The 72,089-nt window shown below is 40.4% G+C and overlaps 1 protein-coding gene across 1 annotated transcript; it reads left to right on the forward strand.

The window, feature by feature from the left end:
* Positions 1–2,987: 2,987 nt before the first annotated feature.
* Positions 2,988–59,648, forward strand: LOC149435300 (dual specificity protein phosphatase CDC14B-like). Its single transcript, XM_089662810.1, has 15 exons — positions 2,988–3,450; positions 26,056–26,146; positions 29,627–29,702; positions 31,078–31,170; positions 33,523–33,599; positions 36,410–36,476; positions 38,506–38,568; positions 38,695–38,782; positions 40,270–40,500; positions 42,252–42,390; positions 42,861–43,023; positions 44,265–44,365; positions 55,750–55,857; positions 58,101–58,160; positions 58,531–59,648. Exons 1-15 carry the CDS (start codon positions 3,402–3,404, stop codon positions 58,565–58,567), a joined length of 1,443 nt encoding a protein of 480 aa, XP_089518936.1. The 5' UTR covers positions 2,988–3,401; the 3' UTR covers positions 58,568–59,648.
* The last annotated feature ends 12,441 nt before the right edge of the window (positions 59,649–72,089 follow it).

A 72,089-nucleotide genomic window follows, 5' to 3' on the forward strand; every position in this document is an offset into this window, starting at 1 on the left:
TTTTTTGGACCATTCTCTGTAAACCCTGGAGATGGTTGTGCATGAAAATCCCAGTAGATCAGCAGTTTTTGAAATACTCAGACCAGCCCATCTGGCACCAACACCCATGCTACATTCAAAATCACTTTAATTCCCTTTCTTCCCCATTCTGATGCTTGGTTTGAACTTCAGCAAATTGTCTTCACCACATGTAGATGCCTAAATACGAGTTGCTGCCATGTGATTAAGCAGATGGAGACTGCTAGCCTGGCCTGACAAAGCACCATAGCACAGCCTGGAAGAGAATAAATTGGGATGCAGCACCCCACCTATGTGGATAGAGTATGTGATTAGCAATTTGTGTTATGCGGGCCATACAGGGGTAGAATTCCAAAAGAATTTTCTTTAGAAAATTGGAAATTTTGTGTGTTTTGTAATCCAATCATGCCACCATTGAGTTCGAAATTCGACCAACCAAGCCTTCATTTCACCTCATCTTGCTACAGAAAAGAATTTTCCTGGCCAATAATTTTCTTTTCTTTCCAGGTCACAGCTCATGCTCATTTCTTTTTTGATTGTATTTCTTGCACAATTCTCCCATCACTGATTAGAAATTTGTTTGTTTTTCAAAAAATTCCCAACATGCCTGATCACTCAAATTCGATGGTCGCACAAAAATTGGCCATTCCTGTGGCCAGCTAATGGTGCAAAATTCAAATCAAAATTCTTAGAAAAGAAAATTCTTTCAAAATTCGACCCGTGTATAACCAGATTTACCAAGCAATTGAACAGGTGTACCTAATAAAGTGGCCGGTGAGTGTACATCTCATGTCCCTGTGATAAAATGGATTCATGCCTGATTTAACAAAATGATTGAATTGGACATTGATCTGAAATGGTACGGCACAGCAATTGGTGGCAGATAGCGACAAGTGTGATGGACCCAAGTAGAATGGTTGTGGTGGAAAACAATTGATTGTACAGGGTTAATTGATGGTGTACATCCTATACATTTTGTTGGGCAGCACAGTGGCTAAATGTTTAGCACTTCCGCTTGGCAGTACTAGGGTCATTGGTTCAAATCCCAACCATGGCACCACTTGCCTGGAGTTTGCATGTTCTCCCTGTGCCTGCGTGCTTTTTTCTCCGGGTACTTCGGTTTCCTCCCACACTCCAAAGACATGCTCGTAGGTGAATTGGCTCCTGTCTAAATTGGCCCTAGTATGTGTATGTATGAATGTAAGTTAGGGACCTTAGATTGTAAGCCCCTTCAGGGTTAGGGACTGATGTGAATGTACTATATATATGTAAAGTGCTGCGTAAATTGACAGCGCTATATAAGTACCTGAAATAAGAAATAAATAATAATTTTTTGCCACAACTGATGGAAACCATCACTAATTACTCTTGCCTTGACTATTGTAACTCCCTCCTCATTGGCCTACCTCATCGCAGGCTACCCCCTCTTCAGTCTATCATGAATGCTGATGCCAGACTCATACACCTTACTAACCGTTCTGTATCTGCCACCCCTCTCTGCCAATCCCTCCACTGGCTTCCCATTGCCCAACGAATAAAATTTAAAACATTAACAATAACATATAAAGCCATTAATAACTCTGCCCCAAATTACATCACCGATATTGTCTCCAAATATCACCCAAACCATCCTCTCTGCTCCTCTCATGACCTCCTGCTCTGTAGCTCCCTTGTCTCCACCTCCCATGCTTGTCTTCAGGACTTCTCCAGTGCCTCCCCCATCCTCTGGAACTCTCTACCCCAATTTATCAGACTATCGCCTACTCTGCTCATGTGTAGGCAGTCTCTGAAAACCTCTTCAGGGAAGCCTATCCTGCCCTCAGCTAATAATGTAATCTTCTACTCCTACCAGTCCATCCCCCACAGTTACTACCTTTTGTACCACTAGCCCCTCCCTCTTAGATTGTAAGCTCCAAGGAGCAGGGCCCTCCTAACCCTCTTGTATTGAACTGTATTGTTGCTGTATTGTCTCCCGTTATATTGTAAAGCGCTGAGCAAACTGTTGGCGCTATATAAATCCTGTATAATAATAATTTGTGTCTTGATGTCTGGGCTGCTCTAACCGCTGAAGGAGGAAAGTTCCCATACCTCAGCCCCAGCATTTTTAGGTTCTCTGTGTGGATCCAAGGAGCAGTGTGATCCGACCAGGTCAGCATCGTCTTACCACCGACGGACCATCTGGGTACTATAAAGCAGCGCCTACATGGGACCCTGGCTACTTGAAATCTGTACATGCGCATTGTAATTGCGCTTCTGGTAAGCAGGCAATTTATCTATTCCTGGGATTGGATTACACTCATACTCCCTGTGAGTCCCCCAGCACTGAACTGTTTATCATCTTCAATAATCTTATATTGGACGATCGTTTATATTTCATAATTTATTGTCACTTGGACATTGTAGCGCTGCACTTATATTGTTTTGATTTTGGTTGGAAGGGCTTGTAGTTCCTTTTTGTGCATTTGCCGCTCACTGGAGTGCGCTCACTTTTCTTTATTTTATACTGTCTTGATGTCTGATGAAATCTTTTGTCGAATTAGACATTGATCGCTAGGTTTATTTGTACCATGTATGGCCACCATAACAGGTTGTTCCATCAGATCAAAAATAGGGATTCCAAAAGAGGACTGAAGTACAGCTGGGAAGTGCACTATAGGACTTTTCATGTGAGTCTCCTGGCGGGGCCGTGTACACGTGCAGTGGAATATATTATGTGTGATGGAGTGTTCGCACGTCTTTAGGAGGATGTGGGGACAAGTTCTGAGTGGTAGAGCCAGCTAAACGTGGGTGGAGACTGGCTCCGCCCCCACCCTGGCCATTTAAACTTTACAGGCGCTCCCTATTGGCGGCTGGATGCATTCCTTTCAACAACGGCTGGGGCGGGAGGCCAATAGAGCGCTTTCATGGCAGCGAGAGGAGGGCGTTCCGTCGCGCCACGCCCACCTGACTCCTTGTTTGCAAGATTGGGATCCATAACAAACCGGACTGGTGTGCTCAGGGCGGCGGTGATCAGCGTGTCCAGTATTGGGACTGATGGCGATCGGAGACAGGATCCCTCCTCTCTCATCCAGGTGACTGCTCGGCACGGACACGTGACGGATGTCGGGCTGAAGAAACAAGAGATCGAGTCGGACAAGTTGTATTTTCAAGTGGGAACCTTTGTCATTTACCGACCAGGACTGAGTACGAGGGGCGGAGGAGAGCGCACCGATCATACGGGGAGGAGATCGCCGCTGATCTGCACTGGAAAGTGGATGGGTGCTGGGACTCTGAGGTCGGGGTGGGTGCCAGCCTGTCACACGTCTTCCTCCTGAGTACGATCAGCCCACACACCTAGTCCTCCTGCTGAATACACACACCTCGGCCTCCTCTTCATTTCCAGCATGACCGACGACAGAGACCTACCGACCGGGGCGGCGACGGTGCTGGAGGGTAAGATCGCAGTGGATGCACCAAGTTTTGTGACCTTCAGGGGCGGACACTCGTCAGCCTGTAGGTGTGGATCGGGTTAAAGCTGCCTCTACACTCTAATTATACAATTACCTTTTAAAATCACCAAAACATCGTAATAAAGCAAACTTCTAGAACCATCAAATAGGATCCAACCAGACAAGCTTCTAGTTGATGGTAGATCTAAAGGAGATTGTGCAATCAGATTGTTTAGTATATGATCATCACATTGGTAGCCATACATGTAACCATCCAATCAGACAATTCTTCCCAGAGTCAGTACCATTGGATATAAAAAAAATAAAATTATATTTGTTGTGCCGCTTCACTCTGATGCGGTTTCACAGTGATTTCTGCTGTGTCCGGTGCAAATTGAATGTGATTTCTGAGGAGTCTGGGCTTAGGAGGAGATGACATTCGCACCACACCTGCACAGGACCCTTTTCCCCAGGTTCACACTGATGTGCGGAATTCCCACCAGTTCCTGTGCACTTTTTTTGCACTGCATCATGATCGCACCCTGCAGCTGTGTGTGTTAACACCGAAATCTGTTTGAAAAATGCGGTGTGCTGTGCAGAATCGAATAGCATGGGTGTGAATACCCATGCAATCCGATTTTGGTGCAGATGCATGGCTCAAATTGCACCACACGGAAATCGTATGTGATTTGCACAGGAATACGGTACGGTTCTTGTGCAAATCTCATGCGATGTGCTGCACTGCATTAGTGTGAACACGGGCTTATTCAATCGCATCAAATTTGGACCAAATATATGTGAACAGGCCTCTTATGCTTTTTGGCATTACATGCAAACCTATGGTTTTCTGAACGCATCTGATCCGCATAGAATTCACAGTTGTGTGAATTTGCACTTTATTTTTTTATTTATTACAGGTACTTGTATTGTGCCGTCAAGTTATGCAGCACTATATATATATATATATATATATATATATATATATATATGTGTATATATATATATATATGTATATGTATATAAATTTTTTTTCAGGATTTCTATAGCGCCAACAGTTTGCTCAGTGCTTTACAATATAAAGGGAGACAATACAGTTCAATATAAGAGGGTTAGAAGGGTTCTGCTCCTTGGAGCTTACATTGTGATATATATATATATATATATATATATATATATATATATATATATATATATATATAATCTCTCTCACATCAGTCCTGTCCTCAAGGAGCATCCAATCTAAGGTCCCTATTTCACATTCATACATACATCTTTGTGCCAATTTAGACAGGATCCAATTAACCTACCAGCCTGTCTTTGGAGTGTGGGAGGAAACCCCGGAGTACCTAGAGGAAACTACAGGCAAGTGGTGCTGTGGTTGGAATTTGAACCAATGACCCTAGTACTACCAGGCAGAAGTGCTAACCATGGTAGCCACTGTGCTGCTCACTTAATCAAAAACACATGTATTGGGTCATCAATCGTTTTCAATCAGAACTGATTAATCAAAATGACTCTGATTGCTCTGAATGGAAAATCTGATTGGAGGAGTAGGTTTTTTGATGAGACTGTTCTCTTTTCAGTCATCAGATGTAAAATCTGACCGTCTATTGAAAATACAATCCCGTATAAAAAAATCTATCTCCCTATGACCACCTTAAAATGCATGGTACAATGATGGAAGATCCTGCCCAACTTCCCAGCATCCTCTAAAGCAGGACTCCGGAAACTTTGTTCACACTAGTGCATTGTGGGAATGCGCACAAAGACTCTTCCTTTCCTGTAACACACAAAAATGTGCTGGCCCTTTGCAGACACACAGCAGTGTCATTATTGTAAAGTGGTAGTAAACTCGTTTTTGTATTTTTACCTACAGGTAAGCTTTGAAAAAAAGCTTACATACAGGTAAAATGAATATCTCCTAAACATGTACCGTTAAGGAGTTATTCCATTGAGCAGTAGCAGGTGATGTCCCGGCGCATGCTCTGTAAAGGCTGGTTCACAGTAGATGCAGTTCAGTGTGCTTCCCTTTTTTTATTTATTTTTTTTTTTTTTCTGCATCAAAAATGCACGCAGTGTTTTCCATGTATTCCAATGGCTCTAGTTCACACCAGTGCAGTTAGTTTCCCGTGCAGAAAAAAAAAAGTAAAAGTAGAACATGCGTTTTTTTTTTTTTTTTTCTCTCTACACAGAACAATACTGGTACATAGCAAACTGCACCGAAATTGTGTGTGGTGTGAAGTGTAAGCAAAAACTATACATTTTTGTAGTGTGAACTGGCCCTGAAGGATTGATATACCCATGCCACTCCTTCAAAGCTCTGTGCAGTGCTCAGGGCTCCTGCGCACATGTGCGGGAGTGACGTCATCGCGGCTCGGCCAGTCAGACAACTGAGGCCTGCAAACCTGGAAGGAAGAGCAGGTCAAGATGGAAGCTAGTATCCAATGTATGACTTGTTATATTTCCTTGGGGGGGGGGGCTTTTTTTTTCTTTTCTAACTACTGCTTTAAAGTGATTTTAAAAGCTGTTTGTTCTTCCTTCTCCTTTTTCCTTCTTCCCTGTTATACTTTCCCACTGTGTGTAGTGGTTTTGCAGAGAACAGCCCTGATCCTCCATCTTCTCGGGTCCCCCTCTGGCGCTCTTAGCCTTTCCCTGCTACCAAGGGCACCCAAGCAGGCTTGCTCCTGAGCCCCTGCTCTCTGTCCTTCTATTCAGACACTGCATTCAGCTTGGTACTGCCCCCACTCTCTAATCATTGGCTCACTGACTGTGATTGACAGTAGCAGCAACCAATGGCTGCACACAGATTTTTTTTTTTTACCTTTTTTATGCATGAAGATAAAAAACCTTGAGCCTTTACAACCACTGTGATTATTAATGGCACCTCCACATGTCTTGCATATGTGAACAGTGTGGTGCAATGTAATTTTTTTTTTTTATTTATTTATTTATTTTTTTTGTGTGTTTGTGCATAGGGTAGCCCATTGATATTAAATCCAGATGCACATATATGTGAATTGGATGCATTTTGAATCGCAGCTAATTGGCAAGCCTTGTGAATCAAACTGGCTTTTTATGGAGCTGCTGCACATATATGCAGGCTTGCAATTTTAAAAAGTCAGGTACAATTTTCAGTTCAGGTGCAATTTCGTGTCATACGCTTCTTCCTTTTTTTTTTTTTTTTTTCTTTTGTGCTTTGGAATTGGTTAATATTTCCCCAAGCACCAAATACACACCTACGTGTCTTCATGTCTTGTGGCACAAAGGTCAATTGTAGCAGCCCAGTTGTGTGAATGATTGTAAAGAGTAATGTCGGCTTGTCCTTGGAATTGAAACCCAAATCCAAGGTTACTTGAGATGTACTTGTTCTTGGACTTCTTGCTTCTTTCCACACCCCTGTTTTCCCTCAGTCTCCTCCGTAACCCATGTTTGAGCTCTAAGCTGTCTTTGTTTTCTCTTTAGAAGTTTACAAACCTTGACTCATCTCTAGCAGCCAACATCAAACCTACTAAAAATAGTTGGGTGATTTATCAACACTTGTTTAATACTATAAAATGCGTGACGTGCGTACTGCTTTAGTCCACATGTTTGCTCCTTTTTTTACCATTGTAAATTGATCTTGAGTGACGAGTCTTGTGTAAATAGAAAAGCTATGTAATATTTCTGTGATTTGGGGGATGATTGCAGCTCATAACTCATTGAGGTCAATGACAACCTACCTTTCTATCAACTTTATATTCCTTGTATACTAGAGTCTTTTCAGCTTGCTGGATCAGGTCTCCCGAATTTATAAATACTGGATGTCTTTGTTTGGCAAGTTTGCATCCACTTTTACAGCTATGCTCCTCTCTGTATGAGTAATCAGACGCAAATGTTTAGTGGCATATATATATATATATATATAATATAAAAAATTTTCATAACTGACCATGCAAAAAAATCCTGTGGCTGTACAGTTTCTGTACATATCTGTGGTTCTAAAGCTGGCCACACACATCACAATCTCTGTACAATTTAGATTCTTTCAGTTTACTAGCTGTATGTGTAAAGTCTTCACGCATTCATCATACACATTTTGAGAGATTAGTAAGTAATCTTTGTAAGGCCCTTTCCACACAGGGCTGACTCTGCAAGGAGTCTGCTTGCTCAGCGAGGAATCTGTCCACTGATCCCTGCTGAACAAATGGATGGCTGGTCCTGATGCAGAGCGGACCCAGGCATAGTCCGCTCTCCTTTATGGGCAGTCGGAGCAAACGGATTGCTTGTCCGTTTACTTGTGAATGCCATCCGATCCTCTAGACCAGGGGTGGGCTACTGTGGACCTCCAGCTGTTGAACTACAAGTCCCATCATGCCTCTGCCTTTGGGAGTCATGCTTGTAACTGTCAGTTTTGCAATGCCTCATGGGACTTGTAGTTCTAAAACAGCTGGAGGGCCACAGTTACCCACCTCTGCTCTAGACAGATGGGGAACGAATTTCCATTTGTCTGTGTTTATCGGATTGGTTGTAGGCAGGTGTAAACGGACACATGTCCATTTATATCTGCTGCTCCATAGAGGATAATGGAGGGTCCGATCGGGTCTGCATAAACTGACAGGTGGACCGCCTGTGTGAAAGGGGCCTTGGGTTCGACCAGGGTGGATTTGATTTGTCACTTGTGAAAAGGCTCGATTTTAATAATTTTTAAAGGGCAACTGTCATCTCTGTCCCTCAGCGGCTCCTCCTCTGACTCGCCAAAGTCCCATTCACTTTAATGGGATGACTGGTGATGCGGCAGTGACACAACAAGGTGAGGGACGTGGCGGCAGCAGGTGAGTGGATGCCCACTAACAGGCACTGTCATGATGGATCTAAAATGACAGGCGCTCTTTAAATGTAAGGAATCCGACTCATTCTTGCTGATAGAATCTTTAATATTTGCAAACCAAATGAAGGTTTCTTTTTTAGAATGATAAGCTGTCAGGTTAGTAAAACAGCGATATCAGAACTGATTTTTAGGTTAATAACACATAGTTGAACTACTCAAATTCTTTTATTTCATGTTTTTTCTCATGGTTACTGTGAAATTGTGTGAAGGCATCAATGCAGTGCATGTTATCTCAGCTTGCAGAGCTTGGATTCATTGAATGAGTTTACCAAAAATGTAAATATTGCAGAATATACAGCCTCATGCTACATTACTAAGCTCCATTTCATGCTGAATAAACTGAATTATTAATTTATCTTATATAGAAAACTATCTTTAGATAGATTTTTACTCCAGAAGCATTTCATTAATATAAATTTTGAAAACAAAACGATTTTAAACTTAAAGTTTTTTGTTTGTTTTTTTTCTTTTGAATCCACCATGGCTTGTATGCTTGATGGGGGGAGTAGATACTGTCTCTATCCTGGCTCAGAGACAACTTGTCGCTAATCAGAAAACAAGGGGCTGTAGCCAGTGGCGTCTCGAGGCAGGTGCGGGGGGTGCGGTCCGCACCGGGTGACACCGACCACACTGGGTGACACCAGACCCGCTCCACAAAAGGGTAAGTTGTAAAGCAAGCCGACGATCCCCGCAGGATGGATCTGATGCATCCTGCGGGGATCGTCTGCTTTCTTTACAACTTACCTTTTCTTGGAGAGGGTCCGGTGTCACCCCATATCGACAATCCTCGTCGGCATGCAACCTATACGGGGTGACATCAGACCCGCTCCAAGAAAAGGTAAGTTGTAAAGAAAGCCGACGATCCTTGCAGGATGCATCGGTTCTGCGGATTGAGCATAATGGATTGGAGTCCGATCCATTATGCTCAATCCGCAGATTCAGTCCATTCTGTGGGGATCGTTTTGAGGGGGTGTCACCAAGTGTTACCGCACCAAGTGACACCTACCCTAGGGACGCCTCTCTGTAGCATTGAGTCGATGCTGCAGTTGTCCCTTGTCTACATTGAGAATTTGGCAATCAAAGATTGCTGAGTTTTAGGGTCCTCTCTGAGCACATAGCAGTGACTGTCAGTCACTGCTCTGCCATGCTCTACAATGGAGTGGACGAGAGTGGCTGGCTCAGGCTCTCAGTGGTATGCTGAGAAGCTGAGCCATCTGCCAGTCAGGCTTCTTTGGTAGATCCTGACATTATTGTCAGGATCCCTGCAGAGCCTGGAGCTGCTCTGTAATGTTAGCTGACTTTAGCCCGCTGTCGTCTGAATCTGGGTTACAGGAGTACAGGACTAAGTGCACTCCTTTTGACTCACAGAAAATAGCTTTGGCCATACTTCTCCTTTTAGGACCAATGCTAAAACCAGTTTGATGGTATTCATCACAGACCAGAACATGATATAAGTGGTCTTATTTGGAAAAGCTTGATGTATTCTATAAATATAGTACTATTGCTAAACTCCTGTATGTTTAAAAATGTCGGCATGGTGTGTTTTGGGCCTTGTTTAAAGCTGAGTTCCACCTGGGGAAAAAGTCAGCAGCTACAAAAACTGTAGCTGTAGACTTTTAACATGCAGCCACTTACCTGTTTCTCAGTCCAGTGGTGTCCTCGCCATGGCTGGTTTCACCGGTCATCTTCTCTCCCTGGCGCCGGCATCTTCAGTGTGGGCACCCGGCTGTGACAGCTTGCGGCTTCACAGTCAGGTGCCCACTGTGCATGTGTGAGAAGCGCTGCACTTTGTGAATGGCCCTGTTGTGTCCCAGAAGACTGGAGGGAGGACAACAACTTCTGATCGCCTAGGCGATCGCAGTGGGAGCGGATACCTGTCAAATTCGGGTACCCACTCCCCAAGGGTGCCAATCCTTAATAGGGAGCGCGGGACAAAGGCTTCAAGCAGAACTTTAACTTTTGTTTGGAGCTCTGCTTTAAAGAAGAATTCCAGGTGTGATATATTTTTCACATTTTCCCAGCTTGGACCAACGGAACTATGTACTGGGTATACATACCTGGTCCATGCTCTGGAAGCTGGAAATTACTAAAGTAGACTCCTCTACTCCCATAATCTCCACTTGCCTCTAGGTCCTATGCTGACCAACTGGTCTGATGCTTCATGAACACAGATCAGCCGCTCTGTATGGGTGCCACTCCGAGAATTCTCTGTATATTCTCAAAGAATGCAAAGTGTTCTCTGGACGAGCTGCTTGTGCTCTTCACCTTGTCCAATCAGAGAATGCATTGCGTTCCTTGAGAAAATGCAAAGCAATCCTGAAATGAAGCCTGTGCCGAGTGGGCAACATCCCATGTTCGCAGGCAGCCACTTGGCATGAAACTCAAAAGCAAGTGGAGATCACTGGAGTAGTGGTGTCTACCAAGCTGCACCAATGTAACTATAAAATATCTATACCTGGAATTTTTGGTAGCATTAAACTTTCAAAGTTCTTAAAACTAACTTTTATTCTTTTCTACCTGACAAACATTCCCTAGTACATTGCTTACTCAAAGTACGTACCCAAGCGATTATGTAAAGCACTGCATCAATTGTGCTACACAATTAACCTGCAATAAATAGTGTACATTCATATCAGTCCCTGCCTTCAAGGAGCTTACAATCTAAAGGTCACTAAAGCTGCCTGTAGATGAGTCATATTATTTCTGACTAGTCTATAGCCTATGGCTTTGATCAAGTGAGGAAAACCCAACAGGGTGGTTGTACAGAAGATGATTGTTACATATATTTCTCTATAACCTCCTTGCCCATACATGGATCAAGAATTTGGCTGGTCCCTGCTGAATTGGCCTAAGTTCAGTATTTTTGTGGCCGGCATTTGCATGTATGCACACACTAAGGCCGATTAAACCACCAGCCTTTGGAGTGTAGGAGAAATTCTCCCATGCAAACACATGGAGAACATGCAAACTCCATGCAGATGGTGTCCTAACTGCAAATTGAACTGGGAATCCAAATGTTGCAAGGCAGTAGTGCTAACCACTAATCCACTGTGCTGCCCAAATTTTAGATTTGTAAAACTTCACTGACACCGACTCCCTGGTCTCTCAGTCCAAGTTGTTAGGGTCATGTGTTTGAGTTGACATATACAGTACTGTCTCTAGTCCTGGCCGGAAGCATGCACTTAAGCCTGATTTCACAGGACCCTGAAACCAGCAGTAGAAATTGCAAAAAAAAGGATAACTTCAACTTTTGACCAAAAATATATTAAATGTACTTTTATTACTTTTGGTTACAGAAGCCTGGAAAGCATTGCACTAGTGAACAGCAGATCTTTGGTGCCATGCAGGTCTCCTGCAGGCCTGTCAGTATATCTGCAAGTGGATATACTGACATGAAGACTCGGTAAACTACCACAGCTCTACGGTTTTTAAAAAGTTTCATCTTGATACTTCTGTCCTGAGAAGGGGGGGTTGTGATCAGGCAGCAGCTGCAGCATTGGGAACACATTACATGCTCCACCCTAAAACTGGATGGAACATGTAATATGTTCCCAAATGCAAACGCATCCTTTTTAAGGCTTTACTATCGCTTAAAGTGGTTGTAAACCTTGGAGCTCTTTATAGAGACAAGTACACACTGAGGGATATACTTTGTTCATATTTCATGTCTAAGTGTCATTTCTGTCTGCTGCTTCATTCCTCTGTTATCAGCATCAATCACTTCTGATTTGTTTTCCTGATGCAAAGAGAAAAAAGGTGACAATGGAGGGATCTCCAGCACACAGCCTGTGATTGATGACCTCAGCACTGTTCATATATGCTGTGTGAAAGGGTGTGTCCCTTCCCTCCAATTGAGCTCTGCAGTGTGTAATTTCTACTCCCCGCCCCGTTTTCTGAAAGCTTAGACAAATTTTATAAATTCTGTACTTTGGCTGTAGGGAATAGAAGACATCAGATAAACGGGTACAACTTATGTAGGAGGAATGAACGCCATCCATTGAGAGCGCAGTGTACACAGCTTGTGGCATCACTGGTGCTACCACAGTAAGTATCTCCTAAATGGTGCACGATTAGGAGATATTTACAGTACCTACAAGTAAGCCTTATTAAAGTCTTACCTGTAGATAAAACATGGAAAACAAGCTTTACTTCCACTTTATTGCTGTGCGGCCTTTTTAGTTTAAAACTGAATATTGTCATCATAAAAGACAATGCTGTAAAGTCTACTACCAGGGGCAGCTTTATTCCTCACCTTTGCACACTGCTGTCCAGCACTTCAATGCTGCATACTGACCCTAATAGTGCCTGAAGGTGGGACCTGGGATTCAGGGGATCATGTAGTCCAGAAGATTCATACAGCAGAGTTTGGTGGACACTGTGTGTGATGTGCATGGTAATGGGTAAGTTCAGTCTTGCAGAGGTTTAAAATGCTTTAAAGACCAGGAATATCAAAAATATATATTTTATTTTTTTTGTGGATTTTACTGAGATGGCTTACATTGTAAGCTCCCCTGTCAGTGGTAAATAATAAAGTGGTATTGCATCCAAAATATTTTTTTTTTTCTTGCAGCTCACCAATCCTTGAATATGAGTTTAGTTCCCTTTTTTTTTTTTTTTTTTTTTTCTTCCTCATCTACAGTTATAGCAGTCTTGTGACCTCTCAGTGTCAAGCCAAGCACGTTAAAACTTGTAGGAGGAATTTTCATTTTGCGCTAGGAGGATGCAGAACCCCTAACCCCTGTCTTGTCTGGACAGAGCTGATTGGCCCTGTGCTGATCACATGCACCATAACCCTTGTAGGAAAAAGCAGTCATCCTGTTGACTATCCCACTTAGTAGTGAATGTTTGTTTGTGTTTGTTTTGTGTGTTTTTTTTTTTTTAAGTCATCAGGCCTTGGTAATAGAAGTGCTAGCAGAGGGGCAGGACTCGGGTAGAGGATCACATCACTATTCCCTTTCTGTGAGTTTATTCCAGAAAGTGTGAGTCATTGATGGACGCAAATAGGGGGAGCTAGCCAAGTTTGTGTTGCCTTTCTCTATTTTGAATGAAAATCGGTGAACTGCCAGGTTTCAGTCTGTATAGGACAATGTGCAGCCTTGTATGCACAATTATATCCATTTACAGAAGTGTGTATATACTGATTTTCATATTTATGCCTCAAAATATAATACTGTGCAAAAGGTATAGGCAGGTGTAAATAAATGCTGTATTTTATTTTTTCTATTTTTGATCAATTTACAAAATGCAAAGTGAGTGAACAGAAGAGAACTCTAAATAAAATCAATATTTTGTATGGTTACCCTTTGACTTCAAACCAGCATCAATTCTTCTTGGTACACACAGTACCTGTGCACGGTTTTTGAAGGAACTCAACAGGTAGATTGTTCCAAACATATTGGAGAACTAAGCACAGATCTTCTCTGAATGTAGGCTGCCTCAATTCCTTTTTTTTTTCTCTTCATGTAATCCCAGACAGACTTGATTTATATTGATCAGGGCTTTGTGGGGGCCAAACCATCACATCCAAGACTCCTTGTTCTTCTTTACACTGAAGATAGTTCTTAATGACATTGGCTGTAAGTTTTGGGTGATTGTCCTGCTGCAGAATAAATTTGGGGTCAGTCACACACCTCACTGATGGTATGGCATGATGGATAAGTACCTGCTTGTATTTCTCAGGATGAAGTGCAACACTGAGGAATGTACACACGCAGGTAATCTTTCCTAGTCTAACGCAGTGGTGGGTAACTGCGGCCCTTCAGCTGTCATGGAACTACATGTCCCATGAGGCATTGAAAGGCTGCCAGTTGCATCATGATTCGCAAAGGCATGATGGGACTTGTAGCTCCACAACAGCTGGAGGGCCACAGTTTGCCCACCCCTGGTCTAACGGACCATGGCTAGGTATCAAGAGATCCCTGGCAGACTGGCATATTCAAGGCTTTGGATATCTTTTTGTATCCTTTTCCTTTATAAAGTTCCATTACCTTAGTATACAGGTCTTTTGACAGGTTTTGTGTTTTTTGTTTTTTTTCTCCCCATGAATCGGTATCTAGCCTACTCAGTGCATTTACGTGAGAGCTAAAAAACTCTGACCATTTATACACAGATGTTAGTTACAATTTAAAAAGCCACAGATGTGGGCAATTAACCTTTTTAATTGGCATTTTAACCCATGTGTGTCACCTTGTGTGTCTGTACTAAGGCCAAACATTCCAGGGTATGTAAACTTTTGATCCGGGCCATTTGGGTGATTTCTGTTATGATTTAAAAAGGAGCCAAACATCTATGTGATAATAAATGGCTTCATATGATCACTATCCTTAACTAGTTGCCGACCGCAGATAGCCGAATGACGGCTGCACTGCGGCCGGCCAGTTCTGGGTGGACGTCATATGACGTCGTAGGGGGCGTGCACCCGGCGATCTCCGTGATGTGGTAAAAGGCCAATCACAGCGGCCTTTTACCACGTGATCAGCGGTGTCCAATGACACGCTGATCAGAGGGAAATGCAAGTGCCGGTTCTCGGCTGCACTTTCCTCACGCTGTCAGATTGTGAGGAAAGTACTGCCGAGAACCGGCAGTTGTCAGAGCGAGGATCGGCACCGATCATCAGGGCACTGATGATCAGTGCCCTGATGATCAGTGCCCAGCAGTGCCACCCGCAAGTTCCGCCCACCTGTGCCCAGCAGTGCCGCCCAGCTGTGCCCACCCACCAGTGCCACCCACCAGTCAGTGCTGCCAGTCAGTGCTGCCAGTCAGTGCCCAGCAGTGATGCCAGTCAGTGCCGTCTATCAGTACCCATCATCAGTGTCGCCTATCAGTGCTGCATATTAGTGCTGCCTATCCGTGCCACCTCATTAGTACTGCCTATCAATGCCCTTTAGTGCTGCCTGTCAGTGCCGCCTCATCAACGCACATCAGTGAAGGAGAAAAATTACCTGTTTGAAAAATTTTATAATAGAAACAAAGAAACTTTTTTTTTCTTCAAATTTTTTGCACTTTTTTTATTTATAGTGCAAAAAGTAAAGCGCCCAGTGGCGATTAAATACCACCAAAAGAAAGCTCTATTTGTGAGAAAAAAATTATCAAAATTTCATATGGGTACAATGTTGCATGACCGCGCAATTGTCAATCAAAGTGCGGCAGCGCTGACAGCTGAAAATTGGCCTGGTAAATAAGGGGGTATAAGTGCCTGGTAGGCAAGTGGTTAATTAAGACCAGTTTTTGGAATGATCATATTTTTCAATATCCATGGCAAAATTTCACGATTTCTGCCAGGGTATGCAAACTTTTGAGCACAACTGTACTTTTCATTCGACATCGGAAGATGTCCAGCAGTGCCATCAGCACTGAACTTGCAGGAACCAGTAGGAGGAGGTTCTTTGCTAGTTTGGGGCTGCATTTGGGGTTGGATATTTGGTTAGGGTCAATGGTGTCCTCAATGCTGAGAAATAAAGGCAGATTCTTATCCATCATGCCATACTATTGGGGAGGTGTGTGGTTGGGCCCAAATTTTTTCCGCAGCAGGACAACAACCCCAAACCTACAACTGTTATTAACCACTTGAGCACCGTGCACTTTCATCCCCTTTGTGACCAGGTAAATTTTTAGCTTTTACAGCTATCGTACAATTGCATGGTCATGCAACACTGTACCCTTATAACATTTTTCTCAATGTTTTTTGTTTTGTTTTTTAACAGAGCTTTCTTTTGGTGGTAATTAATCGCCACTGGTTTATTTATTTATTTTTTTTATTTATTGTTTCTTTCTAAACAAATGGGAAAAAAACCCGAAAATTTTGATGGGAGGGGAAAAAAATACTTTTCTTTCTGTTCTATTTTGCAAATAAGTAATTTTTTCTCCTTCACTGATGGGGTTGCACTGATGATCAGTGCCCTGATTATCTGTGTACAAGTCCCTGTCACACTTGCTGGTTACTGGCTCTCCTCTCCTCATGCTCTGACAGCTCTTGAAGAAAGTACGGCCGATAACCAGTAACTGATTTAGCTGCTGTGCTGTGATCACATGGTAAAGGGCTGCTGTGATTGGCCCTTAACCTCAATATGTGATCAGAGTGTGCCATAGTGGGCACGTGGGGGAGTGGTTCCAGGAGGATGTTTCCAGACACCCTCCTTGAACAACAGAGCCAAACTGTAGCAGTCTTTCAGCTATAGTGTGGTAAGGAAGTGGTTAAGGATGATCTTCAGCATAAAGAAGAACATGGAGTCCTGGAAGTGAGGATTTGGCCCCCACAGAGCTCTGATCTCAACATTGAGGGTCCCTGGGATTATATGAAGAGACATAAGTATTTGAGGCAGCCTACATCCACATCTGTGGTTAGTTCTCAAAGATGTTTGGGTCAACCTACCTGTCGAGTTCCTCCAAAAACTATATACAGGTGTACCTAGAAGAATTGATGCTTGTTTGAAGCCAAAGGGTGGTCACACCAAATACTGATTTTGATTTAGATTTTTCTTCTGTTTACTCACTTTTCATCTTCTAAATTGATATACAAAATATGCAGGTATATTAAAGCTCCACCCAAAAGGGAAGTTATGTTTTAAGGACTCTCCCTCTGCTCCCCATTAAGGGTTGACATACTTGGAGTGAGTACCCGATTTTTGACAGGGGTTTGTTTTTGTTTTAAACCTTAATGCATTAAGGTTAAAAAAACCCTTTTTGACTGTATTGAACACATGCAGAAAGGGAGGTGCAAAAAGGCATAGAAAGCCAAGACACTAGCTAAAATCGATCAGTAATTAGAAAGCAATCCTGCCCCTTGCCAGTGCAAATTAAGGTGTTCCTAAACCCAGGACCCTGCATTCACTATATCTGGTCTCCCACAATACACACAACATGGAAATGCAATTATTTTAGTAAATATAAACTGCTAAATACCTTTTCTCATCAGCAGTTAGAGCAGTCTTGTGACTTCAGCAGAGCACTGGTTAAAGCTTGTAGGAGGAGTCTTCTTTCTGCTCTAGGAGGATGTGAAACACTTGACCCTCTGTCTGGACAGTGCTGATTGGCTCTGTGCTGATCACATGAACTCTCCCAAAAAAAAAAAAAAACTTTATAAATATACACCAAACTGAGCATGTGCATGTGACTACAGATTGTCTGTATCAGGTGGTCATTTCAACAAGAGGAGGGGCAGAGAAGACCGGATCAAACAGCCATTTTACACTATGCAGATGGTTAACTCCTTAGGTTCCACAGTGAGTATAAAAAGCATGCTTTACTGCATATACAGACTGACTTTACTGTTGTGGGTTTAACACTTTAATATTGGCTGGTTCAGTCTCAACTAATGGCCTATAAAAAGGTGTTTCATTACTAAGGTGTCCCACAAGTCAAACGCTGGATATTTAAACAGACTGAAAGTCAAATGCCCAAGAACGCCGTAGCATTTCTGCTACCCTTGACCCCTATGTCTTTGAAAGTGTTCTGTGCTCATTCACCTATTGAATACGGCAAAAGCATGTTGTTTGCTATTCTGGAAGCAGACGGTGGCCCCCCTATCGGTATATGGGTTGCAAAATTGAGGCGACACTAATGGAAGGAGTTATAGCATCAGCAAATGGCAGGGAAAACCACTTCCACACTTATTGGACCAAATTCACCTGTTCCCTGGAGTACAGAGCCATTACGGGATCACAAGAATTAGTCTTCATTCAGACAACTCACGGCTGCACAACATTCCCATGAGACTGAGGAGACCTATTATGACAAGGCCCAGCCAACTGCACCCCTGTTCACATACACCCCTACTCCCACTCCCATTCTTTAGCTCTTTTCTCCTGCTCCACTCCTCTGCACTTCCGTTCTCTCTCTGCACTTCCGTTCTCTCTCTGCACTTCCGTTCTCTCTCTGCACTTCCGTTCTCTCTCTGCACTTCCGTTCTCTCTCTGCACTTCCGTTCTCTCTCTGCACTTCCGTTCTCTCTCTGCACTTCCGTTCTCTCTCTGCACTTCCGTTCTCTCTCTGCACTTCCGTTCTCTCTCTGCACTTCCGTTCTCTCTCTGCACTTCCGTTCTCTCTCTGCACTTCCGTTCTCTCTCTGCACTTCCGTTCTCTCTCTGCACTTCCGTTCTCTCCCTGACACCTTTGGTACTTTCACTACTGAAGCAGACTTTTTCACATCAGGGAATAACTAAGGAAGTTAGTCTGCCAAGAGATAACCATATATATGATTTTAGTCTCCGCCTATTATTTTTTTTTTTCAAGGGCTTATGTAACTGTTTCTCACCTTTTTAAAAATCTCCTGTGACTGCAGTGTATGGGAAATGTATGCCTACAAAGTTTTTGACTGTTACATCTTATGGTGAATTCTCTATAAGGTAGCCTGTATTCTTTGGCGACTTTGCCACTCACACTTTTCTTTTTGTTGTTGTTTTGGAGCTACTTTGCCGTGTCTTGTGCAGAGCACAATGAAATCTCAGGGCTATTGTGGAATTCTGCAATGTCATAAAGCTCTTAGTCGCAAGTCATGGGTCCTTCAGTGGGATAAGACCCTAAAACACAAAGATAAAAACACCAAAGAATGGCAAAGAATAAAACTTACTATTCTGAAATAGCCTTCTAAGCCCTGATCTGAATCTTGTTGCACATCTATGGAAACCGCAAGAGCCCCCTTCGACCCTGAGATTGTTGGAGCAGTTTTCTCTAAAGAGTGGGCCAAACTATCTTTTGGCAGTTGCAGAAAGGCTGATTGAGAGCCACAGAAATCTCTTGTTGCAGTGATTTGCCTTAAGGGTTGTGAAACAAAATATTAGGTTAGGGGTCCTATCATTTGTTTTTGTTTTCTTGTGTGGTGTTTTTTATTCTAAAGCAAAATCTGATTTTTAATAAACATTGAGGGATGGTAATTACTTGTAGGTTTCAAGCCATTTCAGGGAAATTGTGGGTTACTTTTCCCATATGTATACAGTATAACATGCATGCAATGAATTTTTCCAGATGTTTAATCTTTCATAATAACCTAACTTGCCAAATAGCCTTAGTTTACTGTTGTAGATATTGCCAAATGATACATGGGAATGAAAACTCCACTTCTGCTTCAGTGAACGGAAAGCCAGCCTATATCTGTTCATTGGGGCAGAAAACCTTGGGTATAACCCTGAATACAAATAATAGCGAGTTGGGATCTGTAAGGTTTGGTTTTTTTTCTCTCTCCAGTCTGTCTTGGCTACAAAAGGAAAATGTGATCTTGTGTAGATTACAATGCTTTCATTCAGGAGAAAAGCTAAATAACACTAGAGTGATGAACAAATATTTGTACAGCACTTTTTCTGTGATAGTGTGACTATGGAAGTTGTCACAGGCATTGAAGGTACACACACGGCCTGATTGAGTGGCAGTAATGGGCATTAGTACACTCCACTGTACTTGCATGGATTTTCTCCAAGCATTTTGTCTTCTCTCGCAAGCTGAAATACTTTTTTTTTTTTTTTTTTTTTTTTTTTTTTTTTTAAATTGCTTTTTTAAATTTGCCTGTAATTCATTTTGCACTGAAACCTGATTAGCAGAGTACAATCAGAATTGCTTGATGATTTTGTAGCCAAACTGATCAACATTCCAAGAGACTGAGTTCATCTTCTGCCATCATTTTGTGCCCTTACATGGTCAGATTGTTACTTAATTGCAAGAGAAATGTTCTGATAATGTGACTGTTCATGCCTGTGCATGGGTACTTCTTAGGGTAGTGACATACTTAATATTTTCTGGGGATCGGTGTTCCTATGACTGGTTGCATGTACAGCGCCATTTGCATCATGAGTCTATTCACCGACTGTAAGCAGTCGCTGAACTGGACGTGGGAAAATGCAGCTCTAAAAACACATCCTGACCCATTTTATAACTGCTGCTTGTTCTTTTACGTGTGCTGAAAAGATTGTGATGTATGGCTGTCACAACTTTGCATATGGGGGGGGAAAAAATTCTATCTGCTAAAATCTTTTTTTTGGCTGCAGGCAGTCAAGTGTGTGTGTGGTTGTGTGTGTGTGGTTGTGTGTGTGTGTGGTTGTGTGTGTGTGTGGTTGTGTGTGTGTGTGGTTGTGTGTGTGTGTGGTTGTGTGTGTGTGTGGTTGTGTGTGTGTGTGGTTGTGTGTGTGTGTGGTTGTGTGTGTGTGTGGTTGTGTGTGTGTGTGGTTGTGTGTGTGGTTGTGTGTGTGTGTGGTTGTGTGTGTGTGTGGTTGTGTGTGTGTGTGGTTGTGTGTGTGTGTGGTTGTGTGTGTGTGTGGTTGTGTGTGTGTGGTTGTGTGTGTGTGTGTTTTTTGTTTTTTTTGTGTGGTGTGTTTTTTTTGTGTGGTGTGTTTTTGTTTGGTTTTTTTTAAATACAAACGGAAAAACGTTTTTGCCTCAAACGCCGGTTTGCCAGCGTTAGATAATTTTTCCTGGCAAAAAACCTCCTTGAAACCTATTAGTTCTTTGGGGGGGTTCCCCTGCTAAAACAAAAAAAAAAAAAAAAGCTGATTAAAGCCTGTGTCTGCATTGACACATATGATAACCCGCTAGGGAGTTTACTGGCTGTAGAAAAAAATGCCAGAAGCCAAAAACACCCAGTGTGCATGAGGCCTTAAACTATTCTAAAGGTTTAAATTTTGTGTGTGGGTTTTTTGTTTTTGTTTTTTTGTAAAATAACATGTCTATACTTACCAGTTGTGTGCAGTGGTTTTGCACAGAGCAGCCTGGATCCTCCTTTTCGGGTCCCCCGCAGGCTTTCCGGGCTCCTCCTGTCTGTCGGGTGCCCCCACAGCAAGTGGCTTGCTATGGGGGCACCCGCTGCTCTATGTGTCCCATTCTCACATGAAGCTGTGGCTCGGCCCCACCCCCTCTCTCCTCATTGGCTCGTTGGCTGTGATTGACAGCACTTGCTGTCTCAGCCAATGAGGAGGCAGAGAGCTGGGATAGCCACAGCTGTTATTCACATTGTTAGATTGCGATGAGGCTCAGGTAAGTGTTGAGGGGGCTGGGGGCACTGCTGCACACAGAGTAGTGTTGTGTTTTTTTTTTTGTTTTTTTTTTGTTTTGTTTTTTTTACCTTCCTGCATTCTATGCAGGAAGGTAAAAAAAACCTTTTAACGTTTAAGTCCTCATGCACACTGGACATTTTTACAGCTGCTGTTTTTTTTGGCTTCTGGTATTTTTTTTTTTTTTTTTTCTACAGCCAGTAAACTCCCCAGCATGTTATCCTATGTGTTTATGCACACATGGGCTTTAATTGGCATTTTTTGATAGGAGCGTTTTTCTGGCTGGAAAAAAAACAGAACTGTAAAAATGCTGATAAAAGCTAAAAAACGCGGCTATCCAGCGTTTTTGTACCTGAAGATTTTGTGGGAGCTGATCACGTGATGTGGTAAAAGGCCAATCACAGCGGCCTTTTACCACGCGGTCAGCCGTGTCCAATGACCTGCTGATCACCTGGAAATGCAGTTGCCGGCTCTCGGCTGCACTTTCCTCACGCTGTCAGATCGTGAGGAAAGTACTGCCAAGAACCGGCAGTTGTCAGAGCAGGGATAGGCACCGATCATCAGTGCCCTGATGATCGGTGCCCAGCAGTGCCACCAAGCATTGCACCCACCTGTGCCCAGCAGTGCGCCCACCTGTGCCACCCACCTGTGCCCATCAATGCAGTGCTACCAGTCAGTGCCCAGCGGTTGTGCCAGTCAGTGCTGTCTTATCAGTACCCATCATCAGTGCCGCCTATCCGTGACACCTCATTAGTGCTGCCTATCAACGCACATCAGTGCTGCCTCATCAACGCACATCAGTGAAGGAGAAAAATTACCTGTTTTGAAAAATTTTATAATAGAAACAAAGAATTTTTTTTTTTTTCAAATTTATTGCACTGTTTTTGTTTATAGCGCAAAAAGTAAAGCGCTCAGTGGCGATTAAATACCACCAAAAGAAAGCTCTATTTGTGAGAAAAAAATTATCAAAATTTCATATGGGTACAATCTTGCATGACCGCGCAATTGTCAAAGTGTGACAGCGCTGAAAGCTGAAAATTGGCCTGGTAAAGAAGGGGGTATAAGTGCCTGGTAGGCAAGTGGTTAATAGACATAAAACCATAATTTAACTCTTAGTGGGATCATGGAGTTCCTTTAATGGAACTGAGAACTGTAGTTTGAGTAATAAGTTTCACTGTTTGCTCTCTATTACTGCACACTGCTACTCGCATGTCTCCAATGGATTGAAGCGGCTGAATTTCAAAGCGAAGGGGTTAAGTAAACAATTGTTTTCAGAGACGCACAGTAAAGCAAAAGTCTAGGCAAATCGTTAAATACACAGTGGAAATACATATGTTTACTATTTCACTTGTTGAAACATTGGTAACGATGCACAGCCAAGCTTGTGAATTACGCACATTTTCCACACTGCATATGGGACACAGGGCACGAATAGGCCCTGATTAAACCTAAAAACAAAAATATAATTTATTGCTCTTACATGTTGTTGTGGCTGCATTAGATTTATTTATTTTTTTTAGGCCTTTCCCCTTTTTATTTTCATATAGTGGTTGTTTTTTTTTTTTCTTTACAATTACACTTCTGTCCTTTTCATATCTACACTAATTACTCCATATCTATGGAGGCAGCCTTGGTTTGTTCTTCGCTACGTGATCTTTCTCTGCTTCCGATTGAACAGTGAGTCGGCATAATCACCTATGTCCAGTGAGCAGGGACTTATCCTGGGAAGTGGTTGCATTGGTGAAAGAACTGGTAAAGATAAAGTCTTGACTAGCAGTGCTGCTGCATGTGTCATAGAATTGGTTAAAATGACAAATCCTCTGGTAGGTGAAAGTATCATATATTTTGAGCACATATTTAACAGCTTTCTTGGAAATTCATGTTCTTTTTAAACCTGTTGCATAGGTAATGCCATTTCGGACCTGTTTGTGAAAATGCTAGGGAACTGGCTGTACTGCTGACACTTTGGTTTTATGTAGTATCTGAGTCACTGACCCAAAATGTGCATTCAGAAGTCCTGTCCTCATACTTACAGGTCAGTGCCTTTTTTATGTACAGAAGCGGTCAGCATTGCAGTCATTTTCAGCTGGCAGTAGCATCCATTGCGTTTCTCCCATGCCCAGTTTCCTATTTTTAACCATCTTTCTCATCAAATTTAAATATAATTCAAGTGGCATTAAAGGTTTGGCTTTAAAAAAAGAAACCTATCATACTTGCCTGCTCCGTGCTGTGGTTTTGCACAGAGCAGCCCCAATTCTTCTTGTCCCCTCCAGCACTCTTGGCTCCTCGCCCTTGATCAGTGCCCCAAATAGCAAATAGCTTGCTATGGGGGCACTAGTGCATGCTCGCTCGAGCCCAGCTCTATGCGTCCGTAAAAACAGTCATGGCTTGGTCCTGCCTCCCACTCTCCTCATTCGTTCATTGCTGGAATTGACAGCAGTGGGAGCCAATGGCTCCCGCTGCTGTCTCAGCCAATGAGTCTTGAGACAGCTGAGGCTCTCATGCACATCACTGGTTTGAGAGTGGGCATAGAATGCATGGAGATAAAAAAAAAAATATCTATCTCTATCTTTTGCCTTTTACAGCCACTTTCATTTCATTTCATTAGAGCTGAATGGCATTTTTTTTTTTTCTTGCATTGGAAATTGCAGCATAGATGAATGGCAAACCGTTTTATGAATGAGAACTGATTTACTGTTGTGGGGTTTGGCAATCGTCCAGAGGATCTTCAGTCTTTCTTTGGGCCGCTACACTATTGCATGGTTTGTGGTTCCTAGGGCTTGTAATAAAAAAGTTACTTTGTATAACTTAACTGTTCAGTGAGAAAATGTACAATACATGCAGGTGGGAGGCTTGCGAGCTTGTGACCTGTACAAACTTTGTTACTTGATAACAAACATGTTTAGCAGTATACTGGATTGTTTATTTTAGGTACTTGTATAGCACTGTCAATATATATATATATATATATATATATATATATATATATTATTTTTTTGTGCATTCACATCAGTCCCTAACCCTCAAGGGGCGTACAATCTAAGGTCCCTAACCTACATTCATACATACACATACTAGGTCCTATTTAGACAGGATCCAATTATCCTAACAACATGTCTTAGGATTGTGGGAAGAAACAGCAGTATCTGGCGGAAACCCACGCAAACTCCAGGCAGGTGGTGCCGTGGTTGGGATTCGAACCAATAACCCTAGTGCTGCCACGTGGAAGTGCTAACCATTTAGCCATTGTGCTGCCCTATTCTAAAATGAATTATTTAAATTACAACTGCAGTGCATTTAGCGTGGCTTATTACTGTTGGGTGCTCTCGCTCCTTGTCCATGCCGTATTGTTCCTGGAATTTAGGCGTGTACATAGGTGTGTCTGCTTGATACTATTTATAGTCCTGCCATGTACTGCACTTCTATGTTCTGTTTTGCTGAAGTATAATCGTTGGTGTGCAGTGATTGGGAAATACCAATGCCTTTGTTATGTAATGCTCGAGGTTAATATTATACTTGTCTGTCTTCTTCCTGTGGGGTGTTTTTTTTTTTTTTTTTTTTTTTTTTTTTTTTTTGTTTAATATGGTAGGACATTTGATGTCCTATCTATAGTGTCAGATTATGTGGTTACAAACTCTTATTAACCCTTTTTTCTGCCAGAGCCACATTTGTGCTTTTTGCACACGTTTTTACAAAAAAAAAAAATTTTTGCCCTGAAGATTACATAAAACCCCCAAAACCTTACATTGTTTCTGAAAGCAGACACCATAGAGAATAAAATGGTGGTAGAACCATTTTTTTTATGAAACACGATCTAACCACAAAGGAAAAACAAAACAAAAAATCAGTATAAAACAGGATTAAATGACTATTAAGGAACTTGGGGTACCAGTACAAAAAAACCAATACCATTCGGTATCTGTTAAACATTTTATTTTTGCAGTAGAACTACAGGCATACTTTTTTATTTATTTATATCTATCTCTTTTTCTTTTTTGCTCCATACATTGACCAGGCATAAGCTGATCATACACTAGACACATTTTGGCCTGTGATGGCTTCTGATGAAGCAGTCAAAATTTTGCTTAGTGGGTAGCCGTGTTGGCCACCTCCTACCTGATGTCCTTCAATTGAAAATTGTCAGCTGAACAGTGGCTGCACCCAGTTACATGGAGCCACTGTTCTGGTATTTTGAAAGCCAGAGGGACTGACAAAAGCACAACAAGGGATTATCATCCATTAGCTCAGCATAGTGTGTGTGTGTGTGTGTGTGTGTGTGTGTACGGCTAGCTGTACATCTTCCCATCTATGCATTTTTCAGCCACTGCATTTTTGGAATGGTTCAGGGATATATATATATATTTTTTTTTATAATGCAAGTGTGTGTGTGTGATGTTTGCCAATAGGAAAGCACTGATTTTGATGTTACTTTGGATGGGTGCAACTTCATGAGACGTTGATCTGTCAATTGACTTTTCAATGGGCTTATTGGAAAATATACCTTCCATCAGTGAATACAGCCAATGGACTGCAGTGCCGCCTAATGTGCTCTAACGGTGGGAGAGTCCTGCTGTCACAATACAGAGATACAGCGGGAAAGATTTTCTTATTCGCCTTTTACTTTGTGGATGGGGGAATCGGCTTTGTTTTTTGTGTTTCCTTTTGACTGGCTAGCAAAAAGAACCCTGAATAATGCATGGCCAGCTTTAGAGACAGATGCTTGTTAAGGAATTGTTTTCTAAGACAGTATGATTTTGTTTCCCCACAGATCGGCTGTATTTTTCCATCCTGTGCTGTAAACCAAAGACCTCACCAAGCACACATTACTTCTCCACCGACGATGAACTTCTGTATGAAAAGTAAGTGCACTTCTTTTGTGTGATTTTTGCACATAGGGCAGCCCATTGAAGTAGGTGGCCCTGAAAGCAATGCACATAAATGTGCATGCACTGTCACACTTGCTTAGGTGTGAACAGAGCCTAAGGCCTCATGTACACTGGACATTATAAAAATGCCAGTAGCGTCAGTTGTAGAATGCTGCATTCAAAACTTTTTTGTTGCGGGTTGGTTTTTTTTTATATATTTTTTTTTTTTTTTTTTTTTTTTTGTGTTTTTTGCATTTGGCTTTTTTTGTGTTTTTCAGACTTTTGATAAAAGTGCTTGCGCCTTTTATCAAAATTTATACTCCCACAAATACTTCAGGCTCAAACTCTTAAACGCCGGATAGCCATGTTTTTACTATTTTAAAGCTTTTATCAGTGTTAGAGCATTTTTACAGCTAAAAAAAAACGCAGATTTTTTTAGCTGTAAAAATGCTCAACACTGATAAAATGTGAGCATGGACAAATAGGATAACATGCTGGGGAGATTGCTTTGCTGTAGAAAAAAAACCGCCAAAAGCTAAAAACAGCCGCTGTAAAAAACGTCAAGTGTGCAAGAAGCCTTAACCTCTCCCAACATCATGATGCTCAGAGCACTCTGGTATACAAATGAAGTTGATGAGGGGTCTGGCACATCCCAAGCTTTAGAGCCCACATTGACAGCTTGTAAGGTATAGGAGAGAGCAGGCCACACACCATGGTTACATGGAGGAAGCACTCTCACATCTGATCTGAGTATCTTACCATAACATTGCACTCTTGTCATTTCTGTATGGCACAAAGGGGTGAGTTTACTAAAGGGACAATTCACCTCATTCACTATGCTCTGGGACAAATTACTTGTAAAGTGCAACTTCCCCAGCAAAGTGAACAGATTTGCCTTTAGTAAGTCCAGTGACACCATCATTGTAAAGGATAAGGTATGCTTGTAACATTATACTGCATACTGTTTAATAAGCTGTGCCCAGCACGTTCCATGTAGCATTGACTACTGGTGTTTGTTTTATGTGTTTGCTTTTAGACTATTGTGTTGGCTACAGACTTGCGTTCTTAATTTTCACTGTTCCTTATTTGCCATTGACTGAGTGCATTACATTGGCAGCTCTGATGAACGAAGTATTACATCTGGATTACTGATTACGCTGTCATGTTAGTTTTACAAATGCTTTAATCTGAGGTGATTTCTACTTGACACATAGTCATGTCAAAGGAAGAGAGATGTGTGTTTCTGTTGTTGCGCATTAAGGACTCTTATTCATGCTCTGTGCATTTTCAAACGTGTTTTACACATGTGACGTATGCACTTTTTTCTGGAGTTTGCACCAAAGATGCAGCAGGAAGTATTTTTTAAATTATTCATTAAAGCAGACCTTCAGTAAAGTGTCTTATCCTCTTCCCCAAACACTATGAATTTTTTTTTATTTTTTTCCCTGATCACTTGGGGAGAGAGAATTAAGGAACTGTTTCCTCCAGCCTGTAGCAGACTAATGGCCTATTTTAGCCTAGCCATGGTTACTAGATGGGGCTTAAGGGATGTCCTTTTTTAAAGTGTATGTATAGCCAAAACTTTTTTTTTTTTTTTTTTGCTGGAGTAAGAATAGGGAAGGATTACAACCACTGTCAATGTTCTTCTTGTGATTTGAAGAAACACACTCTAAATTTGTTGGTGACCACCATCATGAGACAGAAGTTGATGGGAAATGCAGTTTTTTTTTTTTTTTGTTTTGTTTTGTTTTGTTTTTTTCAGTTGACATTGGTAAAAGAGGATAAGTAAAATATTTCACTGGGGGCCTTTTTTATCCTGGTTATGACTGCCAACTATACACTTATGACTTTTTAAAACCTTCATTAACCTTGCAGCAGAAAATACTTTGCATGCATAACTTTGTGCATGTACGCTTAATTCTCAGTTCTGATGTCAGACAAATTATTCATAGTTCTTGTCAAGTTAACTGATGCACGCTGACCCTCCTAAACTTGGTCTGGGCACTTAAAGTATAACTAAAGGCAAAACTTTTTGGTTTGGTTTTTGGACAGAGTGGAGAGGGATTAGAACACCTATTAGATTTTTATTGCTGTCGGTGCCGCCATTAGGAAGATTCATCCTCATTGCCTTGTTTACCACTATCATTAAAAGTGAAAGGTACCAAATTTTGGGTTGTCCCAAGAAAAGTAATAGAGGGGTAATTTTGGGGACACTAGCTCTGGTGACCTGGGGGTCCCTAAGGAGTTCCCCCTAATTTGCTGAAATTTTTTCTCTTCCTGTTTTGGCTATAGGACAAGGAAGTAAAGGTAAATATCCCCAATGAAGAAAACGTTTTGCCTAGATCGTTCTACTTAAAGCTTTTAAAAAGCCACAAAAGGAGTAATAACACAAATCTTTTTGAAAAACTATACTGTTGCTATATAATGACATGCCAGGAAATCATACAGACTTGTAACATTACTGTAGGCCCGCTTTAAAGTGGCACTTCACTCTCTTAATCAACATTGACTATTTTTAATCCTTATGCTGCTATTTATAGTAAACAGATGGGAAAGTAGATTACATTTACTTTGTGTGTTTTTTAAACTTTTTTTTTTTTTTCTCCATTTCTTCAGTTACTTCCTGGTTTCCAGACCTAGGCAAATGATGTTATACATCCCAGGGATTTTTGGGGAGTACAGGAGGGCTTTCAGCTAAGCACACCCTCCTGCCTGATCTAAGGGCAGATGGCCTCCAGATTCCAAGAAGTAAATTCATCTGCCCTTAAGATGGCTTTCCAGAAATGCTAGAGGGGCGTTTTTTGGTTTGTGCTGCTGAGATGCAGATGTAGTTCTGGTAGTTCTGCTTCAAGTTACTGCATGTTAGAGGGCAGCATTGAGGCAGAACTAGAGGCAAAACTTCTTTTTTTTTTTTTTTTTTTTTTTTTTAAATTTTGGATAGAGTAAAGGAGGGTTATAACTCCCAGTCAGTTGTGTGGTTTTTTTTTTTTTTGTTTTCTTTTTTCGCCATCTGTGCCCCATTTGAGGAGATTTCCCTTCACTTCCAGTCCCAAATGGGAAGTGAGAGGAAATCCCTGCAAAGTAAGGGAATTCACCAAAAATATCGTCCCTATTGGATGATTTCCCTCTATTTGTTTTGAGGACAACCCAAAATATAATAAGATTTTTCTTTTACTGTCACTTTCAATGACAATCGTAAACGGGACATATTATAGCTCGTGGATCTCTTTAATGAAGATGCAGACTGCAAAAAAAACTGACAGGTGTTCTAATCCATCTCCATTCAATCCAAAACCTAAAAAAAAAAAAAAAAAAAAAAAGATTTATAGTGGTCATATAAAATGTTGATTTAGGAAAAAACAGGCCTACTAATCTGCTTTTTGTGATCCAGTGTGGTAAACTATTTTATAACCACTGTTCATGCTATAACTATTTAATATTGTTTTTTTTTTTTCTTTTTTTTTTTTTCTCTAGCTTCTATGCGGACTTTGGACCACTTAACTTGGCCATGCTGTATAAATACTGCTGTAAGCTAAACAAGAAAATGAAGGTGGGTTTTGTTGCAAGCTTGGTAGAACAAAAAATAGTAATAGAACAATAGTCAGCACTGTTCTGGTGGAGTCTTCGAGTCTTTGAGCCATTGCTGACTTTTTTTTTTCTCTTTACCATCCCACATATTGAGCCATGTGGGATGGTAAGCAGTCTAGGAATTTAAAATATTTAGTATTGGATACTTTACATTTCCATCTGACTCTTGTTTGTGTTTTTTTTGTTTTTTTGGGGGGTTTTTTGCTTTTGTTTTGTTTTTTTGTGATTACAGTTGCTGTCAACTTATCACTGGGTAATACTACTACCTGTAAAATTTTCATATAGATTGTTAATGTTACTGAAGGCATATTGATTACTACGTCTAATGCTTGCTATCAGGTTTTAGCCACAATTCTATCTAAGACAGAATCATTAGCAGTGTTTGGGCTCATGCACACAAGCATAGTTTGCTGCATACAGATCCATAATTCATAATCTGAACACATTAGTGTTGTACTGTACACTGTGGGCCCATGCACACTGCTTAATTTTGGTCCATAGCATTCAAGAACATATATTACAATTTTTTTACATGGTTGTGCCACCACCATAACAAAGTACATGTAGTACTTTGTCCCATGTAGCTTCCTAAGTCTAGTTATGAAGTCCGATCTCCCCTTGGAAGTAGATGGATCCATCAAATGTGCAGCTTGTCTCAACTCAAAGCACTTTTCTGAGATAAGGACTGCAGAGGTAGAGAGGGTTTGTCAACTTAATGTCTACATTCCTCTTGCTGCAGCTGATCCCAAGAAGGTGCTTTAAGTTGTCCAAAGATGGATCAAAATTTGGACAGTTCAGCAGGGACTGGCCAAATTTCTATCAGTGTGTTGACACAGTGGTTGCACAGATGTCAGTCTGTCGACTGACTTATATACAACTGTCCTGGAAAACTTCCCTCCCATCAACCCCCTGCTATGGTCTGCTGCGCTGATCTGTGTATTTTTGAAGGAAGGGAAGCTTTCCAACTTCAGACTACAATGACATGGCAGGGAGTATTCCCCAACCATCTTGAATATGTGAATGGGAGAAATGGGTCAGTGTTTTTTTTTTTTTTTTTTTTTCAGTCCTCTGGTTGAATGAAAATTATAATGACCTATCTATGGCCAGCTTTACTGTGTTATGGGGAAATACCTGGATATCTAATATCATAGAGAAGCACTCTTTTTTGTTAAGGGGGAAATAGTTGGAATAAATTGTGGATAGGGAAGGAAAGACTTCTGGGGCAAAAAAGATAGAATAGCATGCCTTTACCTCCTTCCTTTTTTACTAGAGTTTGCATTTCATGATCTGCTGGCAAAGCTGTTGTCATTCTCCTAAATTATATTTTTGTTTTTTAGTCCTTTTCTTTGACAAAGAAGAAGATTGTTCATTACACCAACAACGATCAGAAAAAACAAGCCAACGCTGCCTTTTTAATAGGAAGTTATGCTGTAAGTCCTTTGATTTACCACACCATGATGACTGCAGTAGGGATTCAAAGCTTATAAGATAACTTTGCTGAAAGTTAAAGGTTTTAAACTGTAGCAACCAGGCAGGTTTTTGTTTTTTTTCCAATTGGTAGCTAGAACATGCTTGCATGGCATTAATATTAACAGTACACAAAAAGGGTTGATTGGATGTCTGGCAGTGTAAACCTTGAAGACAGTTTGTCAGAATGGGGCATTGGACAAGGTAGCAGCTTTGGGTGCCATATATTTTGTTTGACTATAAGCATTGCCAAAGATGTAGGGAAGGTCCCTGTTTTGAATTTTCTATTGACATGGCCATCCCTATGAGATGCCAACTGCCTGAAGTGATAGGCAAGTGCACAGCTTTGACCAATTGTGCAATCTCCCTAGTTTATTCCAGGAGCATCAAGATTGTAGCTGGGCCCCCTGGACATCAATCGGGCTCTTGGCACCTCCTAAGGTTGCCTTGTGGATGATCCTGCTCTGGTAAACCTTATGAAATCAGCAGACGGTTGAACATCCTTTAATAATAACACAAAAATTGCATTATATATAAATTATACAGTTGAATTGAAGCAGTATATTTAAAAAATTTAAGAGTACACATTAAAGTGCCACTAAGGCAAAATAAAAAAAATTACATACTGTATATAAAACAGCTTGTCACTAGCGTTAAAGAAACAGTCTTTTTTTTGTGGAGCTCCCCCCCCCCCCCCCCCCCCCCCCGTAACTTACCTATTGATCCTGCTGTTGTTTTTTAACTTCCTTTTATAACTCACCACACTCTGCAGGAAAAGTAGAAGGTAGAGAAGTAAGATAAAGTATTTAACACTGGCAGGAGTGCTTACAATGGTCAACTTTTTATGTTCAACCTTTATCTGCAAAGGAAATAAAATTGTTACAATAACTGCTTAAGTGTTAGCTGGAATTATGCTTTAATTTTTAAGTCACATATGTAAAGACGATCTAAATCTACTAGTCCTTCATAACAATACCATCTCCGGGTAGTGCTGCTGTCCAAAGGTGTCTCCATTGCGCCTCTATAGATAAAAGAGATCCTCTAACATAGGATGTGTTTTGGACAGACCTGCAAATGAAGATAAAGGAAAAAAAAAAATAAAAACAGAAAACTAATGCAGCGACAACCTCTAAGGGTTGGTAAACTACAATACATTACATTTTTGTTTGAGTTTAGATATGTTATAAGATTTGATTAGAGAGCTCCCTGCTCCCAGACTCTTCACAACCTGGCCTGCTGAAGACCATCCCAGTGTCCATCAGATTTGGTGCTCTGTACCTCCAAACTGTACATTTTATATAATCTGCCTGATATATGGAATGATTTAAAATGGCTACTACCATTTTCTCTATCCTTGGCTCTGTGCATGCACAGAAATTCAAATAGGAGTGCAGAACTTTAAAGCTGAGCATCTCATAGCTGGCATTGTTCTGCCCTGAACAGGGCAGACAGTGAGTTAGATTTTATAGAAGTTCGCTTTTAGAATTAACTTTTTTGCTGCTTGGGCTTTGGAACTAATTTTAAAGTGCTTTTAGAATGTATTGGCTATTTAATGGGTTATCTGCTCTGTTCATTTATTGTGATATCAATAAGGTACTGAAATAAAGTATGCCCACTCCAAGTAGTGTGTCCTGTGTAATGCATGTGGTTGAATGACGGGCTTGGAAATCTCAGATTCACACTCCGTTTAAATATTTGATAGGAACGCTCAGAAAAGGCTCTTTAACCTGTTCGCCCATGCCAAGTGGTTTTGGAAAAATTGGTAAGGCTGCACAGAGCAGGTCTAGTTAGCCATTTTTATGCTTTTCTATGTGCCCTAAACTAAATGAACAATTCTCCCTTGCAGTGCCGATGCAGCCACATTGCAAGGGAAAATTGTAAAGGATAAGTTCACCTTGTTTCGGGTGTAACATGTTCCCGCTCCTGCAGGTCTCACTCCCCCCCTTTTCTGTGAGGATGCTGGTGAGAACCCTTGTATTTCATTGATTCTTCCTGGACTGAGTAATTTCCTGCCCATATTCGCAGTATGGACAGACTGCTACACTGACAGTATGCAGGAGCCAGCAATTTGCCATTCATGGGTTGAATGCTTTCCTGGCTTCTGAGAGAAAAAGAAATAGAAAATACCCATTATTATTTTTTTTTTTTTTTTTTTTTTTTTTATGTGCATTTATTTATTTATTTATTTTTCAACAGTGAACTTATCTTTTAAAGTTTCCCGGGGTTGGACACTAAAATGGTGATAAGCTGTAGTAAGCTTTTGGGCAGCTTTTGTGATTTATTAATTTTTTTTTTTTTTTTTCCTAATTCTCCAGATAATATACTTGAAGAAACTCCCTGAGGAAATGTACAGAATTTTACAGTTGGGAAATGTTACTTATCTTCCATTTAGGTAAAATATATCTTTTAAAAGTCAAATATGTTATTGCTAATTATCCCATGAATTGGAGAATTGAAAACCTTCATGGACTCTGCCCTCTGTGCTTTAAGGATACTTTCAGTGAAATGTAACAATTTTAATGTGGACATGGATATAGGAATACAACCAACCCAACCAGGGCTTTCTTGTCGTGACATTGATTTTGTACAGAACCTCACCTTGCAGTACTTTTTTGTGTCTTCTTACCAGGTGTTCTGCAAACACCTAGGCCTAATTCACAAAGGCAGTTTGGTTTGTACAGCATAAAATCCCATCGGTGTTGGGCACCCGGAGGACACAGGCGCAGTATACAACCTGCTGCCGACAATAAGATTTTATCTAGTGCTCAGTACAACAGCTCACTTCACTTTATAGTTTGAGACATCCATGAGTCAGCAAGGGAATAAGATTTGAACAGTTCCATTGCGGACAATAGGATTTGATTTGTCCAATCGCATGACAGTTTGCACTGGTGTGAACTGGGGCTTGGGTTCATTGTGCAGGGAGATGTCAACATGGCAAAATAGAAGAACAAAAGGATCAATGTTATCAGTAGGCCCAGAACTAAGCACAGGACCTCCCAAGTAATGGCGGTATGTGCGGCCGCTCTCTGTGTGTCCATACAGTACAACTCAGCCCAAGGCATGAGAAAGGGTGGCCAGCAACATGGTTTGAGGGCTTCATCCCCTTTTCAAGCCTTGACCTCCTGGGCATACTGATCAAATCAGTCCTTTTTGTTCTGTCTTGCCATGTTGACTTCTCTCACTGCATGATGAATCTAATAGTCTACCTTCCTGATGCTGATACTATTGTTTATAAATTGTTACAAGTCTTTTAATCTCTACGCCCTGCTACTCTGTTCCCTTTTTCATGAGCCTGCTGCCAGAAGCCTGTCCACATCTATCACAGGCTGAAAGACATGGAGACTTTACTCTAAACGCAGTACTTATTATGTATGTAGTGCCATACTGTTCAGGGACATAATCCCCAAACACTGAATTCCTTCATTTGGGGCACATGTACCTGGACAGGAGTACTTCTCAGAACAGAGTACAACCATTTGCTGTGTATTTCAGCCTGTCTCAGGTGTTGGCAGGCTGCTTGCAGTAGCTAGTATGCTGCATCTATGTCTCGCTATGCCAGGTTTTTTACGCTGAAAAGGCTTAAAGTTGAGCTTTAAGTAAAAAAAAAAAAAAAGAAAAAAAAAGGGGAACAGGCAGTATTGTTAATGTGGCAGAAACAGATTGCGTCTCTTCTACATAAAGCCCCTTTCCAACGGGCAACCTGGTCAGATTTCCCTGTCTGTTTTTCAGGCAGACCTAATCTGACCATCTATTGCCCTCTATGGAGCAGTGGATGTTAACGGACATGTGTTTTTTTTTTGTTTTTTTTTTGTTTGTTTTTTTTTTGTTTTTTAGAGGGTCGGATCAAATGCAGGTGGGTGTAAACAGACGGATGGGGGTTTGTTCCCAATTCAACACTCGGATGTAAACAGACAGGCGGTCTGTTTACATTCGGCCACCCATAGAGGAAAGGAGTCTGTGTCTGCTCCTCATAAGTGAAGCGGACACAGACCTGTCATCCGCCTGCTCAGTGGGGATCAGTAGGCAGATCCCTAGCTAAGTGGGCTGATTCATTGACTGAGTCCGCCAATGTGAAAGGGGCCTTAAAGTTTCTTCCACTGTACATGCGTAGCTTAGTGCACAGTTTAGGCCCAGCTAGGTTAACTGATGTCATCTCGGCCCTGACAATTTAAAGTGGCCAGAGATCAGTACCTGGAAGCTGCCTGGCTGAAGATGACCGCTGTTGGCAGGAAGGTTCGGGACAGCACTGTGCTGGAGTGAATGGAAGTTAGTGTTAACAGCCGTGTGCATAAGACAGTAGTCCCATGCCTATGAACAGTCCATGGTTTCCCAAATCCAGCCATCAGCATTTCGTTGCTGTCTAATTGCGTATACTATTGAGTCATCTATATATAGTTTTTATTATTCCTTTTTATGTAACTTTTTTATAAGGTGGTTGCACAAAATCTATTCATGTTCTAGGGTTTTTGTTTTTCTGTGTTTCACATCCGGTACTGTTCATCCATTTGGCAAATGCTCTTGCTGAAAAATGCGTATCAGAAATATTTTGAAATGCACAATTCTAAAACTCGTATTCACAAAAGCCCTGTGTAAGTGGTGCCCCATCTAACTGCAGGGGTTTGTGGTCCTGGCTTTTCTCCACTCCATCCAATACTTAAAGTGGCTCTACAGGCTGGAGGTGTTTAAAAATAACAAACAAAAAAAAAAAAACATTCCTTGCATTAAGGTAAAAAGTGTCCCCCCAGTTGTATCAGATACACACTGCCATAAAGATTTACCTTTATTAAAGTCCTGTCTCGATCCAGCTCTGTGCTCATCTGCATGTTTAGTATTTTAGGAAAAAAAAATAACCTTCACAAGCATGGTAAAAGAAAAAAAAAAGTTTTTATATTTGAATTGAAATTCGATGAATACTGTTGGTTGGTGTTTTTGTGTTTTTTGTTTTCTTCTTCCTTTTTTTTTTTTTTCTGCACAGGTTACCTACTGCAGAGTTAGCAGTGTGCTTTTTATGTACTGACATTTCATGGCACTATTGTTTCTTAAATCAATACTGTCTTTTTAATTTATGCTTTGCAATGTTCAATCGTTTTTACTATAATTTTTATTTTTTTTTGTAAAACCAGATGGGCAGGGTAAAACTATTTGCTGCATAGCAGTAGTCTGTTATTGAAGACCTAACATGATTGCTTTTTGTTGCAGGGATGCCTCGTTTGGTACCTGTAGTTTTCATCTAACTCTTCTTGACTGTTTCCATGCTGTGCACAAGGTGAGGTGTCAAAGAAATCCCATGCCTTATGTTGAAAAGAGCTACAGGAAGGATGGGAGAAAAGAACAGTAAAAAATACACAAGTAAAGTCTAATGAACCTATAGACAGTTATGGATAGCGCTTGCTGATCTGTTGGGTACAGGCTTGGTTTATTTAACATTACATGGCTTACAGTTAATTAGCTCTTGCTTTGATTGTGTGACTGTAAAGCCCTTTTTTAGAGGTGTCTATATATTCAGAAACTTTTCACAACCGGTCCGATCTAGCATCAGTTTGATCTGTTAGGTCGGCAAAATGTTTTGGTAATTATCCTGCAGATAAAAACTAGAAAAAAATCATTGGATCATTTCACACAGGTGGCAAAGGGGTGGTAAAAACAAGCGGCTGATCTGCATTTTTTACTGCCACCCCTGACTACCCACTTAAATCCTGACATTGCACCCAGGTGGTGTATTATACATGGCGCAGCTGAGATGCTTTGCTTCATGGCAATGGCAATTTTAACTCTGTAGAGTTTGACAGGCGGCCCTTGCGATTTGAGTTGTGACATTTCAATACAAAAACCCCCCTTTTGGGATTAAAAAAAAAAAAAACCAAGGCATTAATTAGGAGGCAGAATCGCTTCCTGACTATCTGGCAGCTACTGCCCTACAGAAAGCATTCAGCTGTGCATCTAGCCACTTGCCTGATATTTAATTGCAAACTCCATCTTTGTTTAGAAAAAAAAAAATGCAAATATACAGTATTTGCAGGTAAAAAATAGTGTGCATCATGCTGCTATTTTTCTTTTTTTGCAAATAAGGCTTTGAAGCATCGCATCCATGATCAGTGGGTCGTGGGTGCAATGCCAGGCTCCTGCAGACTTTCTTCAGCTCCCTGCCCATACTGGGGTACAGACTGTTACTGAGCTGGAGGAAGTGTCAATGGTCTGAGTGCCGTGACCACCACACTTGTTTTTCATTGATAACTAGTCCATCTGCAATGGTGGTAGACTTGTAGTTCATTTATTTACTGCTCTCTGAATTCATGGCATGTCTGTTTTGGGCATAGCATGCACAGCCACACAAATTTCAAAAGTGAAAGTGGCTGCAGGTGAGAAGAACCTCTGCATACTGTCATTGGAGGAGGTTGGCAGTGGCATTTGCATCATGTTACATTTAATACCTTAAATATGGGTGTTACATGGTGCAAAAAGTGGCGTTGGCCTTAAGAATAGTCATTAAACTGGTGAAAGATCTGTAAAGAAAAAAGCTAAATTAACCATTTGCCGCCCGCCCTATGGCCAAACGGCGGCCGGCAAATGTCATCACCGTTCCGGGTGGACGCCATATGACGTCCTCCCGCACATGCGCAGATCGCGCTCCTGCAGAGCCGCGCAGGTGGAAAGCTTTACTTTCTTCATTCACTGTGTGCACTGCTAGTGATATGGAGTCGTGTTAGAGCTTAGTGAGCTTCAAAGAAGAATTGTTGGTGCCCGCTTAGCTGGTGCCTCTGTGACTGAAGTTGCCAATTTGACATGTCACAAGGTACAGTATCAAATGTTGACAGCATATACTATTTCCCGGAAAACGTCTGATAAACATAAGCATAGTCAACTGACCGAAAGGACATTGCGCAGGATTCTGACCCAAAATAAGAAAACTGCTGCAAAAGTGACTAAAGAGCTCAATCTCAGTCCCATGAAGACTGAGATTGAGCTCTGCAGTCACTTTTGCAGCAGCTATTTTTATGCGCACCCCCCCTGTTTAATATTTTACACCTGGTCTGTGCAGAGAAAATACTTTTCACTCTAGATTAGCCTTTCTCAACTTTTGTACCCAGGAGGGACCCTTGAAATTTCCCAGTCTAGGGAAAACCCTTCTAAAAGCAATTGAGAAAGTGCACCTTACATTAATGATCATTAGGGTGAATTCTTTGTATGGATTAAAAATGGCTAAAATCTCATTGGTGGCACAATTTTGTTTTTCGTATGTTAGTTGTTTTTAATATACTCCCTTTTTTTTTTTGTTTGTTTTTTTTTTTTTGTAGGCTTTACAGTATCAGTTCTTTGATTTTAGAAATTTCGATCTGAACGAATACCAGCATTATGAGGTAAGACTCCCACAATTTCTATGGAAAGTGCCCTGGCTGGTCATCAGCCTTCCTGTAATTAAATTAAACTGTAAAAGCAGGAGACGCTCTTGTGTTTTAAGCTGATAATGTTATTTTTTTTCTCAGAGGGCTGAAAATGGAGATTTCAACTGGATAATCCCAGAGAAATTTCTAGCTTTTAGTGGACCCCATCAAAAGAGCAAAATGGAAAATGGTATGTAATAAAATGAAGAAAATGCTATATGTAAAAACAGGATTGGTGTTTTACACCAATAAAGAAACACCATGGAAAGGGTTTGTTTCAGGTTAACAACCAGCCCAAAAATGGTGTGCATCTCCTGGCCTGCCAGTCAGTGATTTTTGCTTTAAAACAGAAATGTTTAAAGCAACAGAGTTGTTTTAAAACAAACCAAAGTAAAAGAAAAATTGCTTATAAAAAATGACTTGATGCAACACGCGTTCCGTGCAGGAGGCGGGGCTGTCCACCATCCCGCAGGTAGCGAGACTTGGTGGCTATGATCATTCCGGTCTGCACGTTGTGGTCCTCTGGTGGTTATGGAGGAGTCATGTGTTGGTGACCACCGCCATTGGAGGCGGCATTGACTAGCTCTGGCAAGTGGCACTGCGGCCCCGTCCTCTGCGACATGGACTCTCCGGGGGGTATTGGTCCTGCGGAGTTTCTGGGGGGCAAGCTTCCATGGGGCTGTGAAAAGAGTTCAGAGTGATTCTTTGCCCAGGAGAGGTGCACACTGTGGGGCTTTGCCTGGACTCCAGTGGGTCCCTGGACACTGGGTTGGGCTCCCCTCTGGGGTAGGAGGGGGGGGGGGGGTGGCCAAGGATGTGGGTTGGGGCAGTGGGTTGGGCCCAGGCGACCCGGCGCTTGGGATTTGTCAAGCCCTGCTTTACAACTACTTTAAGGTGTGAAGAGGCCACCATACCCTCCTCTCCAGCAGGTGGCAAATTATCCGGTTGCTTTCATCTAGGACTTCTGGCTAGAACTGATTTCCAAGGTAGCCTATTTTTAGATTTTCACAGCTCTTACTGTGAAGAAGCCTTTTCGTGTGTGGAAGTTAAACCTATTTTTTCCTCTAGTCCTAGTCCTTTTTGAAAGTGAACCTTAAATTGAATACCTTTGCACCAAGTACACTATATGGACCACATATATTTATACATGGTGATTTTATCTCCCTTAATTACCTGTTCTACAACCCAGGAGTTGGGGGGCGGGCAGTGTGGATTGTCATTGACCTGGTAATCTAGCTGTAGAAGAATAACCTGCAAATCTTAGCTTATTTCTTGCTCCAGCAAGCTTCTTTGGCACTGTGTAGCCTGTTTCCCAAAGTCTTTTCTTGAAGGTGCTCCAGCTGATCTGGCAGTAGCATACTGATGTGTCTAGCACAATGCATGACAAATAGCCCCACATTCTATTGTATGTGAGGACAGCGAGGGCCTGCCCACAGCCTGGAATACTAGAGGAAAGGGGTGAGTGCTGGAACGAGGAATAAGGTGCGTATTACAGCTTATTCTTCTACTCCTAGACTTGGCAAGCATGTAGCCTTTGCAGTATTGGGTGGGCCTTGGGTGTGTTTTTGCAGGCAACTTTTGTTTTAGAATGCTTTTTTCAAGTAACATTTGTTTTTCTTTCCCAGCAAAGCTACATCACAATTTATCCATAAATTATTTTATTTTTTTTTTTTCCAGGTTACCCTCATCATGCTCCAGAAGCATACTTCCCATATTTCAGAGCACATGACATTTCTACTGTTATACGTCTAAACAAAAAAATGTACGAAGCAAAGCGGTTTACAGATGCCAGCTTTGAGCATCATGACCTTTTCTTTGTTGATGGAAGTACTCCTTGTGACTCTATATTGAAGAAGTTTTTAAACCTCTGTGAAAACGCAGAAGGTGCTATAGCTGTACACTGCAAAGGTTGGTACATTTTGTTTGAAATTTGTACAGATTCTCCTGTAGTTTTTTCTACACGGCCACCCACTTGGATTGAATGTCCATAAATTCCTGAATCCATTTTCTTCTGTAGCAGTTACATGGTCTACTCCTTGCAGAGTCATTTTGGATAGAGAATACCTAGGCTTGGTTTCTGGTACTTTTTGGAAGTAGTTGTTCTGCTCCTATATTTTACCCTTTTATGGGCTGCCATACAAACTGGCCATAGTTTAGGATTTTAATTGGCGAATTCTTTCAAGTGTTCCATTAAACTGCTGCTCTCATGCACAGCACTGGATTGCAATGGGGTTCAGGTAAGGATGGGTGGGAGGAGAATGAGGGCTAGGGGGGATCCCAGGCACAACAGGTTTTTACCTTTTTAATACATAGAATGCATTAAGATAAAGAAAAACCTTAAGGCTTTACAAACACTTTAACTGATTTATATCAATGGGTAAGTTCACCTTCTGCACCATGTGACAAGTGATACCCATATTTGTGTAACATGCACCAATACCAATAATAGCTGAAAGCTGGAGAGTGACTGTGCAGGAGCCTGAAATTGCATCTGTGATCTGTTGGTCATATGTGCAATACTTTGCAGGCTCCTGTTACCATTTTTAACCTGCATTTATTATTTCAGTAAAAGGTGAACTTTGCCTTTTTATTGTAAATGCAAATAAACTGCTCGCATAAACTATTAAAGGATAAGGTCACCTTAGGGAGCATGTTACACTTGTACGTAGGGTGTGACATACTCCAGTGGTCCCCACCCCCAAGCCCCCCTCTTTGTCCTTCCCTGTGATAGCGGGTGTTGGTTCTTCTTCCTGCACTCGCTGTCACAATTTAAAAATCGTGTGGCTGTGCGAGGTTTCTACCACACCACTGCATCATTCATTCACAACACTGCAGGAATTGACTAAAAGTGCCATCTGCCACTGTGGCAGATGGCTTATAGTTCTCAATTAATTGCAAGGGCGCTGGTGATAGTTCTTTTGATTTTCCTGCTCTACACAGTCTGCCTGTACAGGAGGTATGAGCAGACAGTTATACTGAGCGTCTTCAGGAGCCTGGTATCAGTAGATTACAGGTGCAATGCTTTCCAGGCACCTGCAGGAAAAAATAATACATTTTAATTTTTTTTTTTGTTGTTGTTTTTTTCTCCTTGCAGAAATATGTGCATTATTATTATTATTATTATTATTATTATTATTATTATTATTATTATTATTATTTTATTTATTTTTTTCACAAAAGCTCAACTTAGCCTTTAACTAGAAAAGCAGAAAAAAGAGATATCCGATAACACCTACTTTGCTACTTCTGTTCCACATTTCATCTCACACTGTATTGTTGGAAGAACTAGGTGCACTGCCATGTTCTGATTTCTAGAGCCATTGAATCGATTGAGGTGTCCCCAGGTTTTGATGGCCATTGAGAATCTGCAACAAATGATGATTCATTGCCATTGATCACCAACCAGTGGTGTCTAATGTTCAATTGTAAATGTTTGCTGTGGGTAAGGTCCACAACGTACCAGGATTGCTTTAAATCCAATATTGCTGATACAGTCTTTGAAAGTCTTACTCTGTAAAACCAGATAAGGTTGTACACCAAATAGGTGTGTTGAACATGGTTGGTCACCCTATAGGTTAGGAACTGCAGGTGCTTCTGATATGACTTTCCGAGGATATCTTTTTGGTTAACTTTTTTTTTTTCCCCTCTTTCTTGCTCAGCTGGACTAGGTAGGACAGGTACCCTGATTGCATGCTATATGATGAAGCATTACAGAATGACCGCAGCAGAATGCATTGCTTGGATTCGGATATGTAGACCTGGCTCTGTGATTGGACCGCAACAGCAGTATCTTGTGGAGTAAGTATTGCTGATGAATGGGTACTTTCTCAGTTTAAAGCTCTGTACACAGCAGTAAAAGCAAAGTTTTAAAGCCCCAATGAAGGTAAAAGTGCATATGATTTGACTTTGTAAGTTATCTTGTAAAGTATTTACTTTGATGCAGTCAATTTTTCTCTAGCCATGCTATCCCTGCTAACTGGTTTTCTCTTGAAGCTTCCCAAGTGAGCTGAAAACTTTCCTTTTTATGCCTAAATTCAGTGCACATCATCACATCCATTATGGGAAGGACTCTGTGGCCTTCTGAATCCTCTACCTGTTTCTTTGCTCCTTTGAAAAAAAAAAAAAAATCAGTGTAAACCCAGCTGTTGTATCATATCAATTTTAAAAAGTTGCCAAGGGTAGTTTAATTTGGTTAATGATCACTAATCGTTCCATTTTTATGACCATGACTGTATTTTTTTTTTTTTTTTTTTCCATGTATTTTACAGCAAGCAAGTGAGCCTTTGGATGGAAGGAGACATTTACCGCAAAAAACAGAGAGAGCAGGAAAATGGAAACAAAGTGTCAGTGACATTTATACTTTCTGGAGTAGATGACATTTCTCTTCGGGATGATATGAGCAAAGCTTCTGGCAAAGAAGACATTGAATTGGTAATCTTCTGTAAACATGTGACATCAGGCCATTTCGGAATCCTCATTGTAACTACAATTTGCAGAGAACAAGTCACAAATGACGCTGTTCAATGCTGTGGGTGATGTTAAAGGATAACTAAATCCAAGAACAAAAATTTTAATATATTGCACCTTTTAGTCCTTACATGTGGTAGCTGTATTTTTTTACACTCACTCTAAAATAAGTTACACACATCGCTATTTTTCTCGGAGGAGGGATCAGGATCTAATAGACCCCAGGTCTTTCCATAAAGAGGACCTGTTGCTTTCCAAGCTATCACAAGGGTTCATCTCTTTTGATGACGATAAAGATGAATGGAAAGTAAAATACAAAAATTTTAAATTAAAATAAAAAGAATTTAAAAATTGAAAGCACCCGTCCCCTTGTGTCTACATGCAAACACACACGTAGGTCCCGCGCACCTATAAACCGTGATTGCACAACACGTGAGGTATTGTAGCAAATGTCTCAGTGAGAGCCATAATTTTAGCACAAGAACTCACATTTAACTCGGTACTGGTAACCTGTAAAGAGGAGGTGTGTGTGTGTGTGTGTGTGTGTGTGTGTTTTAACGCAATGCTAATGGCGATTTTTAGGTACCATAGTTTGGCACCATTTCATGGGTGTGTGAAATTTTAAATCTTGAGCTGCTCGGTATCTATTTTACTCATTGCAACATCTATTTTACCAAAAAATTGGGTTTTAAGTTTGTGCATTTAGGTGTATTTTTCCAGAAAATTTTGTGGAAAAAACAATAGATGTTCGTCTCTCTTCCTAACTGGGAAATGTAAAGACTTTCCAACTCCTACTTTGGAACCCCTGTCCTTTTGAAGGTTATTCATACCACATTGGTATAAACGGTTACAGGAGTTTGGCTCCCACAAGCTATTTGGCTGATGCTATTTGTCATATTTTCTCTGTGCAGTGCTTCCTGGATGGACCAGATTGATTCTGAGTGACCAGCGCTGTCACAGTGAATCTATCTGGCTAATCTCAAACACTGTATGGAGAAGGGAGAAGAGCTGGGATTTCAAATTCCCAGACCACTGGATCAATTAGAGGGGTGCTGATAACTGATTACACTTTTAGGTATCATGATAAGCCTTTTCCTGCATGCTTCGAATTGTTAGGTATACTGGATTATGCACCCAAACTGCTGTAAAGTTTCCTTGTTTTCACTCCTACCTTTTTTTTTATGTTTTTGTTTCTGTTTTTACAGTACAGTGATGATGAAGAAGCCAATGGTGTTACCCAGGGCGATAAGCTCCGTGCCTTGAAGTGCAAGCGACAAACAAGAACGTCAACGTCGGCTCCATTGTCGTAAGTTTCTCACAATGATAAAGCTAGTATTAGGCCATGCTGGTTCTGTGCCAATACTGCAGAATATATTTTTAAACTTGCTCTACAGATTGAAAGAATCCTGTAGTTCAAATTTAAACAAAAGGTTGTAGTGTATGCGTTCTTTATTGAAGAATGTAGTGCTTACCTGCCTTTCTAAACACCTTTTTTGAAGGCTTTAGTGTCTAGCCATCCAGAATGATGTCCTCCACATTGTAACTAGATAACAGAAGGTAGATTATTATGAGCTCAAACATTTTGAAGGCATCTACTACTGGAGGTGTATGTGCAGAATGTGGCTTGGGTGTATGAAGCTTGCTTATGGGGCCTGTCACCATCACTGGGGATAGGGTAGATTATGCCACTAAAATCCTGTGGAGTTTGGACAGTCTGTTGGGGGATAACACTTAGAATAATGCATTTTGACTTGATTTTTGTCCTGGTTTGCCTGTGTTTTTTTTTTTGTTTTGTGGTTTTTTTTTTTTTTGTTTTTTTTCTGGCTTTGGCTGCTGATTTGATATAAAATGACTGCTTATTTTCATGGTCTGTCATGTACTGATCTGTAACTGGCTATTGTTGGTTTGTGATTTGGTAGCTAACTTTAGGTAGTGATTTTTCCTAATCCTTTTGAAGAACAGGAGTCTATATTTGGCTTATATCTTTTAACCTAACAGTTGAGATTGTTTGAATGAAGTTGGGGTTATCAAGTGTTTTTATTATCTTTGGTGTGGCTCACCAAAGATAATAAAGAATTGAAATTTCAGGATTGCAGACTTCTAGGCCGTCTGTCAGACTGCATCTTAATGTCTCAGGCAAAAGTCTTGTCTTTTTAAAGTTTTGTGTTTTTGCTTTCCCAGGGCAAAGTAACCAGTCCATTTCAATGTCTCCCACAAGCTGGATATACTTGCCTTCCCTTTTACTTCTTTCTCCCAGAATGCAGCATCTGTTTGATGCGCTACAGTTCACCAGACACCAGCAATGTCACATATAAGCTCCAGCAAGAGTGACAGAGCTTGACACTGGGTTTTTATTTTTTAGTTTTGTTTGCTCTTAAGTGAAACTGTAGCTTTACTGTGCATGGAATTGGCACTGGTTCCCTTTTTAAAGTTAGTTTCCATAAATTTTTACAATTCAGCATGAATACCGGCCATATAGGAAGTTGCACTTTACACTTAAAAGGTTCACACGCTGTCATAGGCAGCAGAAGTCACAAATCCTAAAGACAAAATCTATAGTGTTTTTTTTTTTTTTTTTCTTTTCCCCCCATTTTTGGATAGAGTAAGAGGACTATAACCCCTCTCAGATTCCCTTTCTTCCTGTCCCATAGGCAAAAGAGAAATGCAAAGAAATCCCTGCAAATTAAATGAATCTCTTGGGGACTTCCAGGTCACCATAATTAGTGTTCCTATTGGACAATTTCCCTCTGTTATTTTTCTGGGGACAACCCAAAATTTGGAATTTTTACTTTCACTGTTTTGTGGTAATTGGTAAACTGTACAGATAGGGTGAATCTGCCTAACTGGGACACCGACCATGAGTAAAAATCTAATAGGTGTTTTAATCCATCTCCTCTCTGTCCAGAACTTAAAAAAAAAATTGTTTGCCTTTTAGTCATACTTTCAGGAGCAAATGTTCCTCCTTGACCTAACTCTGGTTACACCAGTCCATTCTTTAAAGTAAACCTGATCTTGGCTAATGTTTCTAAAGGTAATATTACCATTGTGTGACCTGCAAGTGCCTGTGTTTGTTTTTAAACTGATCTATGTGCCCTTGTGGAGCTCAATGGATCCTAGGTCCAGGCTTTACATGGATCCTCAACTACTGACTAAATTGAAATCCTGCTCCGTTTCCTATCTGAAAGTCAGGATAGTGCAGGGCTTAATTTCCATTTGGGCAGCAATCATATGTTCATGTAAAGCTCTGGACCTTAAATCCAAAGGACTTGCATACGGACATGGGACCTTGATCTACATACCCTGTATCTACTTTTAGGTTCCACCAAGGGCCCTGAACTTCAGCATTTACCTTAGTAATATTTTGGCCAAGATGTGTTTAATTTTAATGTTTGCCAATACTTGCATTAGGTCAAATTTTCCTTTAGCAATCTTGTTACCCATCAGTGTCACTTTTTTTTTGGTTTTTTTTTTTTTTTTTTTTTTTTTAAATTTTATTGAAGTAGAGTTTAAAACCAAATTCTCTGTTTTAATTTTGGGTCTTGACCTGCCTTGTTTTACATGTACCACATATTTTTAGGTAACGTGTTTTTAATTTTATTAGTAAAATATGTAGTATTTGAATTGTGCAACAGCAATCATAATTTTTATATGTGGAAATTTTTTTCAGACTCCCCTATTCTGACAATTTATCTTCTTGTTGGATTTTTATATATATTTTATATTTATATATTTTTTTTTTATGTTGCAGTGAGTGCATCTGTTGGTTAACCCTTTCTTTCAATTGTGCAAGAGTAATTGTGACCTAACAAAAATCTGAAACTGGATTAACCTTGTTTGTTTAAAGTACAACTGTGGCAAGGCTATGGGCATGTAACTCTCTTTTTTTTTTTTTTTTTTTTTTTTTTTTTTTTTTTACAAATTCTTAACAGTCAGCAAATGTGCTTTTTAAGCAAGACCTCACTGTCCTCTGTAGGTGAAAACACTGTTGACCAATTTGTCCTCCAAGTTCACAAAAGGAATGAAGTTGTTTTAGTTTGACCTGAGCACTCTGAACTGCAACAAAGAGCAAGGGCGCAGACGAAATGAGCAGATTAGAAGGATTTACGGGGGGAGGCCTAACAAACTAATAGGAGACAGTGAAAATGTTTAGAACTGCCTTAGAATTTTGAGAGTGATTGCTTCATGGTGCCTGCAGTTATGGAGGTCAGTGATTGTTTTTAGATACATTTACTATTGTTACTAATACTGTATATACCTAGTTAAACTTAAGTAGCTTTGCCACAGTTTTACGTTTAAAGTTTATTACAGTCATGTTTTGTCCTTGTTTTCGTTATATTGTCCCAAGTTTGGCCCATACATTTGCAGAGCTTTTGGTCTTGGACAGTCTGTGCTGTCCGGTCAACTCTTTGAGGGCCTTGAGCCTTTAAGTTTTTTTTTGTGATTTCTGAATAAACAAATTATTTACATGAGGCAAGACTCAATGAATCTACAATCCACACCCGATTTATCTGGAGTCTGTGTAAATTTTACTTTTTTATTATGTAATTTAATGATTGCTTAAAGTGGAACTGAGCAGCAGTAATTCTTTAGGCGGTCAGCTGTTCGGCCTCTACAAATTCGACACAGTGCCTATAAATCAAGAGTAACTGAGCATGTGCAGAGTAGGGGAAGACCGTGTATTACAAGATTGTAAACTGTATAGGCACTTAATTTTAATGTTTTTATATTGCTATTTCTGCAAAAGGGGCCAGCCTGAAGTGATGTAGCAGGACTTAATTTTCTGACTAAAGTACCACTTTAAGCCTGAATAGTTTGATTATTGCCTAAGCCCAACCAAAACGGTCTTTCCGTATGGAAGTGCATATTGGTAAAAAGGCTTATGTAGAAGTGAGAACCTCATAGACCTGCTGACTTTTTTTGAGACCTATGCGTGTCAGGTCATGCAGTATAATGAATTCAACCCAAACTTAATGAAAAATGGCTAGACTCAGGAAATAGGTGACCCAGGAAATGGGTGCCAATTGTTTTTTTAATACTATTTATTCATATCAGTCCATGCTCTCAAGGAGCTTACAATCCTCTCTCACATACATACGTACTCTTGTTAGGGACAATTTCTAAACCGGAACCAATTATTTTGTTTCATTAAAAGAATCTCTAAATGCAAAAACAAAAAATGTAATGTATTTCAGCTTACCGAACCTTAGATGTGGCAAATTTGTTTATTGCTTTTTTTTTTTTTTTTTTTTTTTTTTTCTTCAGGCATTTTATTTTTTCACCTGGTAATTCTGCAGAAAACACCCATCCTGTGCTTGGATGGTTATGCTTGCTCAACCACTGCTTTCACAATAGAGGCAGTGGAAATCACTTTTTTTTTTTTCTTTCCCTTACATTTCATTGTAGATGGGGGTATTGGATGTTTAGAAAAATAACATTGTTTGGGCATAAAATTGAGCTCACAGAAAGTGATAAACACTGCACTTCTCTCATGATCAACAGGTATTTTTTGTATTTGCTGAAAAATGTTTTTAGTTTGGAAAATAAGCTCCACCACAAGGTCGATAAGCTGCAATATATTGCTTTTGTTTTTGGGTTTAGATTTCCTTTTAACCAAAGCTGTGTCTGTCTCATAATGTTGCCCTCAAAGACTTGCCAATAAAGATCAATCACATATCACTGCTATTGCACCATCAACAGCATACCAAGCCCTGCTTCTCCATCTCTATTTGTGTTCTTCCATCTTTTCCCCTTTTAGATGGGCCCTAGCTATGCTGTTCTCTACACTGTGTGGCATAATCACCTGGTGGATTGTGTGGGGCTCCCCTCTGCCCTTCCTGCTATTCTGTTTTGATGGTTTAAGAACATAATAGCCTTCAAGACCATGGTAAAATGGCTAGTGTAAGTGCCCCATTAGATGTGTTCTGTCATATGTGTCAAGTGCATGAGCTTTGTCTGCTTTCCCCTGCTTTTTCTTTCACTGTTTTAATGTTAAATAAATTTAACAATGAATTAAAATATTACTACTTTGCAACAGTAAATGCCGGTTCACAAATTTTCGGATTGGATGCAGTTTGAGCCGCATCCAATCCTCATGACATGTGAAATAAAATTTTCTTCCTATGGTGTTTGTTCACATATGTCCAGAGCACTGGCAGCGCAGATTCAGTGCGGTTTGAAAAAGAGTCCTGTACGATTTCTGAGCAGTGTGTTCAGGTGAGGGTTACAGGCTATTGACTTCTATGGGAACCGTTTCTAAACCGCATATGTGTGAACAGGATAAAATCCTGAGCTAATCCTTTCCTGAACCTGATGTAAACCTGACCAGCTGAACAACTACGGTGTGAATTAGCTGTGAAAGCTGAGCTTCAATCCTCACCCCACATGTGTGAATCAGCTCTTAGACCCTCAGACATTCTAATTTTTATCTGACCAAGGCATCTGCTATTCTGTAAACATAATCCACAGTATAAATAGTGAAAAAGTAGTGCAAACACCTTACAGTGTTAAACTAATAATATGAGCATGCATACGTCATGAAAGGGACCTAAGTAACCTCTCATACTCGTAAATTGACAATGACATAAAAATCAAAAACCTAAAGAATGAAATACTTATACCACATAAATACATTTAAAATGAACACATAAACTATGATCCCTATGATAAAGGGATTCCTATGATTAAGCCAGGATATGATGAAACACGTCAGGGTGTGATGGTGCGGCTGACCGGAAGTGCCGTGGTCCGTAGACCGGACGTGACATGGCGGCGTTTGCTGGATGATCCGATGGGGGTGAGAGCACCATGCGGTTCCAACTAACCCTTCACAATTAACGTATGGGCTTGTTTTTTAATGCTGCATTGTAAGTGCAATTTTTTTAAGCAATAAACTCCAATTTATTGGGTAATACACCATTGGAGCGGTTCTTGTTTCTGCTTCCTTTACATGATACAGTGGAAAGTGGAATAGCTAATATATGGAGGATTGAATCATTTGGGCAACTCGTAGTGATATATCTGTGGGTGACCTCCCAGCACACATCATTGGAATTATTCTTTCTTGCTTGCATTTATGATCCATTTGGTGAGTGTACACCCGAGTGGGGGATACACTGAGAACACGGAAGGATACACAATTTTTTTTCATCACGGGACTTTCTATTTTAGTTTATTATCTTATTTAGTTCTTGGATATGGACTTTATTTTTTATTAGAATGAACACATAATTAGTGTTTATTTTTTTGTGTTTTTAATTTTTATTTCATTTTAATGTATTGATGTGGTATAAGTCTTTCCTTCTTTAGGTTTTTGAATTTTTATGTCATTGTCAATTTACGAGTGTGAGAGGTTACTTGGGTCCCTCTCATGATGTATGCATGCTCATATATTATTATTAGTTTAACACTGTAAGGTGTTTGCACTATTTTTCACTATTTATATTGTAGATTATGTTTGAAATTCAGAAAATTACTTTAAAGTTGCAGCACATATTTATTAATAGGAGTCAGATTTTGGCGCAATAGAGTGATGTTGAGCAATATCCGTATACATCTGCTATCCTGTGCCTCCTCCTTTTTTTTTTTTTTTTTTTTTTTTTTTTTTTATTATTTAGAATGTCCTGCCCTTTAAAGATTACACAGTTAATCTCCATAGTTAAATAGATAATCAAAAAAGGTTCTAACAGCTTCTCCAGTCACGACGTCCTACCTTCTGACATCTACCAGGGTATGCTGTATACTTGGAGAATGTTTGTCCATTGTACAGTTTTGGTGGTGCATTGTTTTATGGAATGCCTGTGGTTTGTGTATTTTATCTTTTTAGTTTTTCAGTCATAGATGTGTTCTATGGTATTTTCCCTGTAGAGAAACCATACTGTTGTCAGAGTTCATTAACAAATATACATTGGTCACTTTGACCAAGCAAACACATGGCTTCCGATTTTCTTTGCAGCTTGAATTTGTCCATAATGAAGGAAGCTCTTAAATTGTCCATGACTAGTAAAGAATCCGTTCTTGCTTCTAGTGGGTAATTGATAGGGCTCTTATGTCCCTGCCACACCCCATATTTGAAGGCAATGTTGTGGAGATGGCAAAATGCTATTGGGGTACAGTTTGATCCTCTTGAGGAGTATATTGATGAACTATAAAGTTGACCTATTTACAAGCGTTTTAAAACTGTTAAAAAGTGGGATGCAGTAATTTTCCTTAACTGCCAGTTTTTGGGATAACGGCACTACATTTCAATATTCAGGGGTCATAGCGTCTTTTTGGCTTTATTAAGCATAATGGGTTAATCCACCTAAAGTGATATATTCAGTTAGGGTGATTTGGGGAGACTTTGGATTTTTATATGGGCCGTCCATAATATTAAATCTATACACAGACCAACAGGGAGTGGGATGATGACCATAGCAGGTCTGCAGAGATCTCAACAATAGCCCTTGAGGGGTATATTTAAACAGTTGGTGGGATTAAAGTGTATGTAAAGCCAGAACCTTTTTTTGTTCCCCTCCTTTCTTCTTCTTTTTTTTTTTTTTTTTTTTTATTATCTTTGCTACTTTTTAAGCTTCAGTTGCTGCGGACACTACACTTACTTTTGATAATAAAGTGAACCTCTCTTATCCAGCCCATCAGCGCAGGCCCCATAAGCTACCAGCATGTCCTCCTTGCATGGGATCGGAGTTTCAGACATTTCCTACAATCCTGCTTCAACTCAGGACAATGTCATAGCCCATTTGTCATTCCACAATGCTGTAGGGTGCCTCTGTTGACTACGCATGTCAGTTGCTGGAACATTAGTGATACAGAATCAGTGACGCACTTTGTGTAGCTGAAAATCCTCTTGGTCTTTGGTAGCCAAATAGTACTACTAATAGGAAGTCTCTGTAATGTCTCTGGTGTCTTTGCTCTTAATTTTCAAGCAGCCTTCCATACAGGTTCATTCATTTCTGGAATGCATTCACAGTAATTGCTTTCATTTTTTTCTAATATCTCCCATTTTGTAATGTTGGATAACTGCTTTAATGTAGTAATACAGATTTTAGATGTCTGTGTACAGTGTTATATTTTGCTTTTATTAGCACATTGTTCATATTTACTATTGTTTAAAAGGGCTGTTTAAACTAATGTTTAAATATGTTTTTTTTATGCATGGTGATATTGGTCCAGCTCGCAATGTGTTCTCTGGTTGGATGAGGTGGAGATTGTGCTGTCACCTCCCCACCTCATCCATTCAGAGAACATTTTGCTTTCATTGAGAAAATACAGCATTCTCTGAATGGTACCCTACTAGTCGTTTTCCACAGGCATGGCACCTGCATATTTACATTGACACATTTACATATAAGCTGAACCAATGTAACTGTGCAAAAAAGAGCCATGCTTAAACTTGGCTTTAAGGGAATCAGACTGGTATTACCAAACTACAAGTGCAAACAAAATTTACAGTGTTTTTAATACCCACTGCTAAATTGCAACAACAGCTTTTGTAATAAAACATAGCAAAGTGACCTTTCAGGGAAATGTATGCCAAGATGAGTATTTAGACCGGGGTGGGCAAACTTTTTGACTTGAGGGCCGCAATGGGTTCATATATTGGACCCGGGGGCCGGACCAAGAGTAGATGAATGATGTGTATGTGTCATCCATAGTAAGTATAGTAATATTCCCCCATAGTAATCCCCCCTATAGTAATTCATCCCCGCTATTAATTCATTCCCCATATTAAGTCCCCAAGTCCCCCCCTGTGTCAATTCACTTACCTTTGCTCCGCACGTTCCTCTCGCCGTGTTCCCGCGCCGTTCCGGTGTAGCATGAAAATCTGTCTCCTGTGAGGATCTGTCCCCCTCGACGTATCTGCGCATGTGCCAGTTTCAGGCATTAGCAGCCGATCGGCGATCTCCGGCACATGCGCAGATACGTCGAGGGGGACAGATCCTCATAGGAGACAGATTTTCATGCTACACTGGTCTTCAGGGCGGACTGTGAGAGGAGCCTAGCGGGGGCCTAGCTCCGCGGGCCGGATTAAAAGGTCCGCCGGGCCGTAGTTTGCCCATTGCTGATTTAGACTGCCATTGCTGTCTGTTCAGTGCAAAAGAACAGGTTTAAGTTCCAGCTCCATTACCTGCACATTTATTTATTTCAGGTAGTTGTATAATGCTGTCAATTTACACAGCGCTTTACATATATGTTGTACATTCACATCAGTCTCTAACCCTCATGGGGCACAACCTAATGTCCCTAACTTACATTCATACACATACTAGGGACAATTTAGACAGGATCCAATTCACCTACCAGCATGTCTTTGGATATGTATACCTTCCCTTCACTCCCTTGCAACTCATATTCAGCCACCATACACGAGGGGTCTGTGTAAGCTCCAAGTTGTCTTGTAACATAGGTAGGGTCAGGATTCTTTCTTCACACCCTTGTCACCACCCTGGGGCCTGTTTCTTGGCACACAGTGGACAAACTGAGAAGTGAAGGTGAATATTTGCTGCTGTTGCGGGTTAACGTGTTAAAACCATAAACCCATCCCACTTGTATTTCTATATTCTGCAATCAACGTCCTTCAAAAAATCCTATGTGTAGTATGTTAATAATAAACATACATACATACAGAGATCTTGTCACGCGAGAATAAAGAACTTCTTTGCATTTTATTAAGTTGGCCTAGCATGGATAGAGATATATGAAAGGTACACAGCTGGTAAAAAGCTGATGGCTAGGTTTTAGTGGTCTCTCATAGGTTATGTAATGTAAGCAAGTTTGTTTCTCAGTCTACTGTGGAGAACAACAGATTGGCAGCTCATCTGCTACCTGGTACCCCGATTTACACATCTTTACCCCTTCATCCCCCAAGCCTTCAGCTTGCAAAGCAGGATGTAGACTGTAGCATGTGCTGGCAGCGTGCAGACTGGCCAGCATGTGTTCTACTCCGCTACACCTCCTGTAGCCCTCACTGCTCAGGTAATTTTATTTTTGGACAAACACAGCAGCATTGTTGAATATCTTGGCCTTCATTGGAAACCTAAGAAATTTTGTTTAATACACCTGTATGATGATTATGTTGCATGTCTAAATCAAGGACACAAGTAGATTTCTCTATCTTCTATGTGGTTTTTTTTATCCCAAATTGACCAATTCATTCTTCGATTCATAAAATCAATTAATACTCTTAGAACATGGATCATTTCTCAAAACAGACCTATGGCCCGATACCTCTTTTTGGAAACTTCAGGTAGTAGTAAGAGGTCAGGAAAAAACCTAGAAGTAAAGAGGACAATCTAGCAGGAGATTGTCCAGGAGGCAGAGGGAAAATAGATGGTATCCATATAAGCAGCTAAAATCACCTTTTTATCTTCCAAGTTCCTTTTTTAAAAGCAACCACATGAGCAAATGAACATCTTATTATTTTTTTGTAGGAACAAAGTAATTCCCAACTACAGTTCTTAAAAGAACATTTTATTGTTACGATTGCTCTGATATTTAGGTTAGGATTACAGGCCCACTTTAAAAAAAAAAAAAAAAAAAAAAAAAAACTTCTCAAGAAAAATTTAGGCGGGCCATCACTGATGTCTTGTTTTTGAAAGTTTTAGTGCTGTCATCCCAATCCTCCTACTTGAAAAGTTATTGATTTGGAGCAAACCTGTTTATATACAGAGCAAGGCCACCTGATATGCCTACATCTTTTCTGGGTCAGTATTTCAGTAGTTTAAGCAAGTATATTAAATGACCGCACCAAAGCTTTGGGACTTTCAGCAGTAGCAGCTCCCATATTTCTTGTATGTCCTGTAAAGCTGATCTGTCCTAATTCATCTGGATCACATAATGAGGTTTACGGTCTATAAAACCTACTATATTTGAATCCAGGTGGGTGTTGCTAACTTTGTATAAAAACACCCATTTATCCAAACACATGCCTTTTTTATAACCCAAGTGAAATATTTAGTACCATTTTATTTTAATTAATGTGCACTGCTACAAACACCTGTTGGAATACTGTGGAAACTGTAGTTAGTTTCCAATAATATAAACTCTTAAATTTTCTTTCATGTCCACATCTCAATTTCTAGAGGTAAATCTTTTTGTGATATGATTCGCGTCTTACTTGTAACACTGCACTGGCAGACTTTAATGCTTAATTACTGTTTTTACCACCTTGTGTATTGTCATGGAAGAAAAATTCTAATACTGCCCATTTGAGGTCTCTTCAAAGCTTGGAGGGCACAAAGACTGAGAGAAATCTATGTATTTCTATCTATGTAATCTATGCTATGTATTGTGAAACAAAGTAGGAACTTCCATATGGAATGGCAAAGGCTTATGGGTGAAAGTATTGATTGCCTGATGTAAATGATTTGTAAGAGTAACCTGTTGGAAATAATGCTAGCCTCCAATGCACAAGTACTGATGAAGCTATATGCACCAAGTTTTGTCTGTAATATAGCATTCCCCTAACATTCGAATGTTGGTGTGGCATTATCAGGAAAAAAATCAAGTCTCTTGTGAAAAGTGACATTATGTAATGTATTGGTGGTACAATTTTTATAGATATGCTTTTGAAAGCTCAATTTCTGATGTTGGATTTGTTAGTCCATATTTAAAACCTCCATCAGTTTGTGCACTTTGCACACAAGGTGTGTGTTATTCAGGCCACATCACTGTATTCTATTTTGACCTTTTCAGAGTAATTCTGCAGTCCAGTGTGCAAAACCCCAGATCAGATTTAACTGGCAGTTCATCCTTTTCAAAAAGGACCACCAGGTCTTCTGCAGGGAGCAGCACATTGAGAGGGTAAGCTTGTACTTCCCATCCTAGCATGTCAATGGTCTTGGTCTTAAGAGGCTTAATTGTGGAGACCTGATTTGAGCATTTGTTTTTAGCCATTTAAGGTGGAGGTGGAAACACTTGTAGATTTATAATGCACACTTCAGTTTTATCTGGAGCTCATAATGGGTAGTTGCTTTCTCCAGTAAGAAGAGGCAACTCTCATTGATACGTTTTCACTTTGCTTAGATGTACTCTGCTTTAATATAGTCAACTTCCCAGCATATGTTGCAACTATATAGTCAACTTCCCAGCATATGTTGCAACTATATAGTCAACTTCCCAGCATATGTTGCAACTATATAGTCAACTTCCCAGCATATGTTGCGACTATATAGTCAACTTCCCAGCATATGTTGCGACTATATAGTCAACTTCCCAGCATATGTTGCGACTATATAGTCCACTTCCCAGCATATGTTGCGACTATATAGTCAACTTCCCAGCATATGTTGCGACTATATGACTCTAAGGTTTATAGACCATTCACAGGTTACTGTGATATTAAATTAGTCAGTTGTACGGTTTAAAGTACAGAACCCAAATTGCATAGTTTTACACCTAATAAATACATTTTCTTCTTGTGTAACCTTGTAAAATGAGTGAGAGCCTCAGGGCAATTTTTTTTTTTTTTCTCATATTTCTAGGTTTCTGTACTTCTCTTTTGAAAAGCATTCAGCTGGGTTTTTGTTTTTATCTGGGAGTCAATTTAATAGTGAAGTCTTCTTCACACTATAGTGCTTCTAAACCATGGACGAAACAAGTGGTTTTCGAGCAGCTTGTAATATATTTTATTTTTCGGAAAAAAATATCTGTTGTGTTTTAGGAAACCATATAAAAACTGCAGTATGCATTATACTTTAGCCCTCATGCACACTTGACGTTTTTACAGCTGCTTCTTTTGACAGGTGTTTTTTTTTTTTTTTTTTTTTTTTTTTTTTTTTTTTTTTTTTCTTCAGTCAATAAACCCCCCATCATGTTATCCTATGTGTCCATGCACACACAGGCTGTAATCCAGCAGTTTTTGGCAGGAACCCCCCAAAACTAGAGTGTTTCTAGAGGAGTTTTTTAGCTGTAAAAATGCTCTAACGCTGGAAAACGTGGCAGCAAGCGGTAAACCTGGCATTTTTGGACTTTTTTTTTTTTTTGACCAAATAAAATGTAATTTTTTTGTAAAAAAAAAAAAAAAAAAAAAAAAAAAAACCACGCTAAAAACACAAAAGCAGAAAATGCCACTAATCGTGGTAAAGGGCGCTAAACGCTAATGCAAAAACACTGCAAGTCACGTTTTTAACATGACTTAACGCTGGTAACGTTAGCGGTGTAATCAAAATGTCCAGAGTGCATGAGGACTTATAGTTGCACTCCAGGCAAACTGCTAATGGTTCTACCTGCTAAAGGATTTGTATTTCTTCCATCCACTCTTGATATTTCCACAGCAAATCTAGGTGGATAGTGCATCCTTTTTCTGTTATGTTATGACTGTGGAAGAGAGACGGTAGTGTCCTCTTTACACCACTCAACCTTCTGATTGGACATTAAAAGAGCAGCAGCAGTCTGATGAGGTCATCTCCCTACACACTCTGTGCTTCTCTTATTAGCATGTTCCTTGTCAGTTCCTTTGCTTGCAGTATATCTAATGGCCTCCGGGTCCTGCCTGACCCTCTTCAGTCTGGGTGCTGCTGTATAGGGGATTGCAGGAGACTGTTATCAAGTTAAATTCAGATGTTCTATTTGCCTGGTGTTCAGCTTCAAATATTCGGTGCCAAAGTAGAAACGTCTAACTGTAATTTGTATGCATTTCCGCATAGTATGTTTTCCATTTAAAAGGGTTGTAAAACTATGTTCTAGTTTGTGGGATTTGAACTCTTTTTAGCAGCCTAGGGCCCCATATAGGATTCTAGATTGCTTGCTTAGAACATGTCAAATAGCAGCAGCATACATAGAATATATTGTGTGCTGTCAGTACCCTTTGACACGCTGGTTGCTTTTAATTTTCTACTTTTGAAATTGTTGTGATTATTTTAGTTTTTGATTAAGCATTTTCTGTTTTTTGGGGGTGTGTTTTTTTTTTTTTTTTTTTTTTTTTTTTTTTTTTTAATACCCGATATCCTCTATTAATCATTTTACTCCCTCCTTGAAATTTCTCATAACAATGAGGCTTTCGCTTGTTTCATTACTTGTTACCATTCTTTCTACTTTCCCCACAGTGTGATTCCTGAGCGGAAGAAAAGGATTGCTTTGCACCAAATGCGCTTAATGAAATTATGGTACTTGCCGGGCTCTGCTGCTCTTTTGCCTGCAATATGTGCTAGATCAGCTCTTTCAGCTTTCCTAAATCCGCTTGTCTGTGCCGCTCTTAAACTAATACCGCAATATTTGATTTGTACCAAGAAAATCATAAGTCTCTTGTTTTCTGCACTTATTTAGAGTGTTGTTAGTTTCTCACAAGTGTGTTGCTTGGTGTAGTTTTGTGTGTGTTTTTTGTGTTTTTTTTTTTTTTTGTTTGTTTTTTTTTTTAACTTTTTAAATACTTTAATTTTGTAATTTCACCAAACATTTAGTCTTTTATACAGTTTTCTGTATGTTTGATGGTCATTGTTTTGGATTCTAATCCGCTGATATTTCACTTTTTAACAGCCACACTGTTCCACGTGCTCGGACAGTGCTACGATAAGATGAGCTGGAGCAGAAGAAGGTCTTTTAAAATGAAGAAGGAATAAATATCTTTGAAAGAAAACAGACTTCCCAAATTGTAGAATACAGAACCTCAGTTTGCCTTTATTTAACCCTCCATGTAAAGGATCCACTGTTATACATCTGCTTTCTCACCAGCAGCCAGAGCTATCCATCTCTCTAGCCTATTGCTGTCTACGTGTCCAGTGCTTATTAGATACTCCAGCATGCAGTAGACCATTGCCAGCATGCATATAGCGATGGCAATCATATCAGTGTATTTCAGTGGGACCCGAGCACTTTGTTACCAGGTGTGTGGTGTTCATCTATGTGCTCAAAGGATTTGACATCATACTTCACATTCCATTGTCCTTTCATTTATTTTTCCTTGTTTTAAAAGGAGACTTTTCATATTCTATTGTGTGTGCGTATGTATATACAGTACGCTACCCAGTTCGTTTGATCTCATGATACCAAAGGATGCTCTTTTTCTCCCCCCCCCCCCTTTTTTTTTCTTTTTTTTTTTTTTTTTTTTAAATGCGGAAGGTGGATGACGGCTGTTCCAGTGGTAACTGCTAGGGACCCATGTAATAACTGCATGTAACTGGAAATCTTTCAGCTAAATGTATTTAATTTGAAACGTCGGGACTTATTTGGACTAACCTTTTATCCAGATTTTTATACAGTCTGAAATATTTTTTTCCATTTTTTTTTTTTGTTCCTTTTTATTTGATAACTTTGTATGGCGTGCTAACTTAAAAAAAAAAAAAAAAAATCACAGGTATGTTTTAACTAATTTTTTTATTTTTTTTTTTTTTTCTTTTTCTTTCAATGAAGGATCTTGTTTATGGTGCATGGTGTAACTAGTCCATATGCAAAGCAAGTGCAACCACTCACAGTCCCAATTTACTAGAACTAAGAGGACACTATAAGGATTGAAACTTGTTGACTAAGGCTGTACCCTTGACATTGAAGGCCAGAGATTTTATTTTTAACTTAAAACCAAGCATTCTGTTTTAATATAAAAAAAGAAAAGTAGACCATATATAGCTAGCAAAAATAAAAATTTTTACCCAAGTTGATTATACCATAACAAGCAGTTCTGTTAGTCATAAAGCTGTTCTCCGGGTAGAAATCTATTTATTTTTAAACCTGTGTTCTGTACGGTGCGCTTGGCTCCTTTTCTGTCTTAATCAAAAATGCTGAATGCAAACTCTGCTTGAGACAGTGTTTCCTATTAAGGAGACTATCCTATCTCTGTGCTGGGTGATCAGTCTCCTTTAAAGTGGTACTGAAGAAGAAAAAAATACATTTATGATCAGGCAGGACCTTTTATTGCAGAAGAAATTTCCTATGTCCCTTCTGCCAAAAAAACAAAAAAAAACAAATTTACACCAACACGGGAGCTTGTGGATGTTGCATCTTTAGAGCGCAAGTGAGTACTTGTGGACTTTAGTTCCACTTTAAGGTCCCCTGCTAGTTTGTGACATGCCTATATGATGTATGGTGTCCTGCAGACTCCTTATTCCTGCACTGCTGAAAGCCGGGTTATGGTCAAAAGCTAGGATTAATGCCCATCCCTGCAAAAAAGGTTTTATATTTAAAAATACTGTGTTTCCCCGAAAATAAGACTGTCATATTTTTTTTTTGCTAAAAAAAAAAAACACACTAGGTCTTATTTTCAGGGTAGATATTTTTTTTATTTTTTTTTAATGTCCAGGTGTGGACGGGGTGCAGAGGTGAACTGCAGGCAGTTATGGATGAGGGTTACTATGGACAGGGCCAGCTGATGACAGTTGTGAGCTTCAGTCAGGTGTTGCAGGGGTGAGCTGCAGACAGGGTGCAGGGGTGAGCTGCAGACAGGGTGCAGAAGTGAGCTTCGGGTCCTATCTTCCCACACAGGTCACCAGGCGCACTCACTCACCACTCCACCTCTTCCCCCTGGCCGGTGATCACCCCTGGGGCACTGGCTTCCATGCCTTATGGTGCAGAATGAGATGCCCCGCCCCACCTCTAAACACACTGCACCCTCAGATATCTGTTCCTTCCCTGTCCCACAGTGAGTACAGAGGTAGGGAGGTTCTGTAGGAGCGGATGGTGCTGTCACTTACAAGAGGGATTTTCACTTGGAAACACAAAAGCTGAGCTTCTGTGTTTATAGGAGACTGTAGATATTGGTGTACACAGGGCCAGTGGAACAGCTGATCACAACTAGGTCTTATTTTCGGGGCAGGTCTTATACTTCAGCAATTCCCAAAAACAGTACTAGGTCTTATTTTCAGGGTAGGTCTTCTACTACAGCAATTCCCAAAAACAGTACTAGGTCTTATTTTCAGGGTAGGTCTTCTACTACAGCAATTCCCAAAAATAGTACTAGGTCTTCTTTTCGGGGAAACAGGATAAACTCCAGGAATTACCTTACTTTGTACTGGTTTACCTTGATTTAAGTCCAATGAGGTGTATGCCACCTTGTGGACTTCTCTTTTATTGACAAGTGGCAGTTTTACTGAGTGCCTACTCGCTTATCCAATCACGGAACGTATTATATTCACAAAATACAAATCCTTCTGTGAATGGAAAGTGACAGAAGAGATGTACTGCTGCTTTGTGCCTCCAGAGCACACTTGGAGTGTATTGATAGCTTCCCCGCTGCTCTGTAGAAGTGCTAAATTCTAAATCTGCCTGAGCTGTCACAGGGATGGCTGTTTTTTTTTCCTCTTGATGCTGTTCTAGCCTTGGGATTGCCCACTCAGAGCATGTACCCTCCTTCCAGTGTTCAGCCCTGTCATACATGGAAGTTTAAGATAATGTGATCAAGCTTTTACCTAAACCTTGCAAATGGTAAACCATACAACCTAATGGGGATCTAATTCACAGTAGGCTAATCAACAGTCAAGCACCCTGACAATCCAGGGAGCCCACCCCAGACAGTCCGGCACCTCCAAACCTGAATACACACAGTACATTACACACGCTGTTGTTTTTTTTTGTTTTGTTTTTTTTTTTTAACTTTCTGGCCATAATAAGACAAACCTCATATAATACTCCAACAATCTGAAAAAGTGTAATTCATCTATCTTCATAGATTTCTTAAGATTGTTGATAAATATTTCTGTCCCAAGTGGCAGAGCGTCTACAACCCAGTGTGCAGGAGGGCCCATATTTCCACTGACCATTAAGCTGTATAACATGAATATTACACATTTCCATCCACACCAGAATGGAAGCTTTATCTTTTTCTTCTTTACTCAGAGAATGAATGCAAGCCTCGCTGTCAGTTTATTCATCAGTCTGATCCCCTCTCCATGTGATCAGAGGCTAAACCGAGCTCTTTTCCATTCTGTCATTGTGAGAAGCAGACAAAATCCCTGGTCTCCTGGGCCATAATTAGTGGGTAGAAGGTGAGCCCCTAGTCCTCTCCAAAAGCCCCTATCCCATTGGGGGGGGGGGGGATTGGGGTGCTGTTCAGGCCAAAATGTATTCTGTTACATGTCTTTGCTAAAAACAAAACAATTAATCCTAGTACATGTAAATTGGTTTACGTGAAAGTTATAGCGTTTAAAAATGACGGTGTGTATATATACTGGAATTTTTTTTTTTCTTTACTAGTAATGACAGCAATCAGCGACTTATATTGGGACTGCAGCGAGCATTCTGACACTGGAGGGAACTGATTTGGTGTCACTGACATGCCCGGTGACACCAGTACAGTGATCAGTGCTAATAAAAAGCATAGACACTGTACTAATGGCGCACTGGGCAGGAAGGGGTTAAGGTGGGGTGATCAAAGGGTTACCTATGCTGTTTCACAGAGTGCTGTGTGTTTTCCACTGTAAGCTCACTGCTTTGTATGGCTCTGCTGTGCAGAGCCATACAAAGCAGTGTGCGGGAGCCGATAGGGGAGAGATCTGTGCTGTTTATACACTGGTCTCTCCCCCTAGAGTAATTCTCGGAGATCGCCGGGTGCCGGCAGGGAATCACTGGCCGGGACTCTGACAGCCAAGGTCGCAAATGGTGGTATGGGTAGGGCACGCGCCCTTTACCCGGAACTGCAAAATCACATGTGTGTGTATATACGTGATTTTGAGCACCTGTACCTCTTTGTAGCAGTATTTCTGCTATAGGGTGGTGTGGAAACGGTTAAAATGACAACAGAAGGACTTTTAAAAACGTTTAGTAATGACAGTTTACAGATACTTAAAGATTTTTGCAGGTTTTTTTTTTTTTATTTTGTGCATACCTTATTTCTTTCTCTTCTCATTCCTCACACGATGATCCTTTTTATAAAGGATAGGTGAATCCATGTCCCTTTTACTTCCTGGAACTCTGAGGTCTCTTGGATCAAGTGACGGTAGCATGCTGGGAAGGCTATATCATCAGTGCCTTCCCCCTCAGATGATGTGCACAGTGAGGTCATGGGTACATCACCAGTGCCTCTCTCAACCAGAAAATGGAAAAACAGTAATTGGAAGTAAAAACAAAACAACAAATGGAAGGCGATTTCATATCTGGGTGCAGAGCTGCGTGCCGTGACTAGGTTATATTCATACTGCTCCTTGCAAAAACATGGTAAAAACGCAAATGCATTTTTTAGTCATGTCATTTTTTTGCTGTGTTTTCCATTCATTTCATGGGGAGGTGCGTTTTTTCAAAGTCCTGCTTGCTGAATTTTTTGGTGCAGTAAAAAAAAAAAAAATCAACAGGCCCACAACTGACCAGTGTGAAGAGTTAAATAGGATTTAATGGTCAGTTTTTGTGTTAAAAAAGCAAAAGAAAAATGTATGAAGAAAAACAGATCTGCATGAAAGCAGCCTTAGTGGAAGGGGAAAAGGTTCTGTTTAAGGCCCTGTTCACATAGGATTCAGCCTGTTTTTGTTTATTTAAAAAATACCTTTACAATCACTTTAAAAGACTGACATGTTTTACTTACCTTCTCTGTGCAGTGGTTTTTCACAGAGCAGCCCCAATCATCCTCTTCTGGGGTCCCCTGCTGCAATTCCTGGTTTTGCCCCTCAGCAAGTGGCTTGCTATGGGGGCACTCGGCAATCAGGGGCACTTGAGTGAGCTCTGTGTGTCTGTATGTCAGGAACAAAAATGGTAGTACATCTCTGGAATATGCAAAGACCCAGCAAATACAAAAAAAAATAAAAAATCTGTTGATTTTGCCAGAATTGCACTCCACTCCTAAGTCCTGTCGTGGACGGACAACACAAAGCATATTTGTGGATTTGGTGGTGTCAGTTCTGCCCAGTTATTTTTTTGCTAGACTAACTCCAACCCTCCCCATGGCCTAGTCTCCACAGCATAGAGTGAAATTGTTCTGTGATGCAAGATAGGCCTAGGAGGGAAGTTCATAATCTGTATAGAAGGTTAGTGTAGATAAGATAGAGATATAGATATATAGATATATATCTATCTCTGTGTTGCAGCTCCAATCCAATGATTGTGCACGAGATCAGCGGCTCTCCCTTCTCATTGGGCAGATTGATAGCAGCGCTATCAAGCAAATTGAATAATACAGGATATGCAAAAGAGCACATATTTTTTTTTTTTTTTTCCTTTATTTTATTTACAGGGAAATTTGACATTTGCAGCAGCTTGGATTTTTGACATGCAGATTTTACTGAAGGTGACCTCCTCCTCCTGTATTTGCATTTATCATATGCCTGAATTGATGAGGTTAAGATAGAGCAGTTTTTCCATAGACTTGAATGGCCTAACCAATCCCTGTAGAAAGAAAAATCCCAAAGTACCCAGTTCAAAGGATCTTCCCCTGAAAAATAGCCAAAACATGGAATTTCTGGCTTACCAATGTAATTTTTGTATGTTTTTATTTTTGTGTTTAATTATGTTGAACTCCAGTAGCCCAAACAGAGAGGAGAAACTCAGGGATACAAAAGTGTATGAACAACTCAAATGTTTGTAATGACAAGAATAAATTATGTACAGTGTAATCTAAGAATGTGTTCTACATGGGCATTGTCTGAATGAAAATAGAAGCACCTTTTAATCTTTATCTATGTCCATAAAATACTGTCATTGTTTGTGTGCCTTTTTTATGTTTGTTCATCTGTCTTAATACATGGGAACCTGCTCTTCAAGCATCTTGATTTTTGGAAAATTGTATATTTGTAGCCATATTTTGTAAAGCTAACCAAGCTATTGAAAGGATATTTTGCAGAAGGTATTTTTATGAAAATGAGATGTAGAGTTACCTTGCTAAATAAATGTATTATATAAAAAATCCTGGGTTGCTTACATGCCTCTTTTTATACATAAACCAGAAAAATGTTTTTTCTTAATTGTGGTCTGTGTCCCCGCTGGAAAGAAATTTTATCTTTTTGTATCTAATGGTCATGGTCTCCAAAAGAGAAAGTGAGAGAAGAAATGTTTTAGCAATCTGCAGAAAAAAAAGGTACCGGAAAATCTTCCAATAGGGCCAGCTGTTCCAGAAACTAGGAAATTCCTCTCACGATGGGAGATTTCCTATTGTATTTCTGGGAAATGAAGCAAAGGGCATTTTCTGCATACAGACAGCACAAAAAGGGGAAAAAGTGTTTTTTGATTCTCTGTGCTATCCAAAACTTAATCGTTAAAACTTTTTTTTTAACTAACAGGTGACCTCAGCCCATTCTCTAGTGTTTCTGAGGATGTTTACTCGGTATCCCTAGAAAGAAACCAGTGCTTTTAATCTGAAACCAAGGCACCCTTATTGTAGGGTAATCAATTATCTGCATCTTCCTCAGCTCCGTCAGGTAATGCTGAGGCATTCCGTGTCCACTCTGGACTTACGGTTTGTGCTTGGCTACTGGGTCATTCTGCCTTCAAAGGCTCTGTGTGCTCTGGCACCATCCCTTACAGAATTTGTGCTGGACCCTCCCGATAGCGTAGTAAGTCAGCTCTGTGGTTCTCTTACTATCTCTGTCTCAAAGTCCCAACAGTCTAGCTCTTTTATAAAGGCACCGCAGTCTTCTGCGCTTGACTCAGATTTACAGGGGTTGTTTCAAACATTTTTTTCTGCTCTTTGGGGGCCACTTCACACTACATGCGTTTTCAGTTGCTTTTTTTTTCTGTGTCCACAATGCACAGAAAGTAGGTTATATGGTAGTCAATGTCATAGTTTACATCAGTGCTTGCAGTTGTAGTGCGTTCTATGCAGAAAAAAAATGCAGCATGTTCTACTTTATTTTTCTGCAACTGGAACTGTACTGGAACGCAGTGAAACGCACATGCTCCTATTTAAATTGAAGACAAAGAGGGGAAAAAAATGAACTGGAATGCATAAACTCATTTGGACTGCGTTTTCTATAGTGTGAACCGGCCCTAAGTCATTAAGAGCTCCTACAGCTGGAAATACCTCTCCAGTTTGCATAGAGGAATACTCCAGACCATACCCGATTGAAAGGTAATTTGTAAGTTGGTGGTCTATTACCCACCTTAACAGGAATACCACAAAACTGGTTGAAGGTATGCTCGCTTGTATTTCAAGATTCCACTTACAGGCAGTTAAAGTTCCTCCTTTTAAAGGATCAGTTCTTTTAAAAAAGTTAATTAAATAAAAGCACATTAAAAAAAGATGCGTGTGGGTTTTTTTTTTTTTTTGTGTCTACAGAGCATTGTACCCACAATCAGCAGATCAGGGGTGCAATGTCAGGCTCCTACACCATTTTCCTCTAGCTTTGTGCCTGTATTCCCATATATGCTTTTAGATACAAAGCTAGAGGAAGAATGAATGAACTACGAGCACTCGTAACAAACTAAAAGTATGTCTGCCACAGTGGCAGATGGTACTTGTAATTTTGGATGATGTGGCTGCTGTAGCCACAGTTTTCAAAAAAAAGTATTCCACCCACTGTCACAAAGCAGGGAGCATGAAAGGCAGGTGCATAGGAGCATTTTACTTCTTAAATATGCGCGTAACATGCTCCTAAACCTGAATTAATCTTTTAAATCCTGATTTCAATGGACTGGTCTTGCCATCTGAAAGAAGATAGTTGTGTTCAAAATAATAGCAGTCAGACATCACTAACCTGACCAATCACTGTTTTTGGTAGAAATGATATTTCTACATGGCAAATAATTTACTAGCAGGTGTAGTAGAGTAATAGAAATCCAACAGAATCAGCAGCATGCATGTCATGACTGTTGGGTCTGTGTAATTGAATCACTAATTGAAAGGGGCATGTTCAAAATAATAGCAGTGTGGAGTTCTATTAGTGAGGTCATTCATTCTTTGAAAAACAGGTGGCAATTATTGCCCTTAGGTGGAATACCTGTTCACAGGTGCCAGAAGTTGGTTGACTCCATGCAACACAGATGTACAGCAGTTCTCAGAAACAGTGCTTATACAACTAAATATTCATTAAGTGATTCAAAGGCAAGCAAAATCTTTAAACATTTTTCAGTTTATATAGTGAATGTTTGATTTTGTAAAGAAGAATACAAACATTGCTATTTTTTTGAACAGTCTAATATTCACTTTTCTTCAATTTTTTTTTTTTTTAGAGGAACACAAATTTTTATATATTTTTCTTCATGTTCTGATTTGGAATAGAATGTGTAGTGTTCCCAATGCATTTGTGTGTATGGAAATAAAAGCTATTAGTGTGTTGAAAAAAGCGAATAAAGCTCAAAATCCTTCTGCTATTATTTTGAACACAACTGTACCTGTAAATCCTAGTAGCTTGTACATGCAATTGTCCATCGGCTGCTAAAGGAGTGTAGCCTCATATCACACTAGAAATCCTGGAGGTACCCTCTGCACACTGCTAATTACCCTTTCCAGCAAATGTTGCAATATGTGTGAACTAAAAATCCTTATTTTTATTGCAGTACATGTTTAAGCTGGCCAACTGCGTCAAAGTAATCCCTCTGTGGCCAGTCCTACTCTGCTCTGCCTACGCAAATGCTACTGTGGACACAATGCCAATCTGGGGCAAACAGACACAAAATGGAGGAGAGCTACAAGCTATTGGGATTTGAGCACAGATATATCTTGTTTCTGTTGCATAGCAGGCCAGTAGCCACCAGACCTAAACCTAGTAGCTCTCCCACACTTTTTCTCCTGCCTCACTGCAGAAGACCCAGGGAGGGGTCCACAGGTGCCTTGTCCTTTTTTTAAAGTGGTTGAAAAACTTTCTGTGCTGCAGGATGCCCCTCCATACTTACTTGAGCCCGATCCAATCTAGCAAAGTGCATGAGAGCAGTGGCTCCCACTGCTGTCAATCAAATGCTGTGCTGAGCCAGCAGGCGGGCGGGATCGAGCCACCTGCTCTGTCAATGGGCACAGGCTTGGGAGTGAGCCTGCATGGGTGGCCCCATGGAAAGTGGCTTTCCATGTGTGTACCCACCAAAGAGGAGGAACCTGAAGTGTTGGCGGGGGACCCCAGAGGAGGAGGATCTGGGCTGCTCTGTGCAATACCATTGCACAGAGCAGGTAAGTATATCATGTTTGTTATTTTAATGAAAACATTTTATGGTTTAATGTCACTTAAAGCAATATTAAACCCAAAAGCAAACATTTTATTATATTGCAGTTCTTTTTTTAAGCTTGCTTTCTTCCATTTTCAACTGATGATACAGCCAGTAAGTTGTTAAAAGAACAAGCTTTCTTACAGGTGTATCAGTTTACAGTCATGAGGCAAGCCATTAAACATTGACTGGGGGTCCTACATTAAACATTCTTCTGCCCCCCCTTCCTTTTTTGAGGTAAAGGTTTTATATACATAAAACTGCTGATTATAACGTGTGATTTGGGGCTTAGCTTGAGGTATCTAAATCTACGAGTACATCTAACACGCCCCTCACCCCAAATAGGTAATGCTGCCTCCTCCCCGCCAGAGGTGCTCCCTGTGCTCATTTATCCAGAGTGAGTGCACTCTTATACATGAGGTATGTTACTGGGTTGTAGCCTCCCTAGTGGTCTAATTATGTCCATATTTCTGTGCTCAAAGCGGTACCTTTTTTTGCATGCAAATATGTATTTTATTTTTTATTGTAGGCCTGTAATTTTTAGGAATAACTCACTGAAATCTGTCCGACCAAGAGTCTAGTAAACATCCCGGGTATGTTAAAATGTGAAACACAAAATCATAAATTATAATTTACCAAATAATCATAAAAAAATATTTAACATAATCAAACCAAAAACACTGAAATTTGAAATAGAGTGCCAAGTTCGCACATCACTGAGGAAAGTAGCAAAATCGTTTTCAGTGTTTGAATTTCCCCACAAATTATCACTCAATTCTGCAAGTGGTTCTGATTTACTATCACTGTTCTCTAGCTGGTCTAAAACCGCTTTTGACCTAAAGGGACGCTTTTTGGACGCCATGGACATTTCTCAGTTTCCAGGCAGAAAGAACAGAAAAAAAAATGCAGGCAGGGCACAGGACAAAGCACTAGGGACAAAAATGCAGGCAGGGCACAGGACAAAGCACTAGGGACAAAATGTATGTGAAATGGTTTGATACAGTAATGTTTTACTATGAATTTAGTGAATGTCACTTTTACAACTTTCAAATTTCCCGCCAGTTCCGTCCCCCCCCCCGTACGTCCTGACATCGCAGCAAACGGAACCCAAAAGACATGCCGGCATCGGCCGGAGGACATTGCAGGGGGGACATCGCGGGAGCGCAGGACAAGGTAAGTGAAGAGATCCCGGAGCAGCGCTGCAAGGTATTCCCGAGTGTAGCTCGGGATTACCACTTGTGGTGCTGAAACTTTACCCCGAGCTACACTCGGGAATACCGCCAGGGAGGTTAATACCACTTTTAGTTACAGAGAGCACCTCCCTGGGACCTCCAACTGAATCCTTTGGTTTTCTCTACTTCATGGGATCCTGCTTTAGGTAGCAAACATCTTCAAGATACTGCTGTGTCTTGAACCCTGAGAACAGATGTGAATAGTTCCTGTATCAGGAAAAGTAGCCAGGTCCCTGCGCTGAGCATTAGCCTCACCAATATCTATCTTCAGGGCCATTCCCCAGACACCAATTTCCCACACAGTGTCTTTTGCACAGTGGTTGAGATGTCCATGCTTTTTACATGTGCATTAGATCCTGTACAGCAGCCCAAGCTAATTGGAGGGTATTGTGATGTCTTCTCAGATGATTGGCACGCACAGCACACTCGTCTCCTGCAGCAGGTATTCCCAAATTGGGCATGGGGAATACATTACCCACTTCAGGGGGTTTGTGCACCTTAGGTTAGGTCCTCCTTTCCTAGGTAGATTTGCAACCTCTTGAGGAAGGGCTTCCAGTTTCTTCCATTGTTTTAGCTTTCAACCAGGTGTTTGCAACAGCATCACCAAGCCCTATGGCTAGATACCAGTGAGAGGCAGCACTGCTCTTTAGCTGAGTTCCTCTAGTTTATTTCTTGCATACCAAAGAAGTTATTTTCAGTTATCCTTCGCTTGTCTGGCACTAGAGTCTTTATCCCTTGCCTGCCTCTTCAGTCATATGGATCCCAAGGGATCAAGTAGTCTCACTACACAGTTTGCTGGCTGTTGTTAGTTATTCAGAGTTCTTCTTGATCAGCCTCACTTACCCAAATAAAACTAGCTGGTGAGACAAGCTTGCAGACATAGTGCTCTCATCCTTTGATTCTAGGGGATTAGGCATGTACAGGGCTAGGGTCTTACTATTTGGACCAAGGCCTCCTTTTTACCATGACCCTTTTTTGGTTCAAGGGGTTTTGACCCATTTTTCTGTTGGCCACATCAGGATGTAGGGTCTTTTATTCAGGAATGAATATTTTTTAGAGGCAGTGGGGTTCCTGGTCTTGAGTACCAGGTACCTTTTTTTTTTTTTTTTTTTTTTTTATATATATGTTTTTCTTTTGGTTAACTGCTCCCCTCTTCAGGCCAGAAGCTCAACTTCATCAATTCTCAGATTTGTTTCTTTAGTTAGAATTGGGGGACTGCTTGTAGCCCAAGGGATCTTTTGCGAAAGTTGTTACTGGTGCCTGCCCTTCTCCACTAAACATCCTGAAAGTATCGGAAATCCTCTCCCCTCAATAGCAAAAAAATATATATTTTTGTACTCCCTGCAAAATCCTTTTTTGAACTCCCATTGAGGTATACAGATCCCATCCCACTATTTGTGCTCATGCTCTTAGTACTGCGTTGCAAAAAAAAAAATAAATAAATAAATTCTGCACACTAAAGCCATGTGGGGAATAAGAGGGATTATTCTGTGCTAGACCACACTTTTAGACCACATTGCTAGCAATCAGTCCTCTTGGAGGCAGTATCTGTAAACCAACAGTTCAGAATTCTTGTATCTATACTACATACAAAAACCCAAAAATTTTCTGACCCATTGAGGGACAGGACACAGTAAATCAGATGTGGTCAGGACATCTGATGAATATGACATACTGAATGAGGGTGAGCCTCCTACTACATAGGGGAACCTGCCAACATGACCAGTGAGAACACACCATCAAACTGATGCTAACGATAGAAAAAGGCACCTTCACAGGTGAATGACTCCATATGGAAAGGAACAAAACCTTATTCCAACCAAATATGTTGAATAAAACATATTAGCCCCATGTAATGTTAAGGCGAACGCAATGACAGGGTCAATAAGGAATAGGGGCCTGACCTCTAGAAGAAACAGATCCTGAGAAGGAGGTCTTGGTTGCGTTTAACGAACTGGCTGGTCTTTCTTGCCAACATTTTACAGTATATCCCACCCACTAGGCTTACCTCTCCTCTTGCAATAGAAAATTGGCTGACAGTAACGCTTATGTACCTTCTACTCTTGGGATATTCTGTTCAAATATATTTAGATTAGCTATGGAATAACAATAAAGTATGCTTATGAAACTGAAATAAGTCTGCAGTACAGGGGGGGGGGGGGGAAAGTTCCATTTGGTGGTGCTGGCTACGCACCATACACTCACATTCAGATTAAGAAAAGTGTTACAAATAAAAGACGCTAACTTTTGACAAATTTTTCTGGCTTTTGTGTTATCCCTTTCAGGTTTTTCCTCCCTTGCCTCAATTGCTGTCTGCATTTTCCTCCCTTAACCTTATCCCAATCATTTATTGTCCTGTTTTGCTCTTCTCTATTCTAACATCAAAAAGACTGGGGCTGGCTTCTTAGATATTTTGCTAGGAAAGGAACTGAACTGTTGTCAGTCAAATTTACAGCATGCTGAAATCCACGTGCTGCCAAAGAACTATCAGGTTGTTAAATCTCTGTCAAGGTAGACAAATCATCTGTGTATTCCTACCTCAAGGGCCATTTAATCAGATTATGCACAAAAACGTGAAAAAAAATAAATCTGAAAACCTTTTATTACATCTGTCTAATTCAGGCTAAATTCATTTCATATATCTCTTTAGTTAAAGAAAATAGTCATAGGTGGATAAAGGTACAAAAAAAAGGAAAAAAAAAAAAACAAAAGTATATTGCGGATCCATTACATCCATGGTCAGGCCACACGGGTGATCCTCTGGCAAAGACCCCACTTTTTCTTAGTCTGGGTTCACTTTCTGGTGTGGTGCTTCAGTAA

The sequence above is a fragment of the Staurois parvus genome, unplaced genomic scaffold (genome assembly GCF_062004578.1).
Source record: "Staurois parvus isolate SC_StPar_1 unplaced genomic scaffold, SC_StPar_1.0 ptg001555l, whole genome shotgun sequence".
Taxonomy (NCBI): Eukaryota; Metazoa; Chordata; class Amphibia; order Anura; family Ranidae; genus Staurois; species Staurois parvus.

Excerpts from the sequence above, each read along its gene's own strand:
- LOC149435300 (XM_089662810.1), top strand. The coding sequence starts at position 3,402 with ATGACCGACGACAGAGACCTACCGACCGGGGCGGCGACGGTGCTGGAG. Across the intron at positions 38,569-38,694 it reads ACGAATACCAGCATTATGAG|AGGGCTGAAAATGGAGATTT; the intron begins GTAAGACTCCCA and ends TTTTTTTCTCAG. Across the intron at positions 40,501-42,251 it reads TATAGCTGTACACTGCAAAG|CTGGACTAGGTAGGACAGGT; the intron begins GTTGGTACATTT and ends TTTCTTGCTCAG.